Genomic DNA, 72089 nt, shown 5'->3' with positions numbered 1-72089 from the left:
GAAAGGCAAACGCTCTGGGAATCATCATCAGCAAGAACCTAATCACATCTCCTCACTGAAAACCATGCTTGTATTTAGCAGATATTTTTCTCTAATCCAAAATGAACATAAAAGAAAATTTTTTAGAAGAAAATTCAAACCATTCTCCAGGTATTTTTGTATTGTTATAGCCTAACTCTTGTTCCAGTCTTGTTCAAACACTTCAATTATGTGCTCTCAGAGGTCCAAAAGGACATCTAACTCCTAACAAAGTTTTGCTGCAGCTTTTGAAATGTAACGACGTGCCAAACATCCAAGTTAACTTCAGCTGAAAAGAAGTTTTTATATTTTTAACTCTCTCAATCTATCAAGTCACTCCTGAACCAGGCAAAGCTTAATTTTTCTCAGGTTTGTGTCAATTGTGCTACAGTTCTTCTGAATAAGTCTACCTTTTTCAAAAATCTTCTAAGATGCCCTAACTGGACAATACATAGGTCATTTTTGGCTGTCCTAAAGCTATGTTGTCAGCATGTCCATGGTAGCCAGCCGCTCTAGCCAGCTGCTGTTAGATTGAACATGTCAGGGTTGAGCTCTGCATGCCTTTACCTCAGCTAAATTAACATCTTTCCTCCACCGAGTTGCTGATTTTCATGAAGCCTGAAAGAATAATTTGGCTGATTATGGCCAGAACTACTTAAACATTTATGGCAGAATGGCTGAGAAACAGTGTGATTGCACAAATATATATTGGAAACCAGGCCAAAATGAATTAAATCTTGATTTGCTTTGACAGAGATTTTTATCTTATTCTGTTACTGGTATCAGCACTGTCATGTGAATCATCATGATTCAAATAATTTTGAATTATGTAACAACAATATGGAGGATGTGTCATAAAAGAATGCATCATTATACATTTGACTACTGAGTAAAGAACATGCCATTCACCTAATAATTTCTAGGTCTGAAAAGCCTCTGGAAGATAAATAGCTTCAAAAAATTACTGGTGTTGGAATGCTGTTCCTCTAAGCATGTATACAATGTTATCCCAACACCCATTGCAGTGATTGAAAGTACCAAATAATAGCTTTCTACATATAGGCATTGCGTATTTCTGACTTCTGATGTTCATTTTCTACATCTTTAGTTGGTCACATGGCCAAGAGACATCTGGCATGTGATCCTATGATATTATGCAAAATAGTCTGGATTATAATGGCATTTAAATGAGATTGAGCTACTCACCATTAAAAAATGCCAGGGAGAGCTTGTTACAGAAAGTACACTGATCAACTTTTATCAATGTGGCATTTTAGTAGAACTGACAAAGCACAAACCTGTCACCTGACAGCTCCTGGGACAGCATTTGTCACAGCTCATCAAAAAATGTATGGACATCTATAATTGTTGCTCATGTATTGGACAGAAGATCAGGGAAACAAGGAAATAAGGTAGTATAGAGCATCAGTGCAAGCGGCACTCTCTCACGAAAGGACCTCTTTCTTTTCCAAGCAATACAAAAATACAAAAGCATTTTATGTCAAAGTGATATTTACAAAACAAATTGAGCCATTCTAAATGGGACTGAATTCCATTACAGCCTAAGACAGAACAGTAATTTCACCTATTTGTGATAAACAGTATATTATTTTGGTACTAAATCTCAACTTTTTGAAAAGTTAATGTTTTTATGCATAGACACAAGGCACTTTCATGGAGTTTAAGGGAAGATTAAAATGCCTGAATAGAATCAGTGTCAGAGCCAGGAGCTGAAGGGATTTACATTTTTTTATTCATGTTATAAGTTGCAAGGGCATATTTAAACTGGTATGAAATATGAGAGTAGCCTGCAAATATACCTCAAGTGGACTGAAATTATCAGAATACTAATTTAAAAAAATAAATTCAGTTTGCATGACTGAGGCAGAAGGGAAAAAGAATATTTTTTCCATGTTAAGTAAGGTTCTTGACATTGAAAAGGAGGCCAATAAAACAGAAAAATGGTGCTCTGGTTGTGTCTGGTGCTACTGTTGTAGCTGTTTCATCTTCAAGCTCAATTTATTTTATATTGTTGCATATACTGGTGCTGCAGATGATACACAAATCTATAGTAAAGTCAATGATTCTGGCAACAGGTTTCTGAATTCCCGGAGTCAGATAACTAATTCACATTTCAGTGACAACTGAGTTATAGATGTGGAAAACTGACATACCTGTCAAGTTTTTTTTGTTTTTGTTTGTTTTTTTTTTTTTTTGGCATAGTGTTTGCAGCAATAGTAACAAAGTTGTCAGGGAAGATTATGAGGTGACTGCACTTCTGTCATGGAGTTACTTTTAAGTATCAGTATAAAAGGAAAGAAAATATTTTAAAAAAGGAGAAAGAGAAAATGTTTTTTGTTAATATTATCTACTAAGGTTACATAACATTTGTAATTCTGTGAATATATTATCCCAGTGGTGCCAATCACTATATAAGTTCTGTCATAGCTTCTATCAGACCCCCTTCTAACAGAAAATCAGAAGTGGATTGTGCAGAGAGGTATAAAAAGTGTGAGAAAATAACCTTGGCTAAAAAACAGCCTCACTCCATGTACTAAAGAGTGTATTTATTTAATAACTGTAGAGAACCGGTACTAAATGCGGTTTTGTCTCGACATTCCTGCCACCGAGCCGCGCCAGGCAATGCCGCGCCGGCGCCCCCGGAAGCCGTCCGCAAGGTAAACAACCTCATGCACCTGCACAGGGGAAAAAAGGCGCGAAAAGGGCAGAAGGCGGCTTCTAGGGCAACAGCACATCTAGCATGAACTGCACGTACACATTTGCGATCTGCGCATGAGCAGGAGACCCCCCCGATGCCCCTAGCCCGTTTCTGGAAGGTTCCGAGAGAGCGGACTGCGCATGACAGCTAATCTGCATGGGACGTAAGGAAGCACCTCCCAGAGGCAGGCAAAAACCTATAAAAATTGCAGACTAGGCGAGATGGGGGGCTTGCTGACAATGACTGAAGGTGTTGGAGGGAGGCAGTGGAACATCATTGGACTCGGAGTGGCGGTAGCTAGTTTCTTTTCTCCTTTTCCAACTTTCTCTATCTTTTCCCCTTATCCTTCTTCCCTCTCCCCTTCCCTTTTCCCCACCTTTTCTCCCCACTTCGTTGAAAATAAAGTTAAAAGGTTGTAGGATATTTGACTGGTTTTAGCGTCTTAATCTCGTCCTTGGGATCGTAACGAAACCTTTCCGATACTGGTTCGGGACAATAGCAAATGTTGAAATATAAAAAAAAATGGAAAATTTATAAGTAGTTTCGAGGATGTACGGCTCCATCAACAGACAGATCACTTTGGGATCATCAGAAATAGATTTAGCACTTTTCATCTGCTGCCTCTAAGCAATTACACCTACTCTTAAGGGGTACTTCGTCATCCTCCAAAGCTGTTTGTGTAACTCCTCCCAGGAAGCCGACAGAAAACTTGATAATTCTTAGGGCTGTAGTGTACCACTGAGACCATTTTCTGTCATATTATTTTGCCATTTCCGCGTATGTTCTTGTCTGCTAAATTCATCTATTAACTTCGCTCTTAAATGCTTTGGGAATCTTATTGTTTTGAGTTTGTAAGGCAGGTAATACAGCCCAGTCCTGAGCTGCAGCTAGGGTTGGATCCTCTGTTCTCCAATAATAATAGTTATAATTAGCAATATTTATGAATAATTATAAATCTGGACCCTTAGGCAGAGGTTCTGACACATTTCTAGCACTCTTAGTAAATACAAGGATTAATTCTCTCAGTGAGTACTGTGCACTGGAATGATAACCTGTCAGTCTTCTATCTTAATTCCAGATTCATTTCCAGTTTCCAGCCTCTTCCATAATATATCTTTGTTTAAACACGGTGACTGTGTTGTAAAGTGCTTGAATATGGTGTACAGAAATCACCACATTTTTAATGCAGTCGGGTTTGAATTATTTTATTTCTCTCTTCAGTAACTTACTATTTAATACAAAAACAAAAAGAAACCACATTCTTTACCAGAATACATTCCAAATGTATAGATCATGCATTTTCCAAGCATAAGTTTAAACTCGAAATGCACAACATACAACTTACAGTAACTGAATAAGAGTGGATCAAATAGTTTATTATAGAATTTGTGCATTGCTTTATTGATAAAGGAGATTAAGCAGGCTAAGACAGCAGGGAAAGTAAAAGGGAAAGAAGCAATTGTGGCGGACAGATGAATGAATTTTTTGCTTTAAACATTTCTTGGTGCATGGGGTGCAGGCAGGCCACAACCCCGAACAAGCCATCTGTCCCTGGCAGAAACAGAACTGGGCTGCTGTGACCCCCAAGATGGTCTCCCCGCGACCACCCGGGACACACCGAGCCTGCACTGAACGAGACCACAATCGGGCAGAGACTTTGGGATCTGGACTGTAAATTATTGTCCGTTTTTAGCACAACTTCTATAAAACCTGCTTGGCATGAGTGGCTAAATTTGCTGAAGCCTTAGGCTGCACTCCCTAGTTCAGTGAGAAAGGGCCCCAGAGCTGCTGCAGGCGGGAATGATAAGGGAGTTGCCAGCAATTTGCATTCCTGTGCACTGCTGAAACAGTGCTAATTGCTGGAGTTATCACCTTCTTTGTCAGGACCTTGAGAGCTAGTGGCTGGACCCAAGAATGGAGACACACCTGTCAGCAGAAACAGCAACAGTAAACGGCCTACCTAGGGACAGTGATGAGACCCAATAAGGAGCAGGAGACCCCAGACCCAAATAGTACTATTGGTCTGAACTACCACATGAGGAGTGGGAAAACATAATTTGAAAAAGCTATAATTGCCGAGGGATTTCTTTGTTTGGCCCCCCCTCTCGCTCCCTCTCTCAGTCCTCGTCGGAGGCACCCAGCTTGAGCTGTGATTCGAACGGAGTCAGCGGAACATCATCGGCCTTGGAGTGGTGGTAGCTAGCTTCCTCTCTCCTTTTCCAACTTTCTCTATCTTTTCCCCTTACCCTTGTTCCCTTTTTCCCTTCGCCTCCCCTTCGGCTTTCCCCCCCCACACACCTTTTCTCCCCACTTCGTGGAAAATAAAGGTAAAAGGTTGTACGATATTTGACCGGTTTCGGCGTCTTGGCCTTGTCCTTGGGATCGTAACGAAAACCTCCCGATATTGGATCGGGGCAGCAATCAAGGAGGGACAGGTTAGAGATATGGATATTACTTTTCATTTAAAATTATTTCTATACATGCCTCTAATATATCACCTTTTGAAGGCTAAGCAGGGCGGGCCCAATATGCTGAAAAATGGTAATATGGATTTTAGTTATCACAGGTGCAGGAAAGCACTGAATACAAGTGTCCCACATCCCAGAGAAACGACTTAACCATTAGGTAGGCAGTGTTTACTGTCATTTTGACCTTCACTCAGTTGCTTGAAACAATGCATACACGCAACTGTCCTCAGATGAAAACTGCAGTCCGTGAATCCCAAGTAGATGGAAGTGCCTATATGAGCATATGAGACATGTCAGCCCTTAGCATTTTTCATTACCTGACTTTACCTCTTCCCCACTTGGTGTGTGGGCTTTTTTGGATACAGTGACAAGTGCTAGGTCTTCCCAGACTGGATCAAATGGTTCACTAATCAGCTAGGGCATCATTGGTTCATCGATGTTTTACTATGCACCTTGTGCTGGATAAACCAAGGCCTCAGGCGAAGGAACTAGATCTCATCTCTGGAGGCCAGGCAGCTCCCAAGGCTAAGCTCTGCAGCACTTACTCTGTGGATGTCTAAGTCCTTTTCTGGAGCTACCCTTGGTTTCACAGAAGAGTAGCAAGCAGCTTGAAAAAAGAAGTGACACTGAAAGGTGTAAGAATTAAGGTTTGATATTCATATTTCTTAAATGTAACATATTGCACCTTTACATATCCCCAAGTGATACACATGATGATGATCTTTTACTTCATCAGAATAACAGAGTTTTAAATCTAAATTAGCGGAAGAGCAAAAAGTATTCTCTGTTTGCCTGCTCATTGGCTAAGGCTGGCTTGCTGGAACTGCTTCATGAACAAACCATTCGTATACTCCTACCATTAATTAATCACTGATAATTTCAGCATCTTTACAAAGACAGGGTTTCCCAAAGAAACTTGAATCCTTCTGGGATATCTACATTGTGAAGGTAGGAAAGCAAATGAAATTCAAAGAGAACTCCCCTGCAAAGTCCCACTTCCAGCAAAGGAACTGATAGTTGGACAACATATAATTCAGTAACTAAGAAACCCTGCAGCTTATCCCCCAAGCTAATTGAGGAGTGGAGTGGCTTCTAGTGTTATTTCTTGGGCTATATCAACTTACCAAAGTTGCATTTTCTACTCCCCATTTGAACCTATGCTGCCTCCCCTCCCCCCCATATGTTTTATTTTGTACTACACTATCCCTCTGTCCTGGGTATTATTATCCCATTCATGAAAATAAAAGCACAAGAGATGGAAGAGGGGGAGGGATAAAATCCCAACATAAGACAGGAGCTTTATTAAAAGTCAAGCTGCCACAGGACCCAGCTTGACTGAATGACTTGACTTACAGTGCGTAGACACATACGCCAGCAAGCTAAGTGGGAAGGAGAGGTATAGGAGGATTTATTACCACATTTGGAGAAACCCACAGGATATTTGGCTGGAGGGGAATTCAGAATAGATACACACATTGCCTTCCTATGGGGCTAAAGAGCTGACACTGTGTGCACCCTGGCCAGCAGGAAAAAACGTTATTTCATGGGCTACCTATGTTTCATATAAGCCTGCTTTCATTGAAGAGAAAACAAGGTGTGAGAGGAATATATTGATTCTTAAGAAAACTAACCATAAATCAGGTGTTACTGAGGATAAAATTAGAGTCTGTTCTTCACAGTAATTTATTTCCAAATTCTTTAAGGAACTGATTTAGGTTAAATTTGTCTCCAAATTCCTGAAACTCACTGCTATTTTTTATTTATTTCTGCTATATAAATACATTTTGAGTGAAGAAATCTAGTGAGATTTTACTTCTTAAAGTTTTAGAACTGATTGCAGTGCTCTTCAGAGGTTCCAGATTTATCGTAGTGTGGTCTAAAATCCTCATTTTATTTGCTTTACAGTCCCAATACCAGCAGCATCAAGATGTGCATCCACATTATTTTTCCTAGAAGTGACATGGAGGATCATGTTTAGTGAAAGAAAAGAGAGTAGCTCAATCTCCATGGCCACACAGTCTCTTGTGTTTGTGCTGAAAATATAATTGTGTCTGTTAGTGCTTTGTGTGTTTTGAACAACATTCATATAGAAAATCAATTGGCAGTCCCTTCACATAGTCAGTTAAGCTTTGAAAGGGCATGCATATTTGAAGTAGCATACTTCTAGATAGAGAAATATTAAATAGAAGCATTATATATAAGCATATATATAAGTATTATGTATAAGTAATTCTGGGTTGTTTTCAGTTCTCAGAAGTGAGATGTACTGCAGACAAACACCAGTGAGATCATGCTAAAAAAAGTTTTGATTCAGGATGTCCTGTATAATGTAAAAGAGCCTAGAGATTATTATTTAGGATTCACCACTTCACAGTTAAAAATGGCTTACTACTAATTTAAAAGTATCATCTTCCTGCATCTGTTTTTTGTTTGTTTGATTGGTTGGTTGCTTGCTTCTCTTACACTGACTCTATGGAGGGAACACAAAGGCATCACTGAACAGGGAAGTGATTAGTAGGGGCAGTGTCAAGGGCTGATCACTTTTCCTTCCTTGAGGATTCTGGTGTCCTAAAGTCAATGACTATATCCATTTAACTGGATTCATTTTCCTTGTCATATATTGTATTAAATATGTATGAACAGAATAGGTGCAATGTCGAGGTAGAACGGAAATAGAGAGAATCTGCATGAAAAAAGTTTCACTCATCACTGAAATGTGCCCCATAAATGTGGCATTGTGAAAAGAAGTTACTATTTAGCAGAGTTCAGCAAAAAAGAAAAAAAATGTAGATTTAGGGCAGTATCAATGAAGAAAAAAGGACTAAAAGATTATTTGAAGTTTTCAGAATTAATTGCGTAAAATGTGATGTAGGTAGAAATTAGGTGCTCCAAAAGGTTTGAAAATTTACACTCAGCCATTGCTCAACCCTGAAAAAAATCTCAGCTCTATACACACTTTGTCCATGCCTACATGACTTCCTACAAACTCATACCTTGTTGTTCATCATTAACAGAAGCATTCTGAATTTATGAGGCCTAATAATCTCAGGTTTTATTTTATTCTTGGGCAGCCTGGGATCCAGAAGCCAAGGCTTCTTTCAGGTACCTGCTTTGAGAGATCTGAACATGAAAGCCTACTCTGGAAAAGTCTAACAGTTCAGTCTTCACACAAAAGGCATTATTTCTCCCTTTATTTCAAAGATTTCACATGTCTACTCAAAACATATCAACTTTCAAAAGTCCAGATTCTGAAAACTGGTCAGAAAATACAGATCAACAATTTATCCACAGGAAGGAATCATCAGGTCATTCAGAAAAAAGGATGCAGCTGTGGAGTCAAGCTAGGATTTGGGGCTGAATCTGACACCAGAAAAACAGTGATGCTTGTTGAAAGCATTCTATAGTGAATTATTCACCAGGTCTAGGAGAAAAAAATTGTGTCTGTCATGACTGCATAAGAGTAATAATATTTCCACTGTAGTTCAAAGTCAGATTACAAAGATCTTATATTAAATGTCTATATTATTCTTGAAGGATTAATGGGTTAGTGATGTTAATTAATTCAGAAATGTCAGGAAGCTAACTCAAAGGTCCCCACCTTCTCTGTCCCAGCAACACCAGTAGTGAAGAAGTACTACGCTGTACATCATGCCTTGTTCTTCTCATCAACCCTAAGAAAGAAGTACATGTGGGAAGTGAAATATAAGACTATGAGCTTGAGTCTTGCAAGCAGCGTACTGAAGTTTAGTCGCAGGTTGGGGACCACTGACTTAGACTTCTTGCATCTGTGCATACATGAAAACGTCATGTATGCATCAGTGCTTAGCTACTTTAAGAAGTGCTGCTAGATAAAGCCCAAAAGAGATTACACTTAAGAGAAACCATACAACACAACTAAATTAAAACTGGTAAGTAAGAAAGTAAGACTTTGGCTCTACTTTTCTCCCATTTTGAATAGTTTTTTGTTATTCCATTTAAATGCTTGCTTCTGCCTTTTCATTTCACTGCTGTCAGTTGCTACATAGAAAATAAAACATGCTGACTAGTCTTCTTTATTTGTGTTCTAATAGCTTTTCACACCCATCTTGAAAGTGAATTTTGGCAAACTACCTGACAGCAACCCTCATTCTGTTTGCTAGCATCACTTGCTGGATTCTTGAATTCACAGCAATTCTCTACTGCACTTGAGCTATCGTCTTTTGATCAAAATGTCTTCTTGGCTCATCTTCAGTGAACCAGCATTGCCTGTAAATGTCCTTACTAACTAATGCCATTTCAAGGTTAACTCTTCTTTCCTTCATACAGTTGGACTTTTTTTTTTTACCTTACCAGATGTGACCTCACCTCGTGCCAAAATAGAAGGCATTTTGTACAGCTATTCCGTGCTGATTTAGATGTCTGTCTGTGATTGTGTCTCACATATAGATGAGGAATGAGTTCAAAAAGCAGCTCTTTCTAAATACTAATATTAACTATGTCAACAAACAGCACTGAAGAGGGATTTAATAAAAGTTCTTCAATCTCAGAGTAGATTTCCACTAATAATAATGACTTCTGATGGTCTTTTTAGCAGAATTCTCTTTCCCCTATTGAATACATTGTACATGTAAACTATTCAGTACACAAAATGACAATGAATATCAAACACTCATAATTCTTCAGGACACCATAGTGGCTTAAATACACTGAAGCAACATTCAGTTTACATATCCTTTAAGAGTTATGAACCAGCAACTTGCAGTACAAGTTATTTGATTTTTCTGTTACTTACTTTGTATTTATTGCTAGCAATGGGTGAATATTTATTATGTTCCGATACTAAAAAAAAAAAAAAAAAAAAATTGGACCGGAGATCATCAGAGTTGCTTTCCAAAAACAAGGAGACAACCATGTCTAAGTTTCTGTGGCATAAGATGTAAGTGGAAGAGAGTGTAATGCACAGAACAGGTTAGACACACACTGATGCAAATTTTAAATTTTTTGATTTGCTATCCTTTAAAATTGTTAGTTGCAAAGGGAAGACCCGTATTCCTCACTATCAAGTCTTTATATTAACATTTTAAGGCTGTTTCTGATTTTCCCTGGCCCTAATTTTTCAGTTATTTTTGAGAATGACTAAATCTTAGTAAACTTAGTGATTCTGAAAGCAAAACTGTTACTGTAAATATTTCTCACCTCACCTCATTCTCCACTTTCCTTGCTCCCAATCCTCTGAACGGTGTTATTCTTACTGGCTTTTAGATAGTCAGTGTAATTTTCCTAAGGAAAGTTTCCACAACAGGAAACAGAACTGTAGTATCAATGCTTGAACAGAACTTTTTCCTGTCGTCAGGGAAATTATTTCATAAAAATCAAACAGTAGACAGACAGTGATGAAAAATTTTAAGAAGACAATGGATGTTTCTGATTTTGTTATACCTTCTATTAAAACAACAATTACTTTTTTAATAATGGAAAACTGAAAATAAAATTTTGTCTTTCCAGGGAAAATTTGGAAGAGAGAGTAACTGAAATACAAAATTATAAATTTCCTTGCTGTCAGAAAGCAATTTTTTACAAAACCAGATGAAAAGGTGTTTATTTATTGATGTAGAGTCCATCCATAGTAGTTTTATTTTTCACTGTATTCCTCTCTTAATTCAAGGAGTAGCTCAAAAAGCTTTGGGGAAAGAGCAGTGAGGAGTAGCAAAATGAAGAAAAGAATATGAGGGATTTAGGTACAGCTTGGTTCTTTCTTTGTTTTCCATCTATGTTTTAGGAATTGTTTATAAATACTGATCACTATTTTTGTGGAAACGTAAATAACTAAGTATGAAAGATTTTGGTGGGTCTTCAGTGTGTTTGGAGAGATAAAGAGAAAGTAAGGATATCGAAAGCTTAATATATCAATCTTACAGTGTCTGTTTACTTTTCTACTCTTTTTTCTCTTCTGTTATCTTCTTGACCAGGAAAAAGACAATGTCAGAATTAAAAAGGGGCATGCAAAGGCTGAAAAGGTATGCCAATCGAAATAACAGTAGAACTTGCATTTACATGCCAGTCAGTATTTCCACTCATATTTTGAAAAGGAAACAGCCTGTGAAAAAGAGAAAGATTTACCACTGGAAACCCTGTCAATGCGGAGTTTGTCTCCGGATTATCTATGAGGTACATTCATTGACTCATGGAATTTTTATGCCTGGTTTCCTAAAGTTTTGAAACTTATGCGACCAGGTTTTTTTGCCCTGTGTACTTTTTTAACTCATTGGACAATTTCAATCTAATTTGATAGATAGGTTAGAATCTTAAAAAAAATACATGAAACTCTTAAGAAAAGCGTAAGAAATGGAACAGAAGAAAGACCCAATTTTAACGCTCCCAGTAGTGAGCAAAGTTTCAGAGTGATCCCAGGTGTTTGTTCTGTACGACTCCTTGGCTGCTCTGGTACTCGGGCTACTTACTGTCAGTGATCAAAGTGTTGATACAATAGTTATCTCTGCTAAATGATGTGAGATGATTAGACAGAGGTGTTAGAAATTCAAAGGAGAAGAACTTTCTAAATGATCGATCATGATAATTTCTGTCATATGTGGACTAATGACAGTAACTACATAAATGATTGGAGCAATGAAAGTGAAACACTGCTGTACCGCTTCTACTATTGTGAAGGGCACTGCATGGAAGAGGTCTCAATGTCATAATTAAAACTGTGCGTAACTAGTTTTTCAGTCTGTAATTCCTTATGCACAGCAGAAGCTCGGCTGACAATGTGCTAATACATATTTCAAGGATTACTTGTTTCAAAGCTGATGACAGGTGGGGTTAAAGAATGATTAATTGTGGCCAAACTAAAATGTGAGGAAAGTCACTTTCAGTAACCAGAAATTAATATAGAGATACTAGATAATGTGTAAACAATAGCAACAGCAGTAGTTAAATAAGACAATTCCTACCAGAGGATTCACTTGGGCTAAGCTGGAAACCATGTCAAAATAGTGTTCTTTCCAAAAGAGAGTAAATTCAGCTCCTAACCATGATATTAGTAGCTCTCCAGCAGGAGGATAAATTTGTATTTTCCCATCCAAAACATGGAAACAAGAATTTTCCACCCACTCATCTAGTGGTGATCCACCTGCCATACCTAGGACCTGAAATTAGCATCTCAAGATAACAGGTTGTGCTATGAAAAGACTATGCTTGGCTGTTTGCTTCTGCTTCTCAGAAGATGCTTATTCTCTTTCTTCTACTTGCAGTATAGCAACCTGGTTCTTGACCCAGCTGATCAATGGTTGCACAGGGAGTCAATTATCTCTCAGGAAAAATTTCCAGGCCTGTAGCGTAAAGAAAGCCAAAAAGTAACACTAGCTGATAGATCTTGTTAAAGGCCTGTTCTTAAGCTCAGCTAGACATCAACCAGGTTATAGTTAAGCTAAAGCAATTAAGAATTCATGGATGAATACTTCAAATGAGATTCAGTTATTTCTCACACTTTACAATATTTTAATGAGTTGGAGATTAGCTCATAGCCTTTGAAAACCACTGTGTTAAACTAAGCTGGAATATATTCCTCAGTTTGCTTCTGGTTGATAAGTACTTTTTAATCGCAAATATAGTAATCCTGATTTACTAAAATGTTACTGGTATTATGGCAAGTATTCCAACAGAAAAACAGAATCAGCTTCTGTTCAATCATAGAAAAGTTGCTGTCTGCATCACTGGGAGTATATTTAACCTTCAGCTTTACAAGTAAATTTTAAATAAATGATATATTCAGCACATGATGCATAGAAGTTTTCCAGCTCAGGATATCAGGCATTACAGTGAGCAATTAAAGTGTTTATCCAAAGAAAAAAATCCAAACACTGATCATAAGTATCTGTGAAGCATTACATATCTGTGAAGCATTAAAAGTTTGTAATTGAATCTGCCTCTGAATATTTACAAATACCATGCAAAAGTCTAGAAATTTGAAGGTGAATATATACAGACTAAACATTGACATGTATTAAAACCTTTTTCTGCATAAGAAATTTTTTCTAGACAAAATGCATAGACTAATTTTTTTTTCTCTTAAATTCATATCTAACTGAACTACAGAAGGGATGAATTATTATCTTTAAATCATCATGAATATGCAAGTATTTCTAATATAGTTTCACTAAAATTCTATTTTAATATCATAAAATGAAATAAATTCATAATTCTATGGCTGCTTCTACACTAGTGTTGGGTTTTGGCTGCACTGTCCTCACTGACTTCACTAAAATTTGCAAATTCGCTTTTAAAAACTCTGTCTAGAGACTCTTTCAAATATTGTACTAGTCAATTCTCAAAAGAGGGAAATATGTAAGTGAAACCAACCCCCCCCAGTAGAGAATTTAAGCATTTCTAAATATTTCAGTCTCATAAAAATTGCCACCTTTCAATGAATGACAGATTTTTCCAAGAATTAGTCCCATTCATTTGTATTAATGAATGTGTAGAATCACTCTGGAGCTAAAATGGAAAAAATGAACTTTTGTCTGAATTTGTCTTAACTTTAAAAACAGGTAGGGTTACAGTTTGAGGATTTTATTAAAATATAAAATAGGCCACAATCCTTGCTCCAATGCCCCAGGGCAGGACACACAAAGATGAGGGCTGCTTCCCGCACTGCCGCAAACGCATCCTGCAGGAGGGCTGCAGGGGTGTCTCACGCCCATTCTCCACACTTTCCCCTGTAGGCTCATACTGAGCAGATCACATCTGGCACTTCTTAGAAAATGTCCAGAATGAAACCCCACAAGTCTATGCTTGGCTGAGCTTCACATTTCCTTTTTTATGAAAGTTATTTTCTGCTGTATTGCCCTTTTTACTATGAGGAAAAATCAATATCAAGTGGGAACGAAAGAGACTATTATCTCCACAAGCCTTGGGCGAAAGACTGTGAACTAGTGAGCCTGCTGTTACTGAAAGTTCACGATACTGAACACTGGAAACTATGAAAATGCATTGGTTCATATTGCTGCTTGAGCATAACATTAGGTAAAGATGTCATGAATAGATTACAAAAAACTTTAAAACCATATTTATTTATATAATTCAGTTGGGTAATATCTTCAAATCCTGCAGATCTGGGCCAAATTTTCTTCTTCTACCAGCACATTGGTGTGGTTCTACCCCAGAAATGAGAATTTATAATGCATATCATATGGTGTACATCTTCTTTTATCTCTTTGTCCTTCTATCATACATTTATTGAGTTTTTATTCAAATCTACAATGACATATAAACTTCAAACATCCTTCAACAGCATCCGTCTTTCCTCTAGTGGCATTATTAATCAGGCACGATGTGCTATCTTCTTCTTATTGCATGGAAGGGGAAATGCTAATTCCATAGTGGTTTGGTATTGCTGAAGTGTTGGAGGTGCTTTGCAGTACAGAGAATAAAAACTGGCTATTTGAAGATATTTGCAATGATAATAAATCTTAAAATAATAATTTTATTAATGAATGGCAGTTTCTTTCTTTAGCTATCATAGCAAGCACCACAGGTTTGATGAATATACTTAGAGTTACAGATGAATTCAGCTACTGTGGGGGAAGCAGTGACTCATTGTTAGTTACTTATTTATTTCCATTTTATATTTCTGCTGTGGATTATTTCTAATTCATCAAATGTCACATTTGGGCTCAATTTTTAAAGATTTGTGTCAGATCAGAGGCTGCAGTGTAGAATTGTCTGAAGCCATGCTTGGTCTTTCTGAGAAGAGCACAAAATTTTTGCTACTGTTAGAATCATTAAGGTCATAAAATGAAGGGTGAATTTTGATGTGGCTGGACTTATTGGGGAGGAATGCTATTTTATATTGTTCCACTGAAAACTACATTTCTGTCAGCACATTTATAAGCTGTGAACTATAACACACTGCATATGTAGCTTTCTCCTTATGGTCAAAAAAGTTCTAAAGGAGACCTTTACCTAATTAATTCTGCTTCGCAAAGACAGGTGAAATAATGGAAGAAAACTAAAATAATTATAATAAGCAAAATAAGCACTGTCACTCAGAAAAAAAACCCTAATAACAAGGTGAAAAGCTGTTTTAGATATTTTACTGTTTCCTCTAATAGCCAGGAGACACCAAAATTAGGTATGCACATTCATATGCATTTCTCTCTGTGTTTTTCAGGTTATAAAACACTCCTATCTTCAGGTTGCTTTGGTAGCAAGACAGTGGCACTCAATATCTCATTCACAAAAAAGGGATAAAAGCTAGACTACTTGATTTTAACAGCACACCTATTTAAGTCTATTGCTTGCTCTTTACACTATCTTTAAAAGTAATGAAGGGATAATAGCAGTCTCTTAATAGTAGCTGGTGACTGTTTTACAAGATAATAATACAGGCTCTAAAGTACCAAGATGTCAAGGAAGGGAAGTCTGCAAGTGTTAGAGTGGTGCTATTCTAGTTGCTTTGTCTTTTACTAATTTCTGCAAAGCAAGAAGGATTGAAATGCAAGACACCTATTTGTGAATCAGACAGTTTTTTGGAACTCCAAAACTGCCAGGGTCCCCACCCCTTACTCACCGCCACCTTTAAACAACAGTGAATCTTTGATAAGAAATATTTCAGAAGGGAACTGTAGTATCCCTGGTCACAACCATACCTTGATTGGTTACCATTAAAGGTTTTCTAATGGCTCAGATGACAAAGGTTGTTTCTAAATTTTCATCCTTGCATGCTCACATCAAGTTCCGATGTTGAAATCCAGTTTCCATTGAGGCATCAGTGGTATCAGTCAAATTCACAAAGACGGCAGCAGAATCGTATTTTCCCTAGAAAGGTTAGTCCCGATCTGTTGTCTGAAAAGCGGATTCGTTGCCCGGTGTGCAATAAGCCAATAATTACACACTCAGGAGAGACATTTGTTTATTTATTTCAGAGTTGCGCAAGCCTGGGTGCTCGGTGGTTTGCCACAAATCAAGCACCCCCCCCCCCCCCAACTTTTCAAGTAGCATTTATACACACAAATTGCCAGATTTATGACTTTCCCTTTTACACTGATTGGTTAGTGATTTCTTCACATTTCCCTGGGTCCCACCCCTGCTCCTCAAGGTCCTGGTCAATTAACACTGCCCCAGCTGGGTCAGTAGGTGTTATCTCCCAAGGCCCTGAGGAAGAAGACATAATCCAGACCCCTTAATCAGCACTGTTTCAACAGTGAGAGGAAGCTTTGCTTCCCAAGGTCCTGGCGCCCAAACAGGCCTTATTTCTCAGCCTTGGCATCCTCCCTTTCGGAGAGTGGGGCACAGGAATGCAGACTGCTTGTAACTCCCTTATCTTTCCAGCCTGCACCAGCTCTGAGGCCCTTTCTTACCGAACTAGGAGCGCGGCCTAAGGCTTCAGCAAATTTAGCTACTCATGCTAAGCAAGTGTGCGGCTACTCATGCTAAGCAAATTCTATCTAAGATAGAAGTTATCCAAATCTACCTACTTCAAACATTCTTTCTGAGCTTCTCAGGGTTGTCTTGTAACAGATCTATGTCATGGCACGCATAATCCGTTTGGGCAAAGCTTCTACAAATCAGAGCAGAAATCCATTAACACCAGTACATCCAGTAACCCCATTTGCATCAGATAGATTACAAGAGACTAGTTTTTGCATATTTTTGTGTTTTAGCACACAGAGAAGAACCTCTTTTGGTGGTCTTGGCTCCTTAAGGCTGAAAGGAGTTAGTATATTTGGTAAGTATATTCCAAATGAAAAGTAACATGCTTGAAATCATAAATAGATTTCATTTATTGTTTAAAAATGTACCTCATTTAATAATTTGCTCTTTAATACAGATTTTTATTTTCTCCATTAAATCTTTTTTTTTTTTTGGATGAAAACACGATTCCACAAGTTATCTTTCTAATCTAATCTTTTCTTTCTTGATTTTGTAAATATTTTTATTTTTTCCATCTAGAAATTAAAGCAAGACAGTTTGGATTTTGATGGGAAAATGCTTACTACCTGTTTTTGGCTTGCTCAATGTGCAGGGTTCATTTTTTCAGTAGGTTATTCTCATTAGCAGAAGAAACTGGTGAAGTTGAATGGTTTTGGCATAGTTGTGTTTAGAAGGATGCAACATAAAGTCCTGCTTCTTTGAGCACATGAAAATCAAAACAGCCATGGTTTCCCTAACCAGAATTCTAACTCTCAATTGGACCCAAGACTCCAATCAAAAACGCTTCTGAGAAATAGGCAAATACCTCCTCTCACACAAAAGCAATCCTGAGCACTATTCCTCACTAGTATTGTTACAAGACAACCCTGAGAAGCTCAGAAAGAATGTTTGAAGTAGGTAGATTTGGATAACTTCTATCTTAGATAGAATTTATTTAGCATGAGTAGCCGCACACTTGCTTAGCATAAGTAGCTAAATTTGCTGAAGCCTTAGGCCGTGCTCCTAGTTCGTTAAGAAAAGGCCTCAGAGCTGGTGCAGGCTGGAAAGATAAGGGAGTTACAAGCAGTCTGCATTCCTGTGCCCCACTCTCCAGAAGGGAGGATGCCAAGGCTGAGAAATAAGGCCTGTTTGGACGCCAGGACCTTGGGAAGTAAAAAGCTTCCTCTCACTGTTGAAACAGTGCTGATTAAGGGGTCTGGATTATGTCTTCTTCCTCAGGGCCTTGGAAGATAACACCTACTGACCCAGCTGGGGCAGTGTTAATTAATTGATCAGGACCTTGAGAAGTAGGGGTGGGACCCAGGGAAATGTGAAGAAATCATTAACCAATCAGTGTGAAAGAGGAAGGAAGTCACAAATATGTCAATAAGAGGAAGGAAGTCACAAATATGGCAAATTTGATTGTATAAATGCTACCTGAAAAGTTGGGTGTGTGTGTGTGTGTGTGTGTGCTTGATTTGTGGAAAACCACCGAGCACCCAGGCTTGCGCAACTCTGAAATAAATAAACAAATGTCTCTCCTGAGTGTGTAATTATTGGCTCATTGCACACCGGGCAACGAATCCGCTTTTCGGACAACAGTATGAATTCATGTGCACCCTAGTATTTGCTTTTGTTGTTAGTAGTAACGTATCCCAAAGTGTGCTCTATATCTAAAATCAGATCATTTATTTCAGAAGAATATATGGTTCAAATTTGAAATCTATTTACAAATGTCCAGAATAGAAAATGATGGTTCCTTACATACCTTCTGAGGCTGTTTGAAAAATCGAATAGCTTTATGTTAAATATTGTTACTTAAATTTAAGTTATTGTTAGTAGTAGTAATTGTTAGCATCTAGACACAAGCATATATAAAACAAGCTCTTCCGATTTTTTTCCTAACGGTTTTACGAGATAAATCTGAGTTTAAAATGAGAGATACTGCAGAATTATTTCATACTGTACCTCAGTTACACCTGATTCTTTCTAATTCATAGCAGTAAAACACTTTCAGGTCTGAATCTGCTGCTGTTCTCTCAGGTCTCACTAAAAATCAATATCCAAGTAACAAGTGCAAGAAAATATATTCCAGTTGCATTGATTTCTCTTTTTATTTTTCATTGTTTTGGATCAGTTTGAAAGTTATTTTTACTTAGCTAGAAGAATTAATATCCAAGGTGTTACAATATGTATAGAGAGATCCCCAGATGATAGAGGTAAAGAGGCTTGAAAGCAAATTGGGAAGGCCTGTCTCCTGAATTTCTCTGTTATGTGTGGCACAACAGTAGCTACCAAGTCACTACTCAGGATGTTGATGTGAGACATCAGTGACAGAAGGAATATATGCAGCTTTTTGCCCTTACACGCTTTTATGTTTTGGGCCTTGTTTGCAGTTGATGTGATGATTCTTTGGGGTTGACAGGCACAGCAGCACTGCTACTTTTGGAGGGAAAGACTAAGCGCTGTTCTGTTGTGCCTACATTAGCAACTTGGTTCAGGGCAATAGCTTGGTTTTCAAGCCCTGACAGTCTCTATTTACTGAATGTTGGCTCAGTTCTCAGGCTGGTTTTGATGCAGAAGGACTGGGTTCTTTTCACAGGAGTCTAAACTGGGAGCTCTGCTCCAAAATGCCTCCAGTGCTTAAAGGATTCTTGGGCTCTGAACTGGAGTATGGGCCATCTTATCCCAAGGAGCCCTAAGGCACGCAGCAGAAGGCTCCTCTGCAGCCATCTGGAGTTCTCGCAACACCCTGAAATGTTTCTAACGCAATATGTAAGGCAAGATTCTGTGTACATCCTCCTGCTTGCCCTCTGCTGCCAGACTTCAGCTCATTCTTCTGACGCTCTGCTGCTCCGTTCTTCATCTGCTCTGCTCCTTGTTCTGCTGCCTGCACTACTTTATCTTGCTCTCTCTTTCCCCACTCCCTCACTGAACCTCTTACTATTCAGATGAACTTTTTATTTGTATTTCTTTTTAATTATTCATTTTCTGCTTTATCCATATGCTTCTACCATGTTGACACTACTCCTTTCACCTCCCAGACAATTCAGGGAGAAGGAATTTGAGGTCCCAGAGAAAGTTATACTCCTCATGAATCTGTGCCCTGGGAGAGCTAAGAGCTTCCTGGGTTGTGAACACCATGTGGCGATATCAGGGGTTTGCTAATCTTGGTATTGCCTCGGTATTGTATGAAAGATGGTTGTTTCCAGGTACACAGCACAGAACCCAATACAACAATGGTAGTGTCCTTGACATACTTGAAGTCATACTTTGTGGTCAGCATGGAGGTACATACTTGCTTCTTGAATGACTTCAGAGATCTTTGCATGGGCTTGCACTCCACGGATAGCAGCTCATTTATGCTTCTGTGCTGGGGTGCCAGGGCTGCAAAATATGAGAGGCTAGAGATGTGCACAGCCCTGTTTCTGCAGAAGACCCCTGCAAAGCCATGTCTTACATCCATTCCCTGCCATGGCCTGCAGCAGCAAACCTCTGGACCAGGGCTTCTGACTCCAACCCACTCTGATGTGTAGTCTTTGCTATAGTCTCCCAATACACATGGTATGTACAGACATGACCAGCCCCCTAGAGATAAACACAAACAGGAAAGCAATGCCTTTATAGGCACTACATACACAAAAACAGTGCTCATATAAAAATAAACAATACAAATGGCTTGATCCCTTCCTTTCCTGCTGGCTAATCAGACTCGAAGCTTGCAAGCAGATCTCACTCATCGACTCCTTGGTAGCTGTCCCAGACCTATGATCCCTTCAGTCTCTAGCCCCTAGACCACTTGTACTGATCTCCAGCTAATCCAACTTGAAGTTTGCTAGCATCTCATGTGAAAATGAGTGTCCCCTGGTTGCTGGTCCAGACTTTTTGTTCTATTCACCAGCTAGTCTGGCTTGAAATATCTCATGCACCCACACGTTCACACACAGAGTGGAGAGCACACTCACACAGAAATATAGTTAGAATAGAGTTTAACAAGAAAATAGAACAGACTGATCATCAGGTGCAGGGCTTGGCCAGACAAGTGTGCTGACCAGTGTCTGCTTATACACAGCTGCCCCCTTTTATTCCCTCTTCTCTCCATTTTCCCATGCTTGTTTTTCCCCAGTTCACCCTGATCCCTCCCGTCCTCCAGTCTTGTCTCCTCCCAAATAAACAAGGCATGCCTAATTACTATTTTCCTTCCTTGGTCCCAGTCTTGCTACACTGTGCCCAAATTTCGGATTTCCTAGGTAATTTCAGGCTTATATGGTATTATTGGTATGGTTACCCAGGTATTGCTGGCTTTACAAGGACTGCACAAAAGGTCAAAGATGTCTGCAAAAGGTCACCAGTGAAGTTTGGCTGTAAATTCTGTAAATTCCAGCCATCTGTCACAACACTATCTGTAACTTTTGTCAGCTTCTCATTGTGTTATTTGTCATGTCCAGTAGTTTTTTCATGTTCTGTTCAGGTAGCTCAACCTCAGACCAGGCCTTAGTCATCTGCCTACCTGCCTTAACAGATGCAGTATCTTGTGTCGCAGTTGTGTGACACAGAGGTAACTGATCAGTAGTTGGTGGGCCATCCTGTGTAGAGGTCAGCGTCATGCATCCCTCACAGGAATCAGTCAGGGCAGAAGTGTGTCTGTCCCAGTTCTCCCATCTCCTTCCAGAATTCTGTGGTTTTGAGACTCTGCAAATTGTGGCATGGATGGCCATATGCAACAGGAGAAGGCCTGTAGCTAGTGGTGTGCCCCAGGGGTCAATACTGGGTGCAGTATTGTTCAACTTTTTCATCAGTGACCTGGATGAAGGGAGTGCACCCTCAGTAAGTTTGTTGAGAATACAGAACAGGGAGGAGTGGCTGATCCACCAGGGGACTGTGCTGCCGTTCAGAGGGACCTCAACAGGCTGGAGAGATGGGCAGAGACCGACCTCATGGCTTTCAACAAAGGGAAGTGCAAAGTGCTGCACCAAGGGAGGAATGCTCCATGCCCCAGCGTAGGCTGAGGGCTGATCTGCTGGAAAGCAGCTCTGCGGAGAAAGACCTGGGGATCCTGGTGGACAACAATTTGACCATGAGCCAGCAGTGTGCCTTTGTGGCCAAGGAGGCCAATGTATCCTGGGCTGCCTTAGGAATTTGCATTGCCAGCAGATCAAGGGATGTAATCCTCCCCCTCTACTCAGCCCTCGTGAGGCTGCATCTGGAGGACTGTGTCCAATTCTGGGCTCCCCAGTACAAGAGAGACATGGAACTACTGGAGCGAGTCCAGTGGAGGGCTACGAAGCTGATTAGGAGACTGGAGCATCTCTCTTATGAGGAAAGGCTGAGAGAGCTTGGCCTGTTTAGCCTGAAGAAGAGAGGACTGAGAGGGGATCTTATCAATGTATACAAATATCTTAAGGGACGGTGTCAAGAGGGTGGGGCCAGACTATTTTCAGTGGTGCCCAGCAACAGGACGAGAGGCAATGGGCACAAACTGGAACGCAGGAAGTTCCTTCTGAATATGAGGAAAAACTTCTTTACTGAGAGGGTGACAGAGCACTGGAAGAGGTTGTGGAGGCTCCTTCTCTGGAGGCATTCAAAACCCTCCTGGATGTGATCCTTGGAAACACGCTGTAGGTGACACTGCTTGAGCAGGGCGGGTTGGACTAGATGATCTCCAGAGGTCCCTTCCAACGTCAACCATTCTGTCATTCTGCAGTTCTCTAACAGAGAAATGTATGTTTTCTAAAGGTAATCCAAGCCATGACAAACTTTCTTTATTTTCTTCTCACATTCCCTCCATACCAAAAGCTGTACCTTTCCCTGCAGCCACCTCATCCCTTTGTCTCCAGAGGCAGGAGGCAGTGAGCTCCTGGGAGGCCATTCAGAATGGGGACAATGAGGCACCTCTGGACCAAGGTGGCAATTCGGAGGGAGGAAAAAGGAGAGGCAGCTGCAGTAGGACACTGGGACTCCCCAGGGCTAGCAGGACTTTGAATGTCTGGACTGGCAGAGGCACAGGATGCTCTGAAGAGGTGGTGGTAGCTGCTGCTGTGCTTGCTGCAGGCTTTCTGGCTCTCTAGTGCTGCAAAACTGCGCTCACAGGCAGCAGCTGGTGAGCCAGATGCAGAAGGAAGAAGCAGCTCAGTCAGGTGATGAAGGGGTTGATTTCCATAACTCCAGGGTCTAACCAGCCAGCTCTGCTTCTCCCTTCCGCCTCCCTACCCTTTATCAATTCCCTGTCTTGAGCTGCAGCTGCTGCTCACATAGCCCTTGTCAATTTTCCCTCTCCTGGCCCTGTGCCCTGATAGCTCTTCACTGAATAACAAGCAAACACACTCCCCTCACCTCCTCCTTCTCTTTCTCCAGAGCTGAATGTAGCATCTTGTCATCTGCCTTCTCCCAGGCTAGCTACTTGCTAAGGTGTGTGAGAGCAGTATGCACACTATAGGAATAAGGTTACATATTACTATGTATATAGCAGGCAAAGCTGTCACACAACATACAGAAAAGGTCAAAAAGGGCTTTGAGGGCCTCAGGAGGCATGAGAGCAACCATGTCTGCCTCAAAATGACTGTGGAGTAAGTGTCCTCAAAGAGTGAAAGGGGGAAAGCAGGCAAGCCTTAAAGGGCAGAGGACAGTATAAAGTCAATCCCTCACTCTCATTCCTTTGGGGATCTGCTTTTTCCTTTAGCCCTTGGAAGCTATCCTTTTTTCATCTTTGCATTACACCTACTACTGGAAAAGGCATGTTTAAGCACATTCCTTCTGACACACTCAGTTTGCTCCTAGATATGTATTCATAGTCCTTGATAATCAGGGAACAGAAAGTATTCTTGACACAAGAGCATCCTCTCAGGTGATCAGTGCTCACAAAGAGTGTGTAGGGCTGTGTATATAGCTACTGCAGGATCTCTACCTGACTACCCCATCTGGATGGAAAGGCTCTCCAGAGTCCTTGTAGTGCTTGCGTAGGGAACAATGCATTAACATTAAGATGGCCTGAGTCCTTTGTATGTCAAATGAGTATGACAATGAGAAGTCTGTTGCCTTCTGGTAATGAGAAGGCCAAATGTTCATTCCAGCTCCACCTTGCATGGGGAAAGGATGAGGTTAAAATGGGTGTGGGCATTCATCAGGTGATAGCTTCATGACCCATCAACCCAGAGATATGCATGCAGAGGTCTGCAGTTCCCACGATACTGACAGACATCCTTATGCTGAATTTTTCAATTTCTTCTTAAAAGAAGGTACTGGTGCCCCCAATGATTCTGAGATGGAAATTACAGAAGGCAAAGTAATCATAAGTCTCTCTGGTGAAGCCCACTTGCTCCACTACCTCTTCGTGATCCAGCAAGGCTTGCAAAGCAACGGAGTGATAAGTTTTGTGGTTTATGTAGTCATAGCTGCCTTGACCCAGGGAGCAAGAGAGAACATATACCTGCTTGGGTACTCACAGAGACTAGAGGTCTGGAAGATTTCAGCCAAGTTGCTCACATGTATTGTTTACACAAAGAGGCCTCGGAGGATGGCCTACGGGAACTCGATCACCTTTTTTTTCTCACAATGAATTTGCCACTCCAGATTGGGTAGTCATTGACCAGTAGGAATTAAGGATTGCAAGATTTGGTGATAGTCACTGTATTAAACACAGGGATGGTCTCCAATTCAGGTGAAGGTGTAGCATCAGCTGGTGCCAGGGCATTTCAGTCCTGTCCTTCTGCATCTGAAGTTTGCACCTGGATGTTGGCCATCCTGTGTCCCAGGGAAGATGCACTCCCACCAATCCAACATTGTCTCCCAGGCCCAGAACCTCCAATTGACTGTGGCACAGCAGAAGCAGTGGTATGGACTCCTAGTTGGGTGCTATGACAGCAGTGGATTGTGGTGGTGGTATTTATTTACTTGACTGGTTTTCTTATTAAAGTAGTTTAGGTGGAACATGAAACACAACATGCATTTGTGTTTAGAGAGATTACTGAATACATGAATTAAATTGAAATAGAATAATGGTTATACTAATTTGAATGAGAATCTTACTTTAGAGCAAAAATACAAATCTGATACTCATGTATCTTTCCATCTTCAAGGAATGTGATGCTTCAAACAAAATGGGTTTATTTGCTGTGTGATAGACATGGTATTGTTCAAACCACTCAGAAATGTGGAGGAAAACTTTCCTAGCAATATGGAAAGGATCTGAATAAGTGAAGCTCATTTTCTCCCAAAACAGATTTCCAAGCATCTCTATATAAACAAACAAATAAAAAAAAAGATTCTTGCACTGTGTCTTCATATCAATAGTTGGTGATTCTACACACAATAAAATCATGGACACCTGGCAATGTTGCAGTAAACAAACAGAGAGAGAGGGAGGTAAGCATATCTATGTCTTAATGGTGACAACTAAGTTATCTGTATTGTACGTATCATAATTAGCAATTAATGTCCCATCAATAAGGCATAAGCCCTATTCATGTAATCAGTGTAATTAAAAATAGTTCGTTAATTGCAACTGAGGACTCATTCTCTCTGTGAAACACACAGCAATTTTTCAATGAAGTTTCACTTCATAAAGTTTGATTCCTTTCACCATTCTTGTCCTGTCTTCCCACAGATCTGAAAAACATGAATCAACCTTTTTATCTTTATAGTGAAAGAAGATAAAACTGATGATTGCCTTTTATCTAAACTGGGTTAACTGTATTGTATTTCTGTGTTTTGGATTGAGCTGGATGCATTTTTATCCTAGTGTACAAAGAGCTATTCTATTCTAGACCAGTTTTAAAACCCAGATACTAGATTTCATCTAGTGTTAAAAGGTACATTTCCCTCTCCTACTGAGCCACCTTGTGGTTAATAACTGTAATGTACTCAAATACATATTTTTATCCAACATTATGGGAAAGTTCTCCACCCAATGGTTAAATTAATAAGACTTACTATCCTGTATTCTGGAATGTTAACATAATAGGTCCCTTGGAGGGTAAAAAAGACATAATATAATACATATAGAATAAAATTCAAATCACAGAGAGGAAAATATTATTCTTTAATTTAAAAAGATAACTGTCAGTGGTTCCATATTAATAAAGAAGATGTTGTATTACACTGCAAATGAGGTCAGAATTTTTTGCGTTAAGAAAATATAACCTACATTATCAAAACTTAAAGCTATTTTTCTCCATACTCAAGAACTAAAGCTGAGTTGTCTTAAACATGTATGGACTCTAATAAACAGTATTACAGAAACAGATTATAATGTAAGTATATAGTAATCTATTTTTCATGTACTTTAGTCACTGTGGCCATAGTGATGCAAAGTTCTTCTATTTTCTAGGTGGATTTTCCTATTATGTGGCATGAGAAATTGTTCAGCTTGTGATATGGTGTTATTAAGAGATAAACAATGAGAGATTTCTTTCATGCACAGTAAATATGTTACCATATGCAAATCACACATATAGGAAAGTTATAAGTGATCGCAGCTATGTTTTTTATTCATAAGGGTTCAGTAAAAGGACCTTCTGAAAAATAGTAAAAACTCTGAAATTTAAAACATAGGCAGATCATATTCTCACATCTTAAAGTGACTATTGCTAGCCATCATTGAATGATTCTCATTCCCTGTACTAGTGACTGTTTAATGGCTGAACTTCTTGAGCATAATTTTCTACATACACACTGTAACTCCCCACATTGTAATACAGATCTCTTACAAATTTTGTAAGCCCCCAAAAATATTTGAACTCCATATGATATCCAGAATAAAAAGGGACAATGGAAATCCTCTGAGGGGAAGAATGGAGCGGTATTCTCTAGGATTGTCTAGAAGGTCTCTGGTACAGTTAAAATTGAAGTGAGAAGTTTGAAACATTTCACCTTGTTTTCTCAACAAAGGACTCAGCAGAAAGAAAGACCATGAGGTAATGCTAGTACTGAGAGCAGCTTGTTCAGAGCACCTGATGAATGATTTGATGATGATGATTTCCTGCTTAATTTGGTCAAAGGATGCTGACTAGGCAGCTATTTAAGACATTCAACATCCAACATAAAAATGTAATATGTATGATTTATATTTTTAAGCAGAAATTCAAAAGGATGTAAACATGGGAAGATTTGTGACTTAAAGAAGAACAAGTCTTGCTGGATAATTGGGTCTCAGATAAGGGACTAGTACTGTAGGAGAAGTCACTCAGAGAAACATTACTGGTACACCAAGTGTTCATCCTTGACAAATTAATCAGAATTTACCAAGAAAAAGAGATCACTGGATTCAAACTGAAGTTTATGATGGGTAAAAAATATTCTGATGCAATAAATATAGTAGAGAGTCCAAAATACTACAAGAAAAGAGGCCTGATGCATAGAAGCATGCAATACTTAAAATTAAAGCCCAGCAAATCAACACAAGACAAGATGCTGATATATTTCTCTCTCTCTCTCTCTCTCTCTCTCTCAGTGTGTATTAGAGTTTACAAGCACTAGCAGAATGTATGCAACATTGACCAAAACAATCACAGCAGTACAACTACACCTCACAAAATCTTAATAGAAAAAAATCTTTTCATTTTTACAGTAGTAAATGACTGGACTGATTCAATCTGAAAAGAAAAAGGAGGTTTTAATTAATGGATGGTAATGACTGAGCCAGTACATTTCTGCTGGTATTACTAACACTATAAAAAAGTTACAAGAATGAGAGAGTAATTAGACAGAACTCTGTTTTTAAATGGATCAACATATATCCAGTAAAAGAGTATATAGGTGAAATGCAGGAGGACTACCTACATTTTTAAAAGAGACAATTCATAATATTCTTAGAGAAAGAGCAGCAATGACTGAATTAAAAAGACATCAGTGCTTTAGCCTCCACGAAAGGGTGCAATGCTTGATGGACAGAGAACCAAAACTATCGAGGAGGAATCAGGTGACACCTTCCAAGAAATTCATTTTGAGTTACTTGCCTGGTTCAAGCTAAGCAATGTGAATGAAACAAAGTGACCAAGAGTGGTCACTTTTTATCTCAAGGTACAGATGAAGATCCCATGAATGATTCCTGATTCCTTGGAATAGTGAAATGTGTAGAAAAAGGCATGTTTCATCTTGCTGCTCAAACCAATCATTTGCAAAAAAACCAGTGGTTCTGGAATAGTCACACCACTTTGAGAAAATGAAATAGTTAATTGCTAAAGAAGCTCTGTTGTCAAGTATGGTGAGAATAAACACAACCGAAGATACCTCCAGTCTCCAAGGAATGTGTTGACACAATCCACTGCCTCAGCTCTTCAGACCAGGTTTACCAGTAACACCTGAAGGTTTAAATGAAGCAAAACAATTGTTTAAATGAAGGTAGAGAAGATTTGGGTAGACAGAAGACATTACTGTAACTGAAAGCTGGCAAGACTGTTACAGTTAAAAAGACTTCTACATTTATAAGAGACATCAGTGAGAAAGCATGCAAACCACAGGGGGAAAAAAAAAAAAAACCAGAAGAGAACTTTGGTATTTCTTTTGCTATGGCAATATCACAGTGGTCCTACCGGTGCATTGAGGCATATGGCTAGCAGTAATTTAGAGGGAGCATCTGCCATCTAGTCTATCATCACACATTCTTTCCTGAGGTTTCCTTGTGTTTTATTATCCCAGTACTAAACAGGAGCAATATTGTTTAAGGTGCAATAGCTCAGAAGAGAGCACTTGAGAATACATGGTGGAACATTAGATAAACTCACACACAACGAATGCTCATTATGATATTTAGAAGGACTATTTCTGGAAAAATACATCACTCAAAAGTTGCCATTCAACTTTCATAGGAGATTAGAACAATATGGACAACTTGTTCCTGGGATTACTCTCCTCTGATTGCCTGTGAAAGACATTCGGATAGGTCTAGGGCAGGCCTAAATGCAGAGTGGATAGGAGAACTAGGAAATGGCTGGCAGGGGGTTCTTGAGGTATGGCCCCAGTGTTCAGCATTGCATATGCATATGTGCATACATGCAACTCTATTTCTCTGGACAGCCTCACCAGCAAATCAACAGAGGTCCACTCATGCAGTTAAACCATATAACTCATTGCTACTTCGAGGAAGCCAATGACTCCATCTTTTCTGATCACCTGTGTTTTGTGTGCCCATATGTACTTTATAGGTATAAATAGCAGGTTGTAGTTACTTCATAGTCATCTGTACTTCACAGCTTAAAATAATATCTTAAAAATGATGGTGGAGGGCAGAAAATATGGAAAGGCAGTGCAATGAAATTGGAGGAGGATTCAGAAGGCAGCAAAAATCAACAAACTCTTTAAATAAATCTGCAAATCTCCAGATCATGCCAGACAGGAGACATAAGATGACTCTTAAGACTCCAGTAAAATGACCAGAGAGCAGTTAAAGACACAGATGGTGCAGAACACATTTTCTTAAAATTGCCTAATAAAATATATGAACAAAATCCTCACTTCATGAAAATTTATAGAACATTTTACTAATATTTTACTGCAGATATAAAACAAATTCAGTACAAATTAAATTGACTAGAAAAAAAGAACAGTAAAGTCTATGGAAGTTTAAGATCAATATAGCAATATAAAACCAAAGTTAGACAAAGAATGATCATTTTCTATATGTACCTTATCTGTAGCTGGGCAGAAAATGTTTTTCTTTCATTACTGCCCTAAATTATAAAGTTTAATAACCAATTTGATAATGGATAGAGTAATTTTATTGCTTTTAAAAACGAGGATGCTCTAGTGGTGATAAGGAACAAGTAGTGGGTGACTGGATGGATTAGAGCTTCCTGCAGGGGGCAAACTTGTGCCATTTTCCATGTGCGGAGCCTGAGTTGAGCTACTTTGATTTATGAGTGTGTTACAGTTCTGGCTCATTTTATTCCATTTTCTTCAATTATTATTACGATTTTGCTAAGCAGTTGTTTATCTCAGTAATCCTCAGCCAATTCTAAATAACTGTGTAACATCCAAAACAAATACAAAATGCAAACCTTACTAAATCTTAAACCAGACTCCAAAAAGATGTGGAAATGAATCACAACTAAACAGAAAAACAAAAATAATATAATCCCCTTCCCCAAGCCCCAAGAACCTTTAGATAGTTTTCTATCACTTCACCGCTTCCATCCCTTTTTCCATTTATGAGGTTTCCAATGTTCCCTTCTACAAACAGTCTAAAAATGCCACTGGAAAGGCTTTGTAACACTGTATTCCAAGTAAGTTCAAGAGATTTGCAGCTTAATTTGCAGCCATATGAAGATCAAAAACCAGTCTGAGTTCCCAGACTAGTTCTGGATGGAAGTTTAGTGTATTCTTTAGAATTTTTGACCTCTTAAATACACTGTGCAAGCAATGTAAAGTTTGCTTCATTGGGAAAGCACACACATTTTACAGTTGCAACAATAATGAACTAGACTGTGAAGGGCTTTGAGTGGAATAACCTAAACATGTAAATTTTCATTCCATAGTTTCACATGATGTCTTGGGATAACAGACAATAAATAATCATGAACCTGCTTTAAGAGCACTAAATCTGAAATATAAACTGACTTAAAGTGAAAATAATACAGCATTAGTACTCCAGATTTGTCAATAATCAGTGTTTGATAGAACAGCTTGATGTTCACCAGTCACACTGCATAACCAGAAATTTCCCTCCAGAGTCCAAAGCAGTCAAGCATTACCACATTACTATGTAACATAGTCATTGGAAGCCTCCCTGCAAAAGTACAAACTGTGGATATCAGAGGTTTATTCCATTTCAGAAAACACACATGGGATTTTATGTTTATAGTGTGCAAACCTGAGTCAAATCTTTTCGTTTTACAAAACTGGGCAAGGGATCTCATAAGAATACACCATCTTACAAGATTTGTAGTACATCTTGCTCTTCTAGCAAAGAACTAATTAATATTTATAAAAAAATGCAAGCGTTTCTTATAGGACTTGACTAAAGTAGGAAGTAGAGTCTCAGGAAACTGAAAAGGCTGATAAAGTTTACCAACAGGTTTTGGAGTGCAAAGGTTTTAATCTAAGTTTAGGTCAGTAGTAAATATAGAAATACAGAGATACACACAATCCCTTCCTCAAAACAAGTACGTTGAAGATTCATTGCACAGTGTCCGCTTCTTAGTCATGCTGATAGTCCTCTTCCTTTCTTTTTAATGCCTCCTAGAATGATGCGAGAGTTTTATATATTTCATTGTTCTTTTCGTCTTCTGTGACTGCAGCAGAACCTCTCCCATCTTTTGGGATGAAAAGAGAGGGGTAGATGCCTCAGAGCAGCTGCAGCGTTTTCTACAGTCTGGAGCTTTTAAGTCATGCAGCATTTGACTGGACTATGAGAACTGAAGTCACTGTAATACTACACAGCTTTATGCTGAGTCTGTACTATGTGAGGAGACTGAATAAAAAGCAGCACCACATTTCTTTCCTGAAGCATGAGCTGTGAATTCCTATGGAAGAAGCCACCATTCAGGGGAAAATACATAAAAACATGCCTTCCTCCCTATGAAAATAGAACTGATAAGCATGATATTGTCATCAGAGGAGGAAAGCTGTAATGATTGAGGAATTTTCCCAAATGTCTCACATAATGACTATGTCAGTTTTTTGTTATCAAATCTTATCAGATAAAATCTACTGTATCTATTTTACAGGACCATTAAACATAAATGCAGTGGGCATTTTGGCAAAGGTCATGCTTTCTTAACTATTGTTGCCAGCTTATTCTGTCAGCCTATTTGTTGCCTTTTTCCCCCCCCTCTTGTACCTGTTTTAGAGTTGTAACATTGCCTCAAAGTAAAGAAAAAGGTAGTGCTTCTTTTCTCATTTGGAGAAAAATGTTCTCTTATTGTACAAGACTGTTCAAAAGAATCAGGAGGGATTCATGCATTTTTGCACTAAGAAAACTGATATCATCATTTAGATTTATTTCCACAACAAGAATGCAATAAATAAAGTAAATGAAAATATATCTAATTATATATGCCTACCTGCGAAGAGGTCAAGTTCAAGACCAAGTCAACTCAGCAGTAAAACATTTCAAAGCCCAATAAACTTCAAAGCTGTTTCACTACTTCAAGGTTGAAAATGGACTCTTTTTGTTGTTATCTGAACTTATTACAGAAATCAAGTGTTCTGTGCATACATCTACACACACAAACAAAATGACCAAGTCTTTTTAGTGAATAAGCAAAGAAGTAAAAGATAATTGCTTTCCATTTTCAAGAAAGGTTGTATTTGATGAAATGAAAGAATAAATATGTGCAAAAAAATACTATCAGGTGGATTTGTTCAGATGCTCCATACTCACTCTACCTTAGGTTCACTGGTTCAGCTGGGCATTTACTTTAACATGGGCCTGATAATGTTTTGATTGATTGCTTCCTAAATTAATAACTGAAAACTACAACTCAAGAAGGACCAATAAAACAAAATCTTTAAAGGTTCCTGGGGTTTTTTTTTCAGCAAAAGGTAAACAATTATTGCAATAGATGTAAAAGCAACTTCATCCTATAGGTATGATAGAGAGTCTTTCACTCAGAGGTAGAAGATATGTTTTCAAACATGCTTGTTTTGGCTTGAAATCTGAAAATCTTCACTCCTCATCTTTTATAAAGGAGAAAAAAGCCCTAGCCAGCTTGCCATGGAGAATTCTGGAGTGAGGTGTTGCCAGTTTCTCCCGTCAGAGCCCTTGCACTTCACTTTAGGTAACTAAATACTTACCAGACAGGAAAAGACCATCTCCAGAAATAACTGGCACTTAGAAGACACTTGGAAGTTAAGACAATCAATTCCAAGCCCTATATTCAGTTGAGCAGTTGAGCAGCAAGAGATTTAGAAAGAAATGTCATGCCTTAGATAAGTGATCCACCCAGACACCTCCTATATAAAACAGGCTCATAAACTACCCAGCCCTGAAGCATCTCACCATGGCTGCTTTTTCTGTGACATGAAATCTAGCTGTTACGTTCTGATTCTTCTTGCTGGGTCAAACCCCGCAGACACTACCAATGAGGAGACAGCAAGCATGAGAAAACTGTCAGGGTGCAGGTGTCAGCTAGCTTCATTTTAGGAACTAGCTGACGTTGCACTTCAGCCACAGAAATACGAGGAACTTTAAGCTTAGAAGCAGGAAAGTATGGGTTTTGAAGATCTATGTTTAGGCAGTGGTAGTTTGGTGATTGAGGTAGGCCAGTGTAGCACTGAGGGGACTGGGACATGCAAGTCCCTTGGTAGGTCTAACCATCAGTAGTTATCTGACATTAACAAAATTTATGACCAAGAGATATTCTTCCTCATAACCAAACATATGCAATCCACCTGCTATTAATGAAATGATGCCTTTAAATGACATTAGCACCGCAATTCACAGCACTGGTAAAATGCACTCTGTTTCCCACATATCTGGAGTGTATATTCTAGTGTAATATGCAGACTGATATACCGTTTTTCTGTTCTACCTGTATCTTTACTTTCTTTCCGTTACCGTCTACCTTCAGTGTCTACATCTGAATAGCATGCAACCAACAACCTAATGGTAGCCTTTCTCCCTTGATGAATACCTTCTCTCACCTCCAAAAAAAAACGTAAGATCCATAGTAGATTTATTGTGGATTGGTTTGAGCTGTAAACTCAAAGCTGAACATTTACATTCAAGAACTTAAATTCAGCACCTTCCTTTGCTTTGTCTAGGCTGGTCGTAAGGGCTTTCTTAGGCTCTTCCACTTCTTGGGACCAGTATAATTTGCCATCAGAACAGGTTTATTAAATCAAACTAGATTTATTCCTCTATAATTCCATCCCTTTATAATGTGAAAAAAATATTTCTCCGAGGCTTTTCTTTGATATCTATCAAAAGGGGAGGTCCATTCCCACTTGAAAAACGTAACACTGAAATGGATGGTAAGAGCAGAAAGACATAACCATTGTCAGTCAATTTTAAGATGAGGGCAGACCTTCCTGGTTATTAATTCAGAGTAAAAGAATAGCTGCTAGAGAGCTTAAATTAAAAAAAAAAATCTACTTGAATGAATTCCAGTGAAGATAAGAGAAGCACAAATGATACAGTCCATTATAAACCTTGTAATAATTTAAAATTGATTAATGTTTGAAGACTGATGGATAACTACAAAGCATTACTATTATAAAGCAAAGTGCAATTTTTGATACCATACAACTTCTTCAAAATCTCTAATTTTCCCTCTTTTGTACTATTCACAGCAGAAATAAAGAGATATCTGTCATTCATGAGAAATGAGTCTAGCTCTGAAAATGATATTTTTAGTCATGTCAAGTCTTAATAGAAATAGTGAAATAATGATTCTGATATAGGAAAACCAGGATAAAAAGGAATGGTTCAGACATGCAAGTACAGGAGGCCCCTATCTGCTTAGAATCTCAATGACAGTAGGTCAGGAAAAGGGAGTGCAGCTGCAAGCATGGAGTTTAGTATTAATATATTCAACAACATATGGGAAAAAAGCCTTGATAGGTAATCCACAATTCAGGAGTGAACTCATGAGAAAACTGTTTGGTCTCCTCCTTATCTTTTGTCACTAGCTGACATAGAAGAAGCATTTTTAAGGCAATAGTTAGAATTTGGGCCATGGAAAAGATGTAATGGCTTTAAAGTATAGGTCAGAGACCCAGAAGACACATGTTCAATCTCAAGTTATCTTTTACCAAACAATGAATAAAAATTCTTACACTAGAATAACATAATTTAAAATCCAATTTTGAACTCAAGGCAATTCCATTTACAATAACATTCTTTCTGTGATTATTCTGCTTTGACAAAGCCAGCACAATTTAGGATGGTAGTTGAACTATTTCATTAGAATCCAGTGTCACAAATATGATTAACTTCTCCTCCCTACTTTTAGTTTACAAAAGAAATAAACTCCAAAAGAATTAAGTTCTCTCTCCTGGGCTGGATTTTTAATTGTAGCAAATCTTAATTTCTTTTTTAGGCATCTATCAAGTTCTCAATAGATACATAGCTAGGTAAATAGATAGATTATGAAGGGGTCTTTGACACACAGTGTGACGAAAGTGATCCTGACAAGTCTTCATGGGAAGCAAAATGTAACAAGGTAATATGCGATACCTGTCGAAAGTAAGTAGGAATGTGTGGTGACAACGCAGAAGCCAGGGTCACTGCATCTTACAGGAATACCATACTCCATGCAGATTTGCAGTTAGAGTTTACCCCTCTCTGACAATGCTGTTAAGAATAAGTGATGGGAAAATCATTGATTTTATTTAAATTTAGGTTTCCTGGCAGGAAATGAACAAACTCATTTATGAAGAAAAGTAAATTACCAATGATTTCTGACTCATTTTTTTGTAAAGAGGCTCTCGGTGACAAATGTGGACTTGACAGATTTCCAGTGAAGTGGCAATGATGTGGAGTAGGACAGAGAAGAATTTGGCTGAGCTATGAATAGTTACCATTGATAGTCCTCTTTTCGGTGGAATATGACACAGTTGGGAGGGCTTACATGCTCCAGATGAGACAAAGAAGTATATCTTTATCTTAGCCAGTAAGTGTCAGCACTTTTAGAGTTTGAAGAAGAGCTCACAACTTACCAAGTCTGGTGGAGAGAATGAAGCGGCTTCTTTCAATCGACTCTTGTTAGACATTCCACTCAGGTAGCATAAACATGTAGGTTTAAAATTTAAACTTTAGAAAAATAAGCTGCTAATAGACAGGTTGTAATCTTGTCCTGTCAAAGAACTAGTGTTCAGTGAAGGAGATGTTGTGCTGATACGTGCACTCTTCCTTAAGTGTTACTGTAAGCTTTTCTCCACGACATTCATTAGCAATTTTCCTTGCTTATCCCTTATTCCAAAGATGACCTGCAACTTAGACTTATATTTAGCTTCTAGCTTTGCTGACCTCAGCAATCTGATTCCATAAATCTAGCAGAATTAAAGAGAAAGAGGAAGGGAAACTTGCTTACTTTGAAAAGAACCAGTTACATCTTTGTCAGATTATGGCTCTACATTCCTTGGCAATACTTGTGTAATTATACATGAAGGCAACATCCAGAAAATGTCCAGTCTTCAGTGGCTGCATGTGCCTGTCCCCTTGTATTCCTGCCTCAGTATTTCAGGCAGATCTGAAGAACAGAGAAGTGGATAGGAACCTCGTGAACAGTACCCATCTGACAGCCACTCGGTTCATTTCTTCTCCCCCAGTCCACTGAACAGGGATTCATCCTATACTTCCTACAAAAAACAAAACAAAACAACAGCTGAACAACACAGCATCCATGGTTTCTTACTATATACACTGAATATCCTGCTAAAAATTTTACCGTGTGTTTCTATATGTTCAGGTCTAAATCCACATGAAGCTCCCAAGGAGTGTTTTTCAAAATTCCTGCCCATCTGAAATGACAATACCACAGTGCAAATTCCATTAGACTTCTGATAGTGACCCAGGAGAGCGTTTTCTTGCTTACAGTTTATTTTTCCATTCCTCACATGAAATGGATGAGGTCTGTGGTCTGTGCTGTAAAATATATCTTACCCAAAGAGCTGGTTACTCTTCATTGGCACCTATTGGCACTAAAATCAATGCCAATAGTAAGAACAAAAAAAGATTGACTGGAAAGCAAATTTAAAAGAAGCCATATGTATGAGGAAAGAGACATGGGTGAAGGTGCTGCTAGAAATAGATTGTAATGTTTTCACAGGCCTTAATCACTGTGTTTCTTAGAATATAAGTATGCATCTTCTGATACTTCCAGCAAGTCTTGAGCTGCATTCAAGATAAGGTAAAAAAAGTTCATGGGGAGATAGATGAATATCAAAGAAAAAAAAAATAGATACAAGTCATATCTGAGCAGAGGGTATAAGAAATGCAACATGAGAAACAAAACAAGCCAGCAGAGATTGAAGACATTTCTCTTCATGGCAAATCCTTCCCTTACCTCTGCAAGTGCCAAAGGCTGAACACTTGTATACTTTTGTAAACACAGTGATAAGGAACAGCAAGGAACAGTCTTTTCTTTGTCACCCCACACCACAATAAAACAGGTGGTAACACAAGGACATCACTATCATTAATAAGGATAAAATAAACTGGAGACTGGGAAGATAGAATTTGAAAGGCTGCCTAGTGGCTTTTCCTTGGCCTCTGGTATTGCCTCTGCATTCCTGTGCAGAGAGGAGGCTGAACAATGGTGGAAGTTTTGCAGGGTGAACAGAAGTGCTATCCTTTACTCATAGCAGGCTGTCAGAAATGCCATAAAGACCTCCCTAGTCATAGTGTGTAGAGGTTTCCAAAGTCTAAGCTCTAGGGTTCTGGCTTAATGGCTGAGTAAGCTTCTATAGCAGTTTAAGACATTATTAATGTAAACTTTTAATATTAAATGTCTAGCAGCAGTCACCATTCTTCTGACAGAGTTAACGGAGTGGAATATGCCCCTGCAACCCACCCAGTTCAGCATATATCTTGGCACCTTTCCTCATTCCCCACTTGCTGTTAAACTATTGCACTAACCTTGGAACTTGTATGCCTGGCATATCTGTTCTGCCAGCTCTTGTACAGAGATGGTCACTTCCAGCAAGTATCTTAAACTGACATAATAAGATCAGCCAGAGCTCATTTGCCAGGGACTTTTTTCTTTCGAAGGCAATGAGACCTTTGGATCATGGGATCCAAATGGACTTTCAGCACCTTGGAAAATCCCATCCCATGTGTCTTGAAATTTCTAGTGATCTGTCCATAAAAGGTGTAGCTTTTTCCCAAAGCATTGACAACATTTGTTCTGAATGTCACATTGTACACATGAAGTGCCTGCTTTACACATCAGATATTGTTCTGGCACCATTCCCAAACACTATATTCAGTATTGAAATAATTTTAAAAACATAATGCAATAACCAATGTCTCTAGCTAATAAAATGGTCTTGGGAAAGCAGAGTTATGAATATAGAAATTAAGGCTCCATTACATGTGGTTAAGACTTAGCTATACACTGCTTAGAAAAAGCATTAACAAATTTTCAGTTTCTGCTGCAGATGAAGAAAGTGATTAATTCTCAGCAGCAAGTGATTTTGGTGGATGCCAAAATATGCAGTTGGCATTAAAGGCTAGTGAATAATTTAAATGGCAATCTAAACTACCTCTAAATACATTTGAAAATAGAAAATATATATAAAAAAATGCACAGCTTATTTCACTTTTCCTCATGCATCTTTAAGAAAAAACAAACAGTAATAGTCCTAACATGACCTTAGAAGGAATAAAAAATTGCTTATGGGAAAATTATAAATCACTCATTAATTCTGAAGCCTTGCTATAATAAATTGAATTACATAACGGACATCAGTTCAGTCTTGCATGGGTTAGTTTTTTGAAGTGTGATGTAATCTATCTTTTAAAGTGTTTTTGAACATAAAAGAGGGAAGTTCTTAGGACTGTAGGAATTTCATCCTGGAACAGGACAAGTCTCTCTACTCCAGGAGTGTACTTTGAACAGATGCCACAGAAACTTCAAGGGGAACACTAACGACTACATAATGTGTAGAACTGACCAATTTTAAATCACAAAAATTCTTGAACTCTAAATGGTGATCACTTTATTTCCCAAGGTATTAGGGTTGACTGACAGTTCATATTGTTTGCTTACTTGAAAAGGGAAGGCCCATTTATCCCTTTTAATGATGTTTATATTTTGATCTTAATTACTCTGGTATCATTCCAGACTAACTCCACCAAGATGAATGCATTGCTCTACATTTCAACCGATGTAAATGGATCTGAAGTTAAGTGTACTGATTTGAAATTTTCATTGAGAATGACCTTTAAACCCCCCTCCAGAGAACAGGGAAAATTATATAGAAGTTAATTCCAGTGCTAGTGGACACTGCATTTTTTTTTAGACCACACCTTTGATCTAAAGCACCAGATAATGGTAAATGAGGAACATTATAGTGAAACAAAAGCAGTAATCAAACCCTCTTAGAAACAACCTAGCAAGAGCATGCATAGAATGGAAGCAAAGAAGAACCTTCAGGTGATCATTAAAACACGCAGTGCTAAAACAAGAAAGAGATAAAGATTTAAAATAACAATACAAAAGAAACAGGTGAGGGGCAGGGAGCACCTGGAAAACATCCTCCTTGGGAAGAGATCTCTTTGGGGAGAGCAGCACTGCTCAAAGCATAACAAATGAGAACATTTCATTACCGGTGTTTATTCTGCACTGCCTTTGGTTAGCAAAAGGGGCAAATCTGATGTTGCCAGAGGGAAATAATTGTCTTGTTCAGGAGGAAAATTTGTAAACTGAATGTCTGCATCTTAAACACTGTGTTTGCATGAAGACATGAACATTAACTACTGACAAGGCAAGAAAAATACTGAATTTCTTAGAATACTAGAGCAAGGGAATCTGCCATTCTCCATTACCATACCTGCAAGTTATCAGCTGCAACTATCAGGGAGAAGTTGTCAATCAACTCTATTGCAAGGATGAAAGAGTAGATGGTACAGTTTAATTTTATTATGGGAATTGATTTGCATCTTTTATATGTCTTGATTGAAATCTTTGCAGGTAATGGCATTGAAGAATACTCATAAAACTGCCATGACTGTGGTAATAACTATTATTATGATCAAATTTAATAATAAAAAACCTGCCTGCAAGATGGGCAATATGAATAATTCATGTACGATGTTGCTTAGAATGTGATAGAGAGAAAAAGACTTGTAGGAAAATTCTTAATGTATCCAGACAGGGATGATAATTGGTTTTTGCAACTAAATGAGTACTTCATGTACAAGACAGCACTAACAAGGCAGGAGAAGAAATTTACACATTGGGGAGACAATTTCATTTATCTGGTTCCAGCAGGATAAGTGGAATAAATGTTTTTTCTTAGAAGAATTGACAGAAAATGCATATCCTGATAGTAATTAGTTTTGTTTGCAACTACTGAGCCACAGAATAGGAGATACAATGGCATCTTTTCAATAAGTAGTAACATATGTAGCATGTGACTATATATGCCTCACTTGTGCTATTAATCAAATATCTGCAAACACAGACCAGATCTCTTCTAATGCCATCTTTTAGTTAAAAGAGTCCAGCATATGGAGAACTATTTCACAGTTGCAGTTTATATAATTTTGCTTGATTTCTTTTAAGTATACAGCAGCAGACAAGCTTGTGTTTCCCGCTTTTATTGCCTACCATCTGGTGGAAAAAGCATGCAATAGCATAAAAAGGGACAGATGACTTAGATATCATTTTAGTGTCAGGGTCTGAAGTTTGAGTGAATAAGAATTCACTCAGGTCAACTTCAGGAACGGAAAACCATGCAAAAATCCATCCCTCTAACCTTGCCCAAATGCTCTGATTATGTTTGAGAGCTGGCACCTCACTTGTAGGTGTGACTAATGGAATTTCTTACACGTGAATTTCTGTGTTTGTCTCTCTAAAGCAAGAAAGGCTTGAGAATAAGCCAAAGTCATAAGTAGCAGCCTACATTCTCAAGCTTAAGCAGCTAAAGACAAGTCATTATGTTATGTTTGCCTGGATTTCTTCAGTGTTGAACACACATCAAGATGAATTGCATGTCCTGAGTGTTACACAAACACTCAGATTAAAACAAAACAAAACAAAATTTAGTATAAGAAATAATCTGAAAAATTGTATGTGTGAGAAAATATGTCTGGGCCAAGAATCTTTCTGCTGGTGTCAATACAGCCTCTTCCTAATACTAAGTTTGATTTTGTTCTCCCTGATGGTCAGGCGTAGGAGCTTCAGGGTTTGACTGTCAACTTGTTATTCACTTTCCTTCTTCTTTTTTCTATTTATAATCAGGGCTAGGAATGAATATGGACAATGTAGAAATCTATAAGGACCTATATGCAGCAGTGTGGAAGGGAATGTACTTCTCTTCAGAATACACGAGCTTCTCAAATTATTAAAACGAAATGAAACCAAAGTGTTCTCCCTCCAAAGTCCATTTAAAAAAGTCTTTCATGATAGAAAAATCAATTATGTAGCTTAAGTGTAGCTAAATAAAACTTGGGAGTTGGATTTAGTCAAAATCTCTGTTAATACGTTGTGCTTTTCCCATTTCTAATTCTTTGTCTGTTGCACCTGAAGATCAATCCTCTGTGCTCTGGCTCTCCAGTGGGGTTTCTGATCAACATCAAGGAAACAAAATGACAATCAAGAAGGATTTAAAAGTTATTGTGGAGATCTCAGAAGAAAAAATGTATTCTTTTCTTACGGCCTGTGCCTCTGCATGTTTGTTTATGATGGATTACTTGCTATGGAGATTAGAACTAAAGAGAGTTACACTGGAAAAGCTACACAATAATCTAGCTAGGAAACATCTCAATGTGTACTAAAATACAGTAGTCTGGTTAATAGCCTTGTGGTTGCTTTGCCTATGTTGAGATCTGGAAATGATAAAGCCCTCAAACTCTTTATGAGTTAAAAAAATCTGCAAAGGTTTCCAGGATGACTCATACAAACGTCAGAGGCTGAAAACTACAGGCTGGTTCCTAAGAAAACAGGGGCTGGAAGGGAATGTTGTCTGGCATCCACGGCACAGACCAAAACATGTAACTGATAGCTGCAACACCCACTGAGGTTTGCTTGGCTCTTGAGTAGGGGATGTGGGCTGGATAGGAGCCAGGACAGCTGGCACACTAGTACCGGTCAGGAACAGGAGTCACTACGGTTGCCAAGCGTGCAGCAGGCTAAGATTTGTGCTTGTAGTCCAGGACAGTGTATTCCAAAGAGCAACTAGGTTGCAGAATGCTGTCTTAGTGAGAACTCCCTAAATAACTTGTCTCAAATTGACAAGATGCTCCAGAGGCTAACCAAACTGACGAGTAGCCCAGTCCAGGTTTCAGTATGTGATCAACATTGCACTGAGAGGCCATCTGCTTAAAACAACTCACGCTTTCAAGAGCCTCTCAAAAGAACAGCTCCCTCGAAGGAAGTATGCAAGTGCCTGTGAGTACCTCAGGCTTTGTGTGTGCCTTGTGGGTTAATTATTCACAGCTATAAATATACTTAAGAAACAGTTTGTGTCAATAATTGGTAATAATTAAGACTGAGATATCAAATTGAAGATTACTATTAATGGCTCATGTGAGCCAAACACAGAGGTATTTTAAGTGGGCTGACTGCATTAACTACCATCAATGTCATTTGACAAAAGGCATATTTGATGTTTGTTGCTGTTTTCTCCAGGTTTAAAGTTCTGAAGGAACTCCAAACCTGGTTTCAAGATGCAAATCTCTGCTATCAAAAACATAATTTAATTCAGGGTATAGTTTAGCAGATGGAATTCTACATTCCAGACTGGCTGAACAACATCAGGTATTGCATATTCTGTCATTCGAATACAGAAATCACAGGGAACTTTCATGAGTGAAGTGGACGTTCATAGAAAGCTTAATGAATGTTCTCAGACTATTTGAACAGGCTATTGTGGAATTAAGGGCAGAAACCACCTGACTGAGCCAAATCATTTTTGACTTTTCTCTAGTCAAGGGATTACTTTCTAGCAAGATGTTCTTCTAAAACAGTGATTCTGTTGCTAAAACACTTAGAGAACTATCACTTGAAGTCTGACTTCATAATCTTTTTTATAATTTTCTCCTTGCCCATTTCTAAACTGTACCACAGAAGACCTAATCCCATCTTTCTGAATCACAGCCATTGTGATGGTTCTGCAGTAAAATGCTTTTCCACTTTATTAGTTAGATTAGAAAAATCAATATCACAAAAGGCCAGAGACTATAGGAAAACCACATCATTAACACAGTGTCCATGATGTTGCTTCTACATGTTATTGCATTGTACAGATGTCCTGGAAATTTTAAAAATAAATGCAGAATGGTCATGTACTATCTGCACAGACCAAAAATCTTCAGAGACAAAAAGAAAAAGATAAAACAAATTCATTGTCTTCTCATTGAGTAAAATAAGCGAACAGCATTTAGTTCTTTCATGATTAAAGCTTTGAAACAGCTATTCAACTGTTCAAACAGCTAGTTTATCATGTGAAAAAAAGGGAAAGAAAACATACAAGGCCAGATATACAGTTGAAAGATTCGCTACATTCAATGGAAGTACTACATTCCACAAAGAAATCCTTACATGATCTTAATATTTAACATGATATAGAGAGATCAGCAGAAGTTACCAGAAACATTTCCCAGGTGAAGGACAAAACCATTTGTCTGCTTTTAATGGACATAAATAAAAGAATATGTTTCCTATGTTTTCTTTTTTTTTAAAAAAAACATAGGCAAGAAGGATTTATTCTGGTTAATACAGAATTTTTTCACACTTCACTATTGTGGAACAAGAGAAGGTTTGATGAAACTTGGAAAAACAGATTCACTGAGAACAGTTTTCCCCTGACATCGGTAGGACCAGGCCAAATGGGATCTGTTCAGGGCAGCTCCTGGGATCATCTGTCCAAAATGTTTAGCAACAGGTGACATGAAGAGAAACATCATGTAACATTTTTAAGACATGGAATTATATGTGACTATGATAAGAAATGAAATTTTTATAAATTAGCCATGTCCAAAGGGCATTTAATTTAGGAACTGAACTACTGATGCTGATTTTGAAGGTCTCATAAATAATTCCAAAGGAAAGGGAAGATATCTGAGGGAAGTAAGAACTCTTCAGTTTCTATACTGACTCTGCATACACTGAAATTTCATAATAGAAGGTGTGGAGCTACTTTTCAACCAGATAGCCAGGAATTGCTGCTCTTTCATTTCCACTGAAAAAATAACCCACATTATTTGTGAATGCATTATAAATTTAGGAGAAGTGTTCCTTTCTACTCATAAGAAGGGCATTCATGTTGCATTTTGGGGGCAGGGTGACCCCTCCTCTACATCCTGTTATGCACTGTCATGTACAGATAAATCTTAATCTACCCTTAAAAATAAATCTGAATCCCATGAAAAATGGGAAGGATATGTCTCATCAAAAAGCCAAATTCAGTTCTGAGTACCAAGAGAAACAAATTGCAGGTCATGAGGTATTCTTTGCTATGCCAAGGGTTTGCAGGAAGGAAAAAGGAATGGGCTGTCACCCTGTCTCTTTTCAAATGTCTAAAGATGAAATTCAGTACATTTTTCAGCTCTGTGTTCTCAACTTTCAAACTTTTTTAATGCTTCACAGAAGGGCAAGATGTTCTTTCCAGGAGAAAGAGACGTGGATATCATCTTAGATTATATACTGTATGACAGAAGTTCTTTGGCAATGGCTAAATGGTCTCATTTCTTCCCTCTGGATATTTCCCAGATCACTGTAATTACTATACATGCAGCTGCAGGCTGGGGAAAATACAAAAATGAAATGCCTTTCAGAAATGCAATTTATTGCAGACAAATATAGAATGGATGAAGGAAACCAACAAGGAAGGAGACCATTGTTGCGTGAGCTGGGAATTCAGCAGGACCAGGAGAGACCCAAGCACAAGTCCCTGTGCTTAAGAGAGAGGTTTAACTACTGCTACTTGGGGGAGGGGTGAGGGATGCGTAAGCGGAAAGAAGGGAGCAAAAACATTTTTCACTTTCCCTCAAAAAATTCAGATCTCATTTTCATCCCAGCTGGGATGAAGAAAAAGCCCTATACAACCAAGTAACCAATGTATAAATTTTCAACATATCTCACACAATTGTTTTTGCATCAAGTTTTGAGTTGTGAGAAGACTTAGCACAGATCCTAAAAGCAAAACAAATGGATACCATAATACAGCACACTTGTGTGGGTCACAAACTAAAAGGGAAAGAGGCTGAAACCTTTTCCCCTTGAAAGCACAAGGCCTCTGCTGTCCAGCTAGAAATCCTTCCTCTGTCAGAGTCACCAGCTGCTAAACCAGCTCCTGAATGCCAATAAGAATGAGTTTAAGCTACTTGTGAACACCTATAAAACACATGGGTGGTCTGCTTTGAAGTGTAAGTAAGTGCCTCAGATTTAATATGCTAATAATTTATGCATAAAATACAGGTTGCATTGAAGGAAAAATCCAATATTGTCAGTTTCCATGACAACCACTGTGCTAGCAGATTACATTGTCTCACATCGGATGGTTGCTAAGGTTGTGACCTATTTCTTAGTTCTAATCATTTTGTTTGAAGAATTTGGAAATGCTACCTGAAACATAAATGATTAGATATTGCACATGGTTAACAGAGTCCTTAAATATAAAAGAATCCTGCATGCTACATTAAGAAATAGGCTGATTTTGCATAGAAATTGAAAAGGAAATATAAAGTAATAATGCCATGAGTGAGGGAAGATTTGGACAGCTATGCAAATAGGTAGTGGTATGGTGAGTTTCAGCACAATGTCAGTGGTCAGGTACAGCCTTGGCCAGCAGTAGGGACCTAAAATCATTACCACTTGTTTGGGAGTTTATCTGAAGTGTGTCTAATGGCTGTCCCTAAGGGAGAGTTGTTTTTAGCATAAAACTTACCAGAGAAATTAGCGTGAAATCAACCTGGCAATAAAATTAACAATGATCGGTGTCCTTATTATCAGCAAAGAAACCAAAGGTGGGAAGGACCCAGACACTGAATAATCCCCTCAAGCACTGTATTTCTCCTCCCTAGGCATACCAAAGAAGGCTGCCATGTTGCTTCCTTTTTGTGCAGAAAGAGATATACTTCTTGCTAAGCTCTATCACTCTCTGGTACTTTTTCCATGCCTGACATCAATTCAATTAAAAACAACCAAAAAATGATAATTGGCATCAATCCTTTCATGACCTCACTAAAATGGGTTCCAGGTAGTGGAAAGAAATGTCAATTCTAGAAGCATCACTTCTGAAGATGTTTTTAAAAAATGGGTGAGCAAGAGGTCAAGTATTATATAGGTAGTGTGTCAGAGTACATAATAAATCATCTGCTGTTGCAGCTGGATTAAAAGAAGGATTTTCCAGTACAAATGTGTGCTAGTGTACTAGATGCTGTCATGTGTTCTGGACTCTTCCCTGGCTAAAGTTCATTACAACTTTTAACAACCTTTACCTCACGCTGGTTAGTCAGTTTTCTCTTTGCTTTGTGCTCAAGAAAGGCATTAGGTTGTCATTCTTAAATTAGTATGTTGCAATAGTAGCTGCAGGTCGTAACTGTGATGTGTTGGTTTTAAGCAGCAGACAAGTGGTCCTCCACTTACTCATTTTACACATTCTCGTTTTAAAGCAATCTTAGGGTAGCCTAAGTAACATTTGTTAATTGATTCTTTCCACCTGAACAAAGGCCTTGTCCATTATGTTACTCTTCTATCCAGCTACCAGCTTGAAAGGCGATCACTGACAATCATGATGGTGAGGTCAGTATCATAAGCCCCAGTCCATGTTACTGAAACTACCTGCATGCTTCCTACAGTCCACAGAACAAATAATCCCAGAGCTTTTTTAATCAGCTCGGCAGGTTGGTTGATGTAAAATGGAAACCAGCTCAAGCCATTCTCTTTTGCAGTGTTCCTATTGCTCAAATGCAATCCAGTGGCCATCAAGGCTTACATTTATGGTAACTGCAATAGTATAACCTTGATAATACACTGGAATTTGACTTCAGTTATTTTTATATGATTAGAGAAGTACAAATAGTTATCATCTGAAATAATTGCCTCTTTTTTTTTGTATTTAAAAGCCCATTTTTCTGTACTTTTCCTCCACTCCTTCCTTAGTAGTTGTTCCAGCATGGTAAAAAATTACTTTCAATTGTAGGCTCTTTTCAGGTTTGTTATATTATGTATTTTGTAAAAGCTACATATAATATGCAAAAGGAAGCACTGCAAAATCTCTTTCATGATGTTCTATTTCTTCTTCGAGTTGCTATTCTTTAACCTATTTTGTTCATGACACACACATTTATAAATGGCCTTTATTGGGAGGTAAATTAACTCTAATGAATAAATATGATAATGGATATTCCTGCTTCCTTCTAGCCCAGGCTGGCCAGCTAGTCCAAACAGTGAGATTTACGCAGAACAACTGTTGTTGTTGATTTGGGTGATTTCCTAGCTGCCTGGTTTATGCAAAAATATATTTCATATGAATATGTACCATTCCGTTTCCTTCAGAATACTCTGAAACTGATTCCCGTAGATCACTCTAGTTGGATTTTCAATATCAGAACATTCCTGTTCTTACTGTTTTTCTGTAAAAACAAAATGAAGTATTGTCTTACTAGGGAATCAGCAAAACCTCATCTGGAGTATAGCCCCTGGTTTTTGATATTTTGACTTCTTTAGCAGATTCACTGACCCACTTCAGAGAAATTAGGTATGGTATTAATAGATGCGAAACAGAAAAGAAAAAATGTAGGGGAAGACTGCGTGCAGCAACATACAAATAGCAGAGCTATCTTATTTCTCTCAGCTACTTGCTATTTAGTAACTTTATGGATAAAATAGAAGTATCCCTAGAGAGGCATAGCTTATCCTAGAAACTAGTGTCTATGACTTTCAGTCACTCCAAAGAATCATTTCAGCTGCTCACTGTGATTCAGCCCAGATACGCTGGGAAAAAGGGCACTCAGCAGAAGATAGGAAGGAGCAGACAAACAAAAAAAAGACAAATATAATACCTAGATCTTTTAAAAACTGAACACTTGGGATAGTACTTTTGTGACACATTGGCACTTTTTTGGTGTGGGGATCAGAAAAGATGGAATAGTACCTGTCTTAGCACTCTCGCATGGGTAAAATGGGAACCGAAGACAAGGCACTGCTGTTTTCCCTCCTGCTGTTAGAAGCAACAGCATCAGCTTAGCTCTGCATGTGTGGCCTATACCAGAGTATCAGATCTTGGGGACCTGGCCCTAGGGACCAGCACTTTGAAAATCTGTCTCTGAGTGCCAGCTTGGCTGGCTGAAGCTGGGAGCCAAATGGGACCGGTGGGATATTCTCGACCTGATATCTACACATTTCTTTTCCTTTGTTTAGGGTATTCTGAATGCTGGCAGTGAAGCCCAAAGTGCAGCCAGGCTTAGGGAACCCAGTAGTAAGGCTCTCGTTTCTTTAAAACTATGCTCTCCAACGTAGTTTGGTAAACCATTAATATTCTGATGATTCTTTACCTTATCTGTTCATATTTGACATGGTGATCCCATCCTCAAAAATTTCTAGTGGCAAACCCGTGCATACATTCATCTTACCTTCTTGCATCATCATAATACAAAAAAGAAGAGGAATTGCGATTAAGTTTTCCTTGCGCCACACATTCTTTTATTTGTTCTGTCCCATGACCTAATTGTAGCAGGGAGTAACACTGATATGCTGATGTAAACTCCCCTAATTGTAGCAGGGAGTAACACTGATATGCTGATGTAAACTCCCCATGTCTATTCCCTTCTTCAGTGAACCTTGTTTCAAGTTATTAATTTTTGGTGAGGTGCAAAGCAAAGGAAGGCTGGGGAGGAAGACACATATTGTGTGTGCATACTTCTTCTGTTCTACAACGATTTATCCGTACAGCTATGCCAGAGAAGAGTGTGAAAAATCACATACTCTTTTCAAAAATAGCTACACCAGCCAAAAAAACCCAAGTGGACACAGCTATAGTGACAAAAGAGAGCTTTAAGGGCTGACCTATGGGTGCTCAGGGAAGTTATATGACTATGCAGGCAGAAAAACTCCTTCTGTCAATGTACTCTACCTCTACTGAAAGGGATAGTGCTTCCACAGCTAAACCAGTGTAGATATATTAGCATAGTTATATGTCCAATATGGACAAGTTCTGCATATTGTGCAGCAGCTGAGGGGGGCTGATCATGGTAGGAAAAAGGATCATGGATATCTTAAACCACCGTGGCTCCTTATGCTACACTAGTCCACATTTGCCTGTCACAACGACAACAGCTTTTTGCTAAAATGTAAAATAAATTATTGTTTTTTTTTATTATTATTATTTTCTCTCTCTCTGGAGAACCTTCAGTATTCTGGTATGTATCAGTAGAAGCTGATTTTCTAGGTCAGTAGTTTAATTTCTTGATTAGCATTTAGAATATGTCACATTCACTGATTATATCTCTCCATCTTTAATTTTCCTCACAGTTCCTTGTAGATATGAAACTGAAACTTCAAAATCTTTTCAGTCAAATCATGCTAGCATCAAATTATGTTATAAAAATATAATACTTGCATATTCATTTTTTAAAGGTTTTAAAAATAGCAGCAGGAAGAAGGAAAGTAGTAGGAAACTGGCATTGTGTTGAATCTAAGTTATTTACACAGTATTAGTAAAGAAGAATCTGAATTCTGCTCCCATTCTGTAAGGATAGAGCTAAGCAAAAACCTACCAATAAGTAGGGTCTTGGAAAGAACTGGCAGATTACTTTTTTCCCATAACTGTATATAAACCACTTTCTGGTATTCAACCTCTTTTTGTTATTTTTCATTATTCAAAGTGTATGTAAAATAATCCCATGGAAAACTAGTGAATGAGGTTTTTCTGATAGCCAGGAAAATATTCCCAACACTGTTATCTTCATTGTCATTTCTTATTAGGGTAGTAACAAAGACACATACTGCACTTTGTACTCTAATAACAAGCCTGCTGTCCCTCCTAGTGGTGGAGACATATTTGGTAGAAATTTCCAGGTGCAATTCCCATTCTCACTAGCATGTTTATACACAAACCAGTAACTGTAAAAGTGGAAGAGGGTCAGCATCTCTCCAGATAATGCTCAGATTGAGACTGCAATTAAGATCAAGCTTTTTCACTTTCAAGATAAGAATGGTTTATCTTCTCCGGATTTTGCTTCATTTATGTACTTAATCATTGTCAAATGATTAGAGATCCATACACCAAAAAAAAAAAAAAAAAAAAAAAAAAAAAAGGCGTTTGGAAATTGGAATTTGAAAATTGTTGTAATATTGAAAATATACCAAAAGTCAGCCATTTGCTTTGAAGGCAGTGTCAAGATCCAGCATAAGGATTTCTTTCCTGAATAATTTTCTGTCCAGAGCACATCAGAAGAATAGGACAGCTTCAGTCTGGGATAGACCTGTCCCAAGAGGGACAGAACTGAGGAGGAAGGAAGTCTGAAAGCACTGAGAGGAGACATCAAAATAAGGATCAGGAAAGAGACCTGATCTTGTGAAGGTCAGCCCCTATGGAGCTGTGTGGGTTAGTGGGAGTGTCCGATACATGTTCAGCTTCTCTGTGCTCTGTTTTGTCTTTGGGGGAAGGATGACTGCTGCAGAATGCACTCTGTGCAGTCCCTCATGGTATTTGCTTCAGCTGTCACATATCTATGAAAATAAAACCACAAAGTGATTGAAGCATTCGGGAAGGGGATCTGAGCGATTGGAGGTCAGCTGAAAACATGGAATCATGTCTGGAAACTATGCTGAACAAAAGAGTCCATACCTGGAAACAAAATTCTGCTACCAAAAAGACTCTTTAGGGCACTTGCTCAGACTCTGGAGAGCTTAGCGCTTAGAAATGTGGTGAGCTCATGGGCTCACCTAACTTTGACACACTTGCATGCTGCACTAGTAACAGTGATGAGGATAAAAAATAAAATATAATAATTTCAGTTTGTTAACACAATGCGTATAATAATTTAAGTGTTAGAAATAGAAAAGAAACCCTAATGGAAGCTGTTAGTTTATCAAAAATATCTATTATACTTTAAGCAGCTGTAAAGCAGATCATTAGGTAATTATCACTGGTACTATAAAATGCTCTCATCTTAACTGTTATTTGGAGGCAGAGACCTAATTTTATGATAATAAAATCTCTGTTTTTGCTTTCTGAATTTTTAGACTTGACTGTAGGAGTATTCTCTTGTTCAGTGTACACAAGAGATCAAGATGAACAACTCATGAGACAAGCGTCAAGTACTTGATGCTGACCACTTCTCACTGACAAGATAAATGTTACTTAGCTGTGTGGCCAGGAATTATAATGTTTGGAATAAAACTGATCACAGAGTATTTGAACAAGCTATGAATTTAGACATAGTATTATGAGGGAAAGAAGTTAGAAAGAGCAGATTACCTAGTTCAGGAAAGGATGTTGGGAATTCTGCCAGTTTGGGAACCAGAAGGACTGAACTATGCAAGATTAACAGACAAAGAGAATAAGTTGTGAAGGGCTGGAGAGAAATGTTTCATGTTGCTCAGTTAATCTGAGGGAATCTTAAGTTTTAATATTTTAAAATAAAAGTTCCATAGACAGTTAGCAGTGGAAACAAAGTATAGCATGTAAAAGGTTAGCACAATAGCATGTTTGTCATTTGTAATGGGAGAGTATTCAGCAAGGAACAAAAGCAAAAGGTTGTGACGAAGAGTTACTGCAGAGAGGCATACATTGTTATCAGTGTCTTCACTCATGTACTTTTATATTTGTTTATACCTATATTTGCACAGAGCTTTAAATGGCACATTTATCTATAGACAAAAGGACCCCAGGTGATCAAGCCTCTTCCAGTACCCCACAGCTTACTTTCTCAAATGTGACATGTAGAAATTTATTTTCCTGCCCAAATTCCTTCAGGCAACTCTTCTTTGCTGTCTGTTCCTTAAGATTCACTGAGGAATCAGAGTGAATCTTTGGAATGGGGGATTGGAAATGCAAAATAAGGAGAATTCATAGGAAAAAAGGGCAACTTTTCAAATATGTCAGTGACTCTAAAGGTTTGTGGGTGCATAGGCTTTAGAGGAGAGGACTATTGTGCTTTATAAATTTTATTTTATTCTTTTAAAGAAGAAAATAAGCTAGGTTTACTGAAATATTTGCCCTGTTTTCTACTAAGCGTGAGGTCAGCTTAGCAGCCCGAGGTACAAGTTCAATGGCCATGGCAAACCTTCACCTGCGCTGTCCCTATAATGACTGGACCCAAACCAAGAGAATCAGATAGTCTTGATTTCTTGTAGTGTCAGACACACAGCAAGTTAAAACACTTGATTTAGTTGTCTACCTTATCACAGGCTTCTCGTGTGACATGAACAAAAAACTTAGGTCTAGATTTTTTTAAGTATCAAATCTATGTATGGTTTTCAGTAAGAGCTGGGCACTTGCACAGGAGATCACGGTCTATCTTTGAATTTTGTGTCATAGTTTGTCTGTATCTGAGTTTAGTATCTATGAAATGTGGTAGCAGTATCTACCCAAAAATGTGCATTGAAACATTAAAACCCTGCTGTCACAAGGGCTGGCTAAGTTTGGAAGACAGATGAAAGGACAAAATCACCCTTTTTCTTTTTATCTTGCTCAAAGGAAAGCCAGAGGTCAAAGAGGTGGGTAAAGGTTTTTCCAAGCATCCTCATGCATCTGTTTTATTTCCTAAACCAGGCTACACTCTTCTTAATCTATGAGATCTAAGAAAACCATGTTCTCTTGCTGTTACACTGGAGAATGTGCAAGCAGAGTTGGCCTTGAGAGGACTCTTGTACTCAGATGTGTAGCACCCTTTCTCTTAATAATGAGGATTATAAAACCAGGTATAACAGAAGGCTTTGTACTATTGTAACAAATGAAGCCACTTTTATTAAAACAAATGAGGCAGTTGAGATCCTTTGATATATCCATAGTGCCTACATCCTGCAGATGTCTCACTTCAGTCAATTAATCAGCCATTTCCCAAAGCATGGTAATTGTTTATGCAATCCACTTTGATATGTTTTATAGCATTTTGTTTAATCCTCCCCAACTTTTCATCCCTGGCAAGAGCTTTATGGTAACATAAACCGTAATTGTGCAGTAAAGAAAATCACCTTATGTTACAGTCTACAACTGCTTTATCACCCTCATCCTAACATACATAACCTACACTCAAACAGCAAAATATGGTGAATAACGCTGGGCAGCATGCTGCTTTAATAGCATGCAAATGCAATGACTTCTTGACAAAGAACTTAACCTCTATCAGGAGACAGAGTCAGAATTGTCCTGGGGATTTTTATATTTCTCAGTCAATGATAAGAAGGGGAATATTTTGCCATTATAGCTGACAGGCTTTTTTTTCATAAAAAAGGCTTTCTTAAAGGCAAAAATGAAGGGGAAAGCCTTCTCCATTCCTCCCTCTCTTTCCTGAAAAGACTTTTTGGGGAAATTGCCAGCATTCTAAAACATTCCTATATAAAAATTATAAATACTTTGTTCTCATTTCAATCTACCTATTTTTTTTAATTCTTATCAGTTATTTTTCTTTAAAAAAGAAATGAAATAAAATATAAATGGAAATACAAAAAGACATAAACAGAGTATAAGGAATAGTTCAAAATCTTTTGCTAACCTACTCCATTTGAAAAGTAAAGCTAAAAAATGTAAATCAGTAACTGGAACTTCTTTCAGATTTTTAGGTCAGAACCCCATCAGTATTAACCAGTTTCACTGATCCTTTGTCTCAGTCTGAGTCTTATTTTCAGACAACAATAACAAATTGTCTAATCAAAACCTTTTGGTCAACACAACCACAAAACAGCTTTGTATGTCTTTACCAGATGCCAGCCAACATTGAGCTGGAGAATCCTTAGCACTTTTGATGTGCTTCCTCCAGAAGCAGATTTACAGGAATTCCAGATTTCCACCTGATTCTCTATGTCTGATGCCCAGACTTCCTTAGTCAAGGCTTACAAAAGGATGGTGCAATTAGAAATGGATTTTTGCCTCCCTTGCTCCTTCCACCATCACTCAGCCATTAGTATCTTTTCACCCCAAATTTAAATGAATTTTTATTAATAAGGATTTTTTTTCAGTCAAACTCTTCCTCTATAGATCTTGTGTTCATCTAGAGTACTGAAGACATTCTTAGGCTGCTCTTTTTTGTTTAAATCTGCAGACACTAGCTGTACACCTGTACATAACTTATTCACCTTTAGGACATGGTCTGTAGAACAACCTCTTTGCTCGCTTTCCCTTTGCTACCACACTGGGAGTTTGTCCACTTGCTCACCCATGTGAGTTTCAGACAAGTCTTGGCCTCTTCTCCCCAGTCTTGCCTCTATCTGTGTTAATAGGAAGTGAGAATGGCACAGACTAAAGAAATTCTCCCCTGACCTTTCATGGGTTACAGACTGTATCTTTTCTTTATTCTCCAGAGATTACTGGGCAGGCAAGTGGGACTTGATCCATGACAAACCAGGACAGGTATTTCTGGAACGAAGGAAAAATGATACAAAGCACACATCAGCACTGCTGCTGCTCGTTCCCCACCACACAGTGAGCACATCCATCCTCTTTCCTTTCCAGGAGAGGAGATTAGAAGAATGAGTTACTTGTCCATCACACCATGAGTATCTGCAGATAACGCTTGCACCATAGCTGATAGCACATGTATAAATTCACCTTGGACTTTGAGATGGTAAAAATAACTGCAGTGACAAATCAAAATCCATTTCTTCAGCATGTTGAGATGGAAAGACACCACACTTCCGGAGCTGACAAAATACAGCATCAAGATTAAGATATAAATATGGGGGGGAGGAGGGGGGAGAACTTCCCCATCAGATTTCATTCCCAGATGAGGCAAGTGTCTTGCAAGTTCATCTCTCTCTTTCAAAATCCATCTCCTACCTCAACACAACTATTTTCTGACCTGCTCAGAGGTGCTGCCGCTAACCCTGGCACATGGGCTCTGACTGGGAAGGTAGTGGGCATATGGATGGTGTTCTCAGGCACAGAGGCAGACACTCTCTGCCTCCTGTCTTGTGGCATAATGCTCAGTCACCATTTCATGTCACTGCAAAAATCCCAAAGAATCAAGAGTCTTCAAAACCATTGCACAGAATCCCAACTATCAAGAAATAAACTTTTCATCATAAAACTCCATGTCTTTCTTCACTCCCCCTCCCTCTCCAACCCTTTGTGACTGCCACTCACAAAATCTAAGCCTGTGAAGAGACTCTCTAGGATTTATGAATAGAATTTTCATGCAAATTAATCTATATCATCAATTTTTTTAGACCTTTCTTCCTTCCCCTGCCAAAGAACAGAAGATCTCTTTCCTACTAAGCACTTTGCCATAGAAGCTTGATGATACATAGCATCAGCAATCCTATTCTTTACCCTAGTGCTGCATATCTTTTTCTATGATAGTTTGGGTGTGGAGCATTATTCTGAGTTTGTAGCATTTCATACTGGATAAATTTGGTATTGCCACCATGAAGAGTGGGATGATGGGACCTGGATGTTAAAAATATTTTGCAGTGTTTTCTGTAAGAAGAGGCTGGCCTGTTTTTCCATAGGAGTTGCTCTTGCTTCACAGTTAGCATGATACGAGAGGGCTACCATTTTTCAAAGACAGGAAATAAATGTAATTTAGTTGGTAATTTCTTTTTCTTATCACCAGACAGAACACAAGTTATCTCCAAATTCAATTTGTTTGAATAACACTGTTAAAAGAGACAGAGAGAGAGAGGAGAGAGAAGTGAAAGAAAGAGGAGGGTATTCACCTTTTGTATACAGTCGCAAATGGGCTATGCACTCCTGTTACTCTCAAATATGGCAAATCTGTAGAGCTTTTTTGAGTGAGCAACTGCAACCAGGTGGATGCAAATTCACTGCCCAAAAACAAATTACTTTACTTAGGTATGATACACCTTCTTCCTCTTGCTATTATGGTAATTAAATATTCATCACATAACAAGTGCAGTTAATTAGCAGATTACTCATTTACTGGACAAATAATGAACATCTTATTCCTAATAAAGAAGCAGGATAGGGAAGCCAGAAGAAGAGAAAAGAAAACATACATTTTTATAAGGCTATTATTTAAATTAGTCTTCTTTTAAATAAAAATACATCACTAAAAATATGCAATTAACTTTTTCTTTTGTTATTATTATTTAACAACAGCCATATCCAGACAAAATGTAGCTCAGGCTTCATATGAAATAAGGAATTTTCTTGCCACCATGGTCCCAAAGAAGTCAATGGCAAAACTCCCATGATATCAATGGGGCCAGATTTGAATCCTGATATTAAAAAGAAGAAGAAAAAAGGTTATCGTCACTTTACGACAAACAGCAAACCTTCATGACATGACAGATTTGATAGATTCACAATTTCTTTAATTTATTATGTTGTTATTTCCTGAAGCTTTTCTGTGTGCCTGCTTGTCAGCATCAGTCTGTTGTCTTTTGTCTAAAGTTTAAACTGTAAAGATCTTTGGAAAAGGTGATCCTTTCTCTTCCATTTGTGCACAGTCTACTTCAGTGCAGTCCTTGTCCATAATTCAGACTCTTGTATACTACATTCTTGCTATTGCTAGTCAGAAAGAAATGTTTTATTGGCATAAACTGGCATGGCTCCATTAAGGGGAAAGGAGCCAACCAAATTACCTCAGTGGAGAATATGGTCCATAATACTGAAGTTTACAAACTTAGACTTTTTTTTTTTTTTTTTTTTTTTTTTACCAGTAGTGTAAAATAATTAAAGTTTCTTGCTGAGCTATCTATACATTATCCAGAAATTTATCAGACTCTTAAATGCAGAAGCAGCAAAATGAATCTCTGATATAATTCTGCTAATGTCAGTGGCCTCATGCCAGATTTAATTGCATCCAGCATCTTTAATCTGTGCCAAGTATAAATTCTCACTGAAAACTCACAGTGGTGAGAGGAAATAATTCAGTTCTTACAGATCAAGCTAGAGCTGAATTGTGGGCAGCTGCCATGGCGCACACTGTTTGCGGGAGGTTTTCTAAGGTTGAGATAATTCATCATTATACTACAACCTGTTGGAACCTCTCAAAGTAGTTCTGGTATTGGTTAAATTTCACATGTTCGTGACTGTGCTAAAACAAAGAACCAAAAATCATATGTTTTTCAAGTAAGGCTTTTGACAAATTGAGAGATTGGAGTAGAGAGCAGGGAAGGAGGAGGGAAAGTAGACTGGAAGGGGACAGAATAGAGGAAGAAAAAACAAAAAAATAATTCTGATGGGTAGATCTACAATCCAGGGGTAGGGGAAGGAGGCAGGAGGTAGGAACTGTGCTTTCTGTTAACAAATGTCCATTTCCAATTGTGCTGGTCCAAGACGTTCCTGTTGTTCATCACATGAAAAAAAGATTTATTAAGAAACTGGAAATAGTTGTGTCAGCCCCTAAATTTATATCTAGTGTCATTTAATGAATATATATTAGTAACTCATAATTTACTCAGTAGAAACAGGTAATGCTTTAGAGCTCTACTAAGTTGTATACTAAGTTTATACAACCAGAGATACCACATCTCTGAATGTTTGTGAGCCATTACTAGCCATGTAGGAGGATTCTGACAACTGTTCTGCTATCTCTGCTGCAGTTGATTGCAATCATATATATATATATACACAGTAATGATTGTATCAGTTACTGTGTCTTTCAGTATCTATTTCTGTTTGTAACTTCTATTGCCAAAGACTGGGTTAGATAAGCCCACAGTTAGCTCAGCTTTGTTGTTGTTTTGAAAGTTAAGTAGTGAAACTCATTCTGGGCAACGTGCAGAAGTGGAGTGGTACCTGAGAAATGGGAAATAATAAACCAAAACAACAAGCAAATTGCAGCCCAGCCACATACTATACTTCTGGGTTTAAAAGTTATTTTCTCTTCCCATCTGTTTTTTTCCCCTTCTGGGTTAATTGGAATAGCAACAGTAGAAAGTGAAATCACCTCTAGCTATTGTTACATGTGAAATAATGTAAAAAATGTGAGAGACTGTGCCCATTTCTAAGGAGCAGGAGAAAGAAAAGCAAACCATTAATTCAATACAAGAAGTGAGATTATTTTCTGCACTTAATCTTCCACCATTCCTCTAATTATTGAGCTCCTAGTGAAGAACTACTCCTCAGAGGGAGCTCCTGGAATTGAGTTTATCTTACCTAACCTGAGCCCAGACATCTTTGTTCTAGCTGTTTTGTATACCTTTGTAGCCAGGGAGAAATTTGGCCTTTCTAAGTGCAATTCCTCTTAAAAGTCTACCTCAGGTTAAGATGAACTGAGCTGTGCAAATATCTATTTCTCTTATACTGAATACTGAAAGAGCCTAGATTACTAGCTCACATGCAGCCATTTACATTTCAGTGGAAAGGTACTCTTCCTGAAGGGAAGTTTTAGTCTCAGCTGAGGTGAGAATTGACCCTTGATCATCATACACAATCTGTATTCCGAGGAAAGGATCAAAATTTTCTGTTGAAATTCTAATACAGGAACAGTTTTGCAATTGCAAAGGTTTGCAATTAATGATTGGACCAGAGAAAAAAATTGTTTGAAAGTCTTAATTTGAATTTATAACAGGTTGGGACTTTGAAATGGGAATTATGTCACAACAGAATTTTTGCCTCCCATAAAATCAACATTTTTTAAAGATAAATGCCAGCACTGACAGCTAGCTCCACAGTTGTCAGGAAATCAGTCTGAACGGTACTGTTCTTTGGCTTTTCAGACACAGAAACTCCTAGAATCTTTGTTACTTAGTCTGAGATTAAAAAGGTTAAAAAAAGAAAAAGTAAAAAAGAAATTAAAAACAGTGCTCTTTATCCGACCTCCCTCTGCATCTGTTCTGTTCTTCAAAAGTTCTTCATGAGATAATGTGCAATTGTACTGAGAGGGAGATTGTTTTCTGGGTGACAATAATATGGAAGAGTAAAAGAATTGTCTTATTCCTCAAATGGCTTGAATATATTTCCTCAGCAAAATATAATTCACCTACAAATCAGAAATGTTAAGTTATTTACTTGCTGTTTATTTAGTTGAATAAGAAGGAATAGAAAGTTACACTTGCAAGTCACGGAGCACAGGAGGGAAAATATGCTTTAGAAAGAAAATATGCTATGTCACTGGGCTTTTGTGCTACACAAGAAGAGGTTTAGATTAATCTTACTGCTTTATTTAAAATTTTGTTTCAACTCCAAAAGTAGATGTTGGATATAGCATATTATCAGGAAGTGCTTGAACTGAGGGTGATTAAGGGCAGGTTGAAAACTCTCCCTGAGACATTCTTTTTTGAGATAATATTGGGGAGCTACGTCATGCTAGATTTGCACTCTTCGTGTCTAGCAGTGCTTTTGGCTAGATCACAGTGTTACCAGCTCCATCCTGGCGTACCACGTGCTGGCATTGGAATAGGCAAATTATAAATGGTTTATAGAGGGGAATAGACAGTCATGGAGAACAGGCTGATTAGCACTACTAACACAGTGGTAGAGCTGACCTTCAGTGAGAAAGTCCCTGAATGGATGAATGCATCAAGCTGGTACAGTGCACCGTTTTATATTGGCCTGATTTCCATAAACAGCTGCTACTAGCACCAGTCAGAGACAGGTTCATTCCCATGTGGCACTTGTTATAGTGGCTGCAAGAGCAGAGGCAGAGGGACTTGAGCACTCGCTGTCTATCTAGAGTAACAATTCCTCAATTCAGTTACTCACTTCCTGGAAATGTTACTCAGTAATGTTGTATAACCAGACTTTGCCACAAACATTGCAGTACTATTATACGAACTGAGTGAACCACTCAATGGGATCTGTTAACAACTTCAAACTTGCATCAAAAGGGTATACAGAAGCCAAAGCCTTTGCTTAGTAAGCTGTTTCGCCCCCCTCGCCCCCAAAAGATGGTCTACACCTATAACAAAGAAAGGTTATAGAGAGTAAGAAAGGAAGTTGTGTAAGAAATATAGAAGGAACCATGCTACAGACAGAAATTAAATGCCACTAAAAACAAGAGACACTTAACATTTCTTGGACTAATGCTTTACTGTTGGTTGTACTCCACACCTCAGTCTGTCAAACTCCATGGGTTTCAGGAGGTAGTTAACTTCCTACATTTATCTAGACGCAGAAGTTGTAGAAGACTGTCCTAAAAAGATGCAAGTAAAACTTGCTGCACATTTTCATATACAGTTCCTTTACAGAGAACTAAGCTTAAATGTTCATTACAGGTCTAAGTCAGAAACCAAAACTTCCTGGATTTTTTGGAAATAAAAGAATAAAACAAGGTAAATGGTCAGGCTGTTGCACCTGCCACCCTGATAGTTTTGCATTCAACAGTCTTGGGGGCATGGGAGTTACGCAAAATAAAAAATACAAAGGTTTGAGGCCCAGCTTGACAGGAACTTGAGCCCAGCCTACACAGATGAGCACTGATTTGTTCTCTATGGGGCTGTGGGTCCTCTTCAAGATTGGTCCAGAAATATTATTCTGCAGTTTAGAAACATTTCCAACAGAAAGTGTAGTTTTGATTGGTCAATATTTTCAGGAAGTTGAGTATGTAATTAAACATTCCTGATCACCCCTTTAATTATTAGCCAACATCTTCCACTTCTGGTTTGTGATCATCATTTGATAGTATCTTCTTCTTTTGAACATATTCCTGCAAGTAGCACGAAAGCGTGGTAGGGTCTTAAGGCAGCCACAGAAGGGAAATTTGGAGTCAGTCCAGGGACAGAAGGATTAAAAATGTAGTGGAATAGTTTTCCCACAGTTGTAAGGGCTACTGTGAGCAGGTGAATGGAATCAGTGATCCTGTCAGGTGCCTGTCTGAAGGAAAAAACACCAAAGGTGGACCCTGGGGGAGAGATTTAATGATAAGGGGTTACCATGAAAATATGTGATTCATATCTTGACACTTGAAACTCATACACATGTTGGTTAAGGTTTATATGAAATCCTGCAGTTTTCTCAAAGCTTCAGTTATCGCAGTCATTTCAGAGATTGCTGCACTGGTTAATTGCTATCAGATGTGCTGTGTGCAACCCTTGCCAGTTCAGCTAGGTGAAAATCTGGGAATCTAGCACATCCTTTAGATGAAAGGAAAATTCTTGCACACAGTGAAATATGGGAGCAATGCACCAGCTCGAGTATTTTAGAGCAGAGTGCAGTATGTGAAATTCAAAGTGAAATGTTCAGTACATCAGGACCCAGTATAAGCGCTGTATGAACAGCATGACAATCAAAGCTTCTGCTCAACAACATCAGTCACATATGTCCAGAGAAACTAAACTGTCATATCAGGGACTCTCTCTGACCTAGGAGAGAGGCAGCATGAATATATAATGCAGAGGGAACAGCAGCAGATATCCAAAGAAAGCTGAAAAGTAAAGGGAGCTAGGTCAAAAGACAATACCATCTTCACCATCCAGGAAAAAAACAATCCAAGCAAAGAACTCCCTCCCAGCTAGTATTTTGTTTATTTATTGATGCATGCTACTGGCTGAGGTATTATTAGTATGGTGTGAAAAGTTCAAGGTCATTTCCTACACTAGGGGTTATATTTCTTTTCTAAACAATAAACTGAGTTAATAAACAGAGGAGACCTGTGAAGAGGAGATCACTTCAAAATCCAAGCCACGCAGGACAGAAGATCAGCCTGTCCTGTATTAATCTTGCTACTTCATATATCTGAATTTATTATTTGTATGGTGTTTATTCTCTGTTTAGCTAAAATCAAAACCTGTATCCCCAAGAGTTCAGGAGTTCACTGGTGTGAATGAATCACTAACCAAGTAAAAGAGGTGCACTCCAAGGTAATTGTGACCAATTCGGATCTGCATATTAATTGACAGTTCATTCAGGAAAGTGTTAAAAAGCAATTTTCAGTCAAACAAAGTGAGTCAATTCAGTGGAAATGTTCCCATGAGAGATACATAGCTGCCCAGGTTGGAAAGGAAAATATTAAAAATCATATATACAAATACACTGCTACAAAGGAAAAAAGGAAACCACATGTATACTCTGCAAAGGGAGACTGGGCTAAGCAAATGCACATGTATTTGCATCATCGTGTCAAAGCTAAGGTTCCTCCAAAGAATAAAGGGCTTGGAATAAAGATGGATGAATCCTGCAGAATATTATCTGAAGGAATGAACAAACAGTGGGAAATTAATACAATTAAAAGCTGCTAGGTAACAGGAGTTGCATTTATACCAGACTAGTTTCTATGGCTTATCTACACAAGAGGACAGCATTTTGAGTTAGACAGTTGAATTCTTTAGAGTAACACTGATTTCCATTAACTAAAAGAACCCCAGAAATCCCAACAGTTTTCTGTCCTGGACTTGATATCAAACATAACAAAATTCAGGATTAAATTATCAGTACTTTTCAGTCTAGTGTGCAGGTTCCAGATCAATGACTTGACTGCTTAATCAGCCCTCTATCTTGAAAGCATAGGATTTACAGTGTGCCTAGAGATTGGCAGAATTAGGCTGTTTCAGATCAAGAAGCATGTGTGTAAGTGTGTGTGTGTGTTAAAAAAGATCCCCTAGTTAATGCCCACCTTGGAGAGTGCTGTGTTTGCTCTCTACTTCACACTGAGGGAGTTTCAGCTGAAGCTTTTGACTAACAGTCACTGCAGAAAATAAAGCAACTCATAACATCTTCAAGGATGTTTGGGTCCTTATATATCAGCAGGCAGAAAGCGCGTTTGTACTCCAGAGCATAAAGCATGTCCTTCAAAACTATCTGCTTGGGAAGTGGGGCATTGGGTGCTGCACAAGCATCTACTGGTCGATTAGGTTGAGGGATAGCTCCAGGAAAAACCTATAGCTATATATTTGTTGCATCGTTGTGTTTACAAATGTTAGTGGGTCTACTCATCATACTCCATAAAACTGTCTAGTAACTTTCTGAACCAATGTGCAGTTTTGGCCTCTACAGTACCTGCTGTCAATGGGTTCCGAATTTCACCATGCTTTGAATGAAAAAACTGTTTTGTTTTAAAACTTCTGCTGGATAATTTCATTGGGTGGCTTTTAATTCCTTACTATTTTGTTTTGGACTTTATTCTTATTGCTTCTCTTTTCCCTTATTATTTTCCTTTATTACTTTTATATGTCTTTTTGACTGCTTTTGAGCATGAAGATATTGAACACAAAAAATTACCTGTGATAATTTGACAGTCTCTTCCTTAGGTAGTAATGGCTTAGCTAGAGCCCATCACAATGTGCATGAATAAATGAGATGATTGTTTTTCAGCATTAAATCTCATGTGTCATTTCATCACTCAGTCATTACTGAAATCTTTCTGAACTTTTCACAGCCAGCTTGAAATTTAGCAATGGTAAATAATTTAATACCAGCTGCAAAATTTGTCACTTGCCTTAATTGCCTTTCATAACAACTTGTTTATGGTACAGTGAGACTGTCCAGGTCCTGACACAGATACTTTGAAGAATCATGAAATTGACTGGAATGATTCCTGTCCTATAACCTATAAATTTTAATACCTCATAATTTCATCAAAGAATCTGAAAAACTTCAAAAATTTTTGAAAGCTATATATGTATAGCTACTAAAGCAACAGGAGTGTCATAATCCACAGGCTCATTGACTCCTCCAAAAAAATCTAATAGAATCTTTGAAGATAAGAAATCTCATATTTTTGAGGGATGACTTACCTTTACCAAAACAGATTGACTCTTCCAAAATATCTCATGCTTATCTATTTTGCTTTCTAATACCAGTTTTATTACTTTTAACACAATGAAATAATAGCTTGCAATTTCCAGTAACTCTGGGATCCTCTTGTAAACATCAGCATCATGTTTTCCCTCTTCCATTCTTCCACTGTTCTACTCCACTGTTCACTGATCTTGAAGTCATATTGCAGCATACGTTATGCTGAAAAGATCATTACCTATTATCACTGCCTATTCAGCAGTTTAGTCATGCAATCCACAAGGTAGAGCTGTAGGAACAGAGAGGGGTTTGAGACAGGAGGGTGACAGGAGTGTCTGTAAGAATCCAGGCAGATGTTTGCAACAAAAATCTGAGAAAATGGCAAGATCTGAGAGAGACACCAATGTGTAAGATGAAGAACTCAGCGTGACTATATAATTAATAACAACAGTGTTGGAGAGATCAGATGGTTACAGTATGCCAAAGAAAATATTACAGACACTTAGATGAAAACATCAGAAAGTTCCTTTGACAGTACTAATAGAGTACTGCTAAACAATACTGGTAGGGTAAACAACCTCCAATCTCTGTAAAATTGTTTAGCCAACTCAGTCATTTCTCAGTTTTATCTGAACATTACCAAATGACCAGATATTCAATGGCTAAGTAAGGAGGAGATGGGTGTGAGGGAATAAAATGAGCCCACCAAAAACAATAGCTCTCTGAATACTTCTAACAGAAGCATGAGACAATTGGAAGCACATGGAACTCTACAGGCAGCTAACTGAAGGACATCAAGGAATTGCCAAAAATTACTATTTTGAATGCTCAGCTTGGATGGAGAGCCATTCAGACAGATACTTTCTAACCTGCCTGAATCCACAGGATCAGAAAAAATATTTACTTTCTTTGGAAGAGTAAAGGTGCTATTTCAGACACTACTGATAATTGAGGCTAAATTCTTTTTTTTTTTTTTTTTTTTTTTTTTTTGAACAATCTGATTTCCAGCTGGAACTTCAGTTTAGGTTGTGCCCTAATTTCCTAATTTTCTATTTTAATTTAAAAAAACCCACAATATTTAAGGGAATCATTAACACTTTGTAGATACCTTGGAGGTAAAGAATCTGCTCCTAGCTTTCATATTTTTAGGTTCAACTTATGAAGCTATAATATAGAATAATATATTACTAGCACTGTATTACTTCATTCAAAAGAATGACACAGTCCAATGTACAGTATGAAAGGTGATCAACTTTCTTCAAGTACATTTGCTCACCCAGCCCTAATTAGAAGCCAACAAATCATAGAAATCTGTATTTAGGCTGAAGGAGCGTGGTGGGCCCAGAGCAATAAAGAAGGAATGCTAGGTTAAGAATGTTTAGTAAGGAAAGGAATGTGACAATTATGTGAGACAGTTTTGCTAACATTGGATTTTACAAATCCAATTTGGAAATGAAAATACATTCCAAATGGCTGGTTATTCCACAAGACAGCCCTTTAAAAAAGGCCTCAGTTCTCTTTGACTGTCTTTCCTTGGTTCTTTTTTGCTGCATTTCTCCTCTTGCCATTATGCTAGAACAGTGTTGCATGCACAACTTTTCAACTTAGAGATTGAGGATGCTGAACGGACTCTGTCTCTCCATGGTGACCATCAACTCTCTGATTCATCTGTGATACCTGCTGGATACCAGTTACTGCTGTTTGATACCCAACAAATAGAATATTAATCTTCATGCAGCATAGCTGTAGGATCAATCAGGTAGGCTGCTGGGGATTAGAACAGAGACATTGCAGTCTCCAAACAGACCCATTATCCATCTAATCTGGTAACCTGTCACTCACTAGATGTTTCAGAGGAACAAAGGAATGAGAGACCCTGTGGTAAGTGTACACTCTAAGGTACTCGAAATCAGACCAAGAGAACTTCAAGCATGTCTTTTCGTGAAGCTGTCAGAAAAGACCTATACCCCCCACTAAAACTACCATCAAAATTCAGGATTTCCCTTCCCTCTTATTGCACAGAAAAGAGTAGTAGGAAGTCTATCTGCTTTAACTTGTTTTCCAATTTTCATCATTTAAAACAAATAAGAGTCATTATTTAAAACTGTTTATTTCAAATTCTGTTTTAAAGTGTTCCATTTCTTTCTGCAATTATAGATACTTGAAGAATATTGAGGCTTATTGTAATGATTTAGATCAAATGAGAAAATTGCACTGATAGCACCATATGATTTAGAGATAGGAAGTTCAAACTCAGTGGGAGGTGCCTTTCAATTCAAAATGCTCTTTCACTCAGTAGTAAAAGGATGAATAACTTTCAATGGATAATTATAGTTATCACCTTAAAAATATTGAAATATTATTTTCTTCAAGAAGGAAAACAAAATATGCAGAATTACACCAAATTTACATGAAACTGCCTCTGCTTGTAGATCATGCTGATTGAAAAGGATTTTGTTTCAGTTTCCTGATCTCATGCTCAAGCTTATTAATAATGTCTTGAGATTTATTTAAATGTGTATCACAAATATAAATATATTTATTATATTTAACACACAATGATGATATAAATCTTAATGGTTTTTAGATTTTATTCTTAGGTGTGAATAAGTGGATTTATATTGAATATATAATATTATATTAGTATAATAATTTTGATACATGCATTTAGTGTACATATTAATAACATACTTCATCAAGGGTGGAAAGAAAGCAATGCTTTGGCTTCCTTATTGCATTGAGCTTGTAATTGTGTTTTTTTGCACATAAGAAAAGTCATAGCTAAAAACATTAATGGGTCAGGCAGAGCATATCTCTCAAATCTGAAGCTGTTCAGTTTTCACCATCTCAAACCCCAAGTGGTACTCCAGTTACATTCTCACTACAAGCTTTTCTAATATTAAATCTTTATTTCTTAAAGCTTCAGCTCCCAGACCATATAAGCATCTCATTTTTCTGGCGAAGTAAAGGCATTTCTAAATCTTCATGGCATGAAGACAGGCCCAAAGAACAGTGACAGCAAAAGAGTTCATCAATAAAGATTAATATTAAAAACTCATGATAAGGGAGGTCAACTCGAAGAATTTGAATATTTGGAGTTTTCAGTATTGCTATCTTCATTCCTGCTGTATATAAAAATGGATGCACTGGTTCATGTTACATATCCAGCTAGTCCAGTATCCTGTCTTCCAGTATCCTGTGTTCCCTGATAATGCTGACTATGAACAGGGTAAACAAGAAATGTCTCTCTCCTGGTATACTCTCACGTTGCCTGGACATTCACAACTCAGATTTCCAAAGCTAGTAGTAGTATTATTGTGCTGAATGCCTTCCATGGATTTTTTTGTTTCTTTGTTTTATTGAATGATTGTCCAATCACATTTGAACCACTGTAATACTCTGACTTTGGCAACATCCTGTGGCAAGTTGTTCAGCTGTTTAAATGTGTTGCAGGTAACTACCTCCTTTGTTTATTCTGAACCTTTGTTTATTCTGAACCATGTTGTCTGTTAGTTTCATTTAATGCTCCTTTGTTCTTTATCAAGAAAGAAACATTTGATGTTCTCCACACCTTTCATGATTTTATATAGGTATCAATAACATCTCCCCCCCCAATTATCTCTTCTTTGGTAAGAATCCTAGGTGATGTAATCATTCCTTATTGGGAAGACATTTCATATTGCTGAATATCTTTGTTTCCTTTTTGTGTTCCTTCTAGGTCATAGGTTATATATCACAGTACTTCAGGTATTTCATCCCAAATTCTCTTAGAAGTCTTTTATAAATGCTGTCTGGTCCTCACAATTTGCTGTTGTCCATTTTGTTGATTATTTTTCAGCTACTGCTACTTCAATGTGAGATGCATCTTCTGCCATGGACCTCAGAAAAAACAGTTCCCAACTGGGTGAACATGAAACCAAAATGTATTCATTTTTTCTGCCTTTATACTTTCATCATCTATTGACATTATTGACTCTGTCTCAGGCTTCCTGCTCCTGAAATGTTTCTGTACTTTTGGAGTCAGCCTTCTTGTGTTGTTACAGTCAGCCTATTAGAGCTTTTGTTCTTTTCCATTCTCCCACGTGGACACACCTTCAGCTTTAAAGAATACATTCCTAACTGTGATAGACTCCTTTCTCCCCTTCCCTTTATTTTCGTCTTCAAATCTTTTTGTTTGGTTTATATGCATTTGTCTGAGACACCAGTATGTACGTGTTTAAGCAACCTCCATGTTGCCCACATTTAATTTGCTCTTTAGACCTAACTTTTTTTTTTTTTTTAACAACCTTCTTCACTTTTACATAATGTCCCCTTTCAACCTAAAACTAACTATTGTAGTGGATATTTTGGCTTTTGTTGCTTGGATAAGAACGGTACTTGTAAATACACTATAATCATGGATATGTTGATAGTAAAATTTTGAATCAAGTATGCCACCTGACTTGGTTCCTTCTTTCTTCGTAAACTTGCCTGTGAGAATACAACACTGTTCCATGAGGCATTCATTTCTAGTGTCTAAATGTGTTACAATCCTATTGTGTCCTAATAAGTTAGCCTATGTTAATCTTTCTGCGTGGGGTAACCAAACGCTGCCTTTATTATTTCTTTCCACCCTTGCTCTCACTCACAAATTTTTGGTTTGGGATTTGAACCCATAGGGATTCCATGTTACTTGTTAAGACAGATAACTTAGTCATCTGACTTACCTCTAGGTGTTAGTATAGTGCCACTTCTCCCAACAAGAAGGACCTTCTTGCTCTTAAAGCTGCTCCATATCCTGTAATTGTTTAAAGAGCTGACTTCCTGGGGATAGCTATCTTCTCATCTCATGGGCAGGGAACAATCCAAGTGATGAAGACCTAAGAAAGGGAAAGACTGCAGGTGTGCTAGCAACTCTCGTCCTGCAGACTCCTCAGTCCTTGCAAAGGAAAGGTTTGAAGCTGACCAAAACCCTGAGATATTATTAATAAAAAGATTGGACGAGGTTTATTACTGCCAGCTTCTTTTATTCTAAGTAGCAGAGGATCTTTTCCTTTGAACTAGAAAACATGATTAAATAAAATTTTCTTTTGTTTTTTTTGTAATAAAAAAGTTTGACACAAGAAAAGGCAGTGTCTCAATCAGTACTAAAAGCAGCTTTCTCTCATGACTAAAAGAAATAAAAAAGTAACAACGCTTCAGTGTTTAGATTCAGAACATATCCATAGTAGTGATGTATGCCATAATGCCAGGTGAAAATGAAGAATAAAATATAAATATAAGAAATAATACAAAATGATATTCAAAACAAAACTGCAGCATTTTCCAAGATTAAAAAGCTATGATGCAAAAACAAATAATTCTCTTCTAGTACAGAATATTTTGACAAACTGTATTCTGTGATAAGAAATTATTTCAATTAAAGTCTCTTGACTAGCTTAATGAATCACTCACTCTGTTAAATTCATTCAGAATAAGGGGCTTCAGTCCCATTTTTGGTGACTTTTCAGGCAGCTGCTAGTTCATGGCAGTCTTGTCTGTGGAACAGTTTGAAAACTGTTCTCAGTGGGAATTATTTGACCATGTTAACAAATTGAGAAAACTGTCATTCACTAGGATACACACCACTTGGAATAGTTCTGCTTGTTGAGGCTTTACAGAGGCTAAGGTGAACCATAATACAACATTTCTCAGCCAGCAGAATGAAGTAAGGCAAAATGTATGCTGTATGTGGATGCAATAAAACTGTGAGTCAGAGGAATGCTGGAAAGAAGGATTAAATATATCATGCCTGTGCTAGGAATGCTTTAGAGAACCCATTATCCCTACAATATGACATGAATCAATATACACTAGCTCGGAAATGATATAGTTACATGGAAATTTTGGAAGCCTCAAAACAGGCTGGAATGGAATTGCCTAAATGAGTTAGGTTAGTTTTTTTCCGAAGCATTGGGAACAAACACGAAGTCTCTCCAGTTGTTCACCGAAGCCTCAGCACTTTTAGATGTTAAGAAACCTTTCAAAGTAGGAAGTATGTGAGATGTTTTGGAATAGGTCTCTAGTGCAGATCTCTATATTTTTCATCCTACATCTGCTAGTGAGAGGAAAAACAAAAAAAAGCAGTGCATTTTTATGAAGTGTAATTGCAGTGTGATTTGAATGCCAGAAAGCCAGTGCCTAAGTGAGATATTTGTTTCAGTCGTCCCAGCTGTATGTTGCCAGTGTAGACTTCAGTTTAATTGCAGGCGTTCTTTAAAGTAAATCATTATCTATCATTGTCATTCCAGAAATGATAAAACATTAAAATAGATGCAACACTCAGCACTATTTAGACAGATCTGAAAACATTTTAAAAGTATGTATTCTATAGTCTTTAGATCACAGAATTTTATGCATTTGCTAGAAAGACCTTTCAGATCAAAATATAAGCCAAATTACTCATAAAATAATGTAAGCTGGTAGGGGAAAAGAGGATAAGCCATGTCATTTCACATTTGTCTGAAACTGGAAATGTTACAGAGATGTTTAATTATTGCCATTTCATCAGAACATCTCTCTAGTCAATGAAAGGAACAGAGATGGTGAGATATCAAGAAACCTTTTTATTACAGGGGGAAATCCAATGGTCCCCAGCAAGTTATGAGAAAGAAAAAATGGATGTGACACTTTATTTGGCACTTTGAGCCATGCATCTGAGAAAAGTAATCTGTAAAGATCAAGAATGACCAAACTCACAACCAAGGGAACGTAGGTAAGTTTTAATGTTCCTTTGTGTAGCATATAATACAATGCTACATAATTGTTTGAAATTGAGGGTGCATCGGCCAAAGTTGGAATTCACTAACCCTCTCTCCCCCTTCTTCTGAATCAGTGGTATATTTCTGTACCAGAAACTACATGCTGCTTCATCAGTCTTTTGCATTACTTCTTGGCTACATACACACTTGCTGTCCAGTGTGAGAGAAGCAAAAGCAAACAGAGTATGCAGGGGCACAGTGGAAGACAGCATAGTCCCTCTGAAGCTAAGAGAGGCATGGAGTACCAGGTTGCAGATGCTGTCAGCAATAACTGGATTTACTCAGTGATCATGGGATTTACACTGAATCTGTGAGTCACTCTGGCTTACTGGTTCTGAGATATTGCTCCTTACAGTGTCTTATTGTTGATTTAAGCAAGTTTCCTCTGTTGTGGAACTTTGCCTCAGACCATTTTCCTTCCTAAAAAACAGAAGGAAAAAAAAATCTAATTCCCTGGAGAGGTTCATTCTCCATCTAGCCCACCTACAGATTAAAATATCAGCACTGCCTAACGTTTTTAAACCAAGGCATACTAAATTTAATTTTGCAACAAAGGAACACCCCTGCCACATCTACCATCAGCTCAACTCAGTTTGCAAGACTGTGCAGCAGAGGAAAGTAAAAGTGTAAGAAATGTATTCCTGTTTTCCATATAAACTAAATCACTTTCTTATAGTCACATCCAAGCTAATATACATTATTACTTGGAAATATAATTTATAGCATCCGCACTCGAGTGGAAATGTTTATGCTTTGCTCCAGAAATATATTGAATATCTTGATAGTACATCAAAGTTTTCAAGTTGTGTTATTTAGTAGATGTTTGTGTGGTAGGATTCTAAGAATGACCTAATTAAGACTTTATAAGTGTATCTAGGGATACTTTCCCCTGAGACTGCTTTTCTATAGATATCTGATACTTGGTGCAATCTTTTCTATTCCAATGACAAAAATCAAACACAGTGACTACTATGTTTGTACAATGACAGGCATGTTAGACCTGATCTGGTTGGAGACAAGAGGTGCGCTCAAAGTACAAACAGTAATTTATTTTCTGAGCCTCAGGGAGATGTGATTTTAAAGGCAAGAGTGATTTCTCCACAACTAGGAGGGACATAAAATTCGCTGATTAAAGCAGGGAAATCAGCTCTACCTACTGCTTGCTGTGTCAGAATAATTTCCCAAGAGGCTTCTGCAGAGCAATCCATGGGGGAGGAAGAAATCCAACCCCAGCTCTTATTCCATGGAGCAGTGTCACAGTGCAGTTCCTCCTTCTGGACACATCCTAGTTTGCTGTTTAGACTGATAGGCCAAGCCCATCTGGTTTCACTAAGATCCTCTAGGTTTTACAAGGCTCTAGCCACATTCTTTGGCTCCAGCTTGCAGAATGTGCTTCCAGGGTACAAGATCTCTGTCTGCAATCACTTTTTTTGGAAATGGATCTCTAGCTATAAAAACAATACTGCGTCCCCTAAGGGTACCTCTACATTCTCAAAAAGCTTAGTTCGCCAGTTCATTCCCAGGTCTTGATACCCTGGTGCTGAGGCCAGAGGCTGATCTCCAGAGTGGAGAGTTTTAGCACTCTAGACGTAGCCTAAAACTGTAGGGAAGCTTCTGCATGCTCCTTTTTCTCCCTCCACTTGTTGGCACTTGAGTTGTGCAAGTGCATGTTATCTTATGATAGGATGAATCTTATGAAGAAATGAAATGCAAACTTTGCAGGAGACTGTTGAAACAACAGCTCTTTAGTTTCAATAATGCAGAAAATACAGGGAGCAAAACCAGTAAGCATCTACCTGCTGGTTTGTCTTTTGTTGTTCTCATTCTCTGAGATCTGATGAATCTTTAAAAAAAAAGTTATAATGTGCACACTTAAAAAAAAAAAAAAAAAGTAGTAGTAGTGTCTCTTCCCCTCCAGATTACAACTTCTGCTCTAAATACAGTTTTCTCTTTGGCCGCTGAAGGCAACACTCATCAGCATGGCTGGGCCAGCAGTGAACAGGTCTTTTCTTACACAGGAAACATTCTCCCCTGAATTCACCTACAACTTCCACTTCTCAGCTGTTGTGTTTTCGGACACTTGGCACAGTTATCTGCTTTTTCTCTGTCTAGGGATTTTTTAGTCCCTAAAGAGTAAGTTCCCTGCAGAGGAACTAGAGAAAATTGCTTTTGCTTAGGATGCTGTCATTGTGCTGCTTCATTTGGACAAGATATACTCAGGTGCTGATGGCCATCAGCAGGTGTTCTGAAAGACTCTGCTGTGCCTAATTTATAAGCACTGAAGTCTTTCATTGATTTATACCCAAGACTCTTCTGGGATAGGGAAAATTGCTTTTCCCAAATAACTTTTTAATACATATTTGT

Source organism: Dromaius novaehollandiae, chromosome 3 (assembly GCF_036370855.1).
Source record: "Dromaius novaehollandiae isolate bDroNov1 chromosome 3, bDroNov1.hap1, whole genome shotgun sequence".
NCBI classification, from domain to species: domain Eukaryota; kingdom Metazoa; phylum Chordata; class Aves; order Casuariiformes; family Dromaiidae; genus Dromaius; species Dromaius novaehollandiae.
The sequence above is the reverse complement of the archived record's forward strand: the minus strand, read 5'-3'. Positions refer to the sequence as shown.